The sequence below is a fragment of the Rhinopithecus roxellana genome, chromosome 13 (genome assembly GCF_007565055.1).
Source record: "Rhinopithecus roxellana isolate Shanxi Qingling chromosome 13, ASM756505v1, whole genome shotgun sequence".
NCBI lineage: Eukaryota > Metazoa > Chordata > Mammalia > Primates > Cercopithecidae > Rhinopithecus > Rhinopithecus roxellana.
The window spans coordinates 76,214,404-76,286,277 of record NC_044561.1 but is presented as its reverse complement, the minus strand read 5'-3'; the positions used below and the strand labels follow the sequence as shown (position 1 = coordinate 76,286,277).

The window sequence follows — 71,874 nt, the reverse complement described above, 5'->3', positions numbered from 1 at the left end:
GTGTTCAACCCCTGGGTGTAGGATCTCAGGTGAAGGGTTACTCAATTTGGGGCAGCTTCCCTAAGCCATGTTTGTGCCATATGCACGGCTGGCAGCCTGGATGTCAGTGTGGGGAGGCCCTGGCCCTCGGAGGAGGCTGAGGCAGCCTTGTTTGGGACCCCAGGTGTGCCTCCAGCCATCTTCCCCACAGCCCCTTCTCTGAGCACGCAGCCTTCACCCCAGACCCGGGCTGGTATTTTTAGCACACAGGCACCCTGCATGGCCCTGTACACTCTGACCAAATTTAGAAATCTCAAGAGATCTTTGCTCTTCTACGCCTTCAGAAAGAGCAATGAATGAAAAGCTCCCAGTCTCCAGTTTAGCGAGAGCAAACCCTCCTGTTTTCAGGGCTCTCTCTGGTAGGGAACCCCAAGCTTTACTGCATAGTGAAAAAAAGCCAGGTGCAGAATCCTGTGTGTGTTTTGGGTCTACGTCGGCAAATGCAAAGCAACCCCTGCACCGTGTACGTGTGTCTGAGTCGGCACAGCCAGCAGCAGGGCGTGGAAGGAGCCCCCCGCAGGTGGGGGAGGAAGGAGCTGTGGAGGCGATTAACTCACCCTCATGAATATTACCGTTTCCCCTGTTAAACAAGTGTGTATTACTTCCGAAATCTGACAACCCCAAGCACCAAAAGGTTTAAAAATATCTCCAGATTGTAAAGCCTCCGACAGAATGCTGAAACAGGATTGCACAGTTTTTGACCAGGAGCTTCGGAGGTTTTGGCGGACCCTCCATGTTTCTGACTGCCGGACAGTCACAGCCCTCTGTTCTCTAATGCCACCAGATGTTCCCTGGGACTCCTGTCCCCAGCTCTGGTCCACACAATGCTGCCCTCCACCTCCAGACCCAGGGGAGGGGAGTGGCCAGGGCTGGCCAAACCGAGCACTGTATGGCCCCTGGTTCAGGACATCTCTGGGACCCAGAGGCCAGAGACCTTCTGCTGGGATCCCCAAGGATCCCCTGGGACCCCCTGGGACTGTTGTCCACCTCTGTGCCACCAGGAGAGGAGAGCCTCGCTAAGACTGGAGTGACACGAGAGGGTGCAACCAAGAGCAGGCAGGGAGAACAGAGTGCAGGCGCTGCCTGAGCCCCTGCCCTGGGCTGTGTCGGGGGAGCTACTGTGGAACTTTCTGTCTCTGCAGGCTCAGCAGGCAGCGGTGTGTGCCACCTGGTTCTGACCAAAACGAACCCACAAACGCTGATGGCGAGATTATTTGCATATGTGTTGTTAAATATGGCCAATATTAAAATTAAATGATACAAATGTATAATTAAAGGAATTATATTAAAAACAGAGATAATGGCTCCTCAGGACACATCACTCCCTAATTAGCATACTGCACTTCACCATTCCCCAGGCTCTTGGGGTTGCCACCTCTGCTGCATTTGGGGGAAGGAAATGCTTTAGGTCCAGACGTGCATTCCTGTGCGTCCTCTGGATAGCAGGAAATCCACCAGCATGGAAATGGGCAAAGGCTACAAACAGGTGTCCCCCCAAAGCCGTTGCTTCCCAGCAGGCCTCTGAGAGAAGTCCTGTAACACAGGCAGGGGGGCACCTGCTCTGCAGGACCCCAAGCAACAGGAAGGAAATGGGAAGGAGAGGGGAAGGAGAGGGGAAGGAGAGGGGATGGAGAGGGGAAGGAGAGGGGAAGGAGAGGGGAAGGAGAGGGGATGGAGAGGTCTTCGACATCTTTACGGTGAGAATCACATTTTCTCTTCCCCGTTTCCCTGGTAGCTAAGAAGGGCATTCAATCAACATGTATTGATTGGCTTGAGGAAATCGGGGTCCTAGAAGTCTAGGGCTTCCTGTCACCTAGCGGTGGGGCAGGAAGTGGGACACAGTTTTAATTTGACTCCGGAGCCCTGGACTGGCTTTGTATTTGGCACTTCTTGTGCAGTGCTCACGGACAACGCAGCTGAATGAAGTCCCCGCAGGTGGCTGGACAGAAATGCCCTGTAGCCTGCATCCCTCACGTTCAAGCCTTCTGCTTTGAGCACTCATTTCTAAGTGGCTTGCAGCCTTGCAAGGTGAGTTTTGGAAGTGCACGGCCACGGTACTTAAAAACACAAAGTCCCAAGTGGAGGCAGGTCTGCCCTTTCCAGTTAGTTTCCAATGCTGACTACAAAGAGGTTTCTTACTTAGGGGTGAGCCTGCCTTTCACACGTGGGCAGGCTCCACCAGCAGCCTCCTGTGCTCCAGTCTCTAACAGAAGTTAAAAAAACAAGGAAGGTTCAATGCGTTCACTTTGGGGGATCCCTCCTACTTATTAAGAAAACGATTTTCCATTTTTGGTAACAGTAGAGTTTTCTTTTGAATTATGTAAGGAAATTTGGGGAGCAAAGGCTGCAGATAGTTATGCAAGGCATCCTGAGCTGATGGGCAGTTGTTGGATTTGACGGGAAACCAGGGTTCAGTTCAATTTCCCAGAGAACGGGAGGCCTGGTGCGGGCAGGGAGGGTCAAGGAAGGGAGGAGCCCAGGGTCCGGCCCTCAGCCCCGCTCAGGGAAGGCAACTGCCTCAGAAAATGCTGGCTTTCATATGTCAGGGACAAAAAGGACCCTTTTTTCTCCTCTTTTTTTAGTTACAAGGAAAGCTTCGAACCATTTATTTATTTATCTATTTTCTTTGAGACGTCTCACCTTTCGCCCAGGCTGGAGTGCAGAGGCACGATACCGGCTCACTGCAAGCTCCGCCTCCCGGGTTCACGCCATTCTCCTGCCTCAGCCTCCCCAGTAGCTGGGACCCCAGGCGCCCGCCACCACATCCAGCTAATTTTTTGTATTTTTAGTAGAGACGGGGTTTCTCCATGTTAGCCAGGATGGTCTTGATTTCCTGAGCTCGTGATCCGCCGGCCTCAGCCTCCCAAAGTGCTGGGATTACAGGCGTGAGTCACCGCGCCTGGCCTGAATCTTAAGTAATAAGAACAAAATCAGTCTTCAGAAAACTTTGAGGGGTTCCAACAGCATTTACCATGGAGCCTGGTGAAACAGGAGATTTGTTTTGCCTGGCTGCTGCTTTGTGGGAGGATGGAGCAGAGCAGGATGGGGCATGGCTCCAGACAGGTCGGGAACATTCTCAGAGCTGGGCCCCTGGATGACCCTCTCCTGGTCAATACAAATACAAAGCCCCACCCTGGCAAGAGGTCAATACAAATACAGAGCCCCACCCTGACACATGATTTCAGTTTGTCTTCTGTCATGTTCTGGCGACTTCTCAATAGTGCTGTGGTCCTTGGGGCATGTGCACCAGGAGTGAGGGGCTTTCGCTGCCCTCTGAGGAGATGCTTTCTCTCTCCAGTGTTGATTCATTCTCATTTAATTAAACTTCAAGTTTTAAAAATGAGAATTGTCCAACCCAAGTGTCCATCAATAGATAAACAGATAAACAAAATGTGATCCCCCCTCATGCAAAGGAAAATTATTCACCCTTAAAAGGGTAAAAAAATTCTGACACAGGCTATAGCATGGATGAACCTCAGTGAAATAACCCAGGCACATAGAGTAGTGAAATTCATAAGGGATGGGAAGGAGAATGGAGGTCTCCAGGGGCTGGGTGGAGGGGGATAGGGAGTTAATGTTTAATGGGGACAGAGTTTTAGTTTGGCAAGATGAAAAGAGTTCTGGAGATTGGGAGTAAAACTAGGGGAATGTGCCTAACACCCCTGAACTGTACTTATCATGGCTAAGATGGCCAATTTTATGTGTATCTTCCTTCCACTTACAAAAAGGATACTGTCAAGAGCAGTGGAAGCCTGTTTGCCAGCTTGCTGGGTCCTATCAAAAGGCCCCGCTGACTTCAGTCCTGTCCAGTTTGCTCACTGGGGCCTGCTCTGTGCTCTGATGTTCATCGTGGCTTGGAGTTGTTTCTCCCAACAGAGTACGGAGAAGCTGAAAGTCCACTGTTAGCGGGTTGTTGGAGGAGAGCACTTACCAGGGGCCCACCTCTGCTGCCTGCTGTGCTAGGCTGTATGAAGCACTGTAATCCCATTCTCACCATAGCCACAGAGGACAGCACATGGTCACCCCTCAGGAACCCACAGAGACAGCCCGAGGCTCTGATGGGCCATAAAAAGTAATCCAAAAAGGAAAGGTAAGGAAAAAGAGAAAATAATACAACTACATAAATAATAACATTACATGTAAGTGGCCCAAATATACCAATGGAGACACAAAGATGGTTGGACTGGATGAAAAAGAAACTATATAAATAATAAACACCCATTTAAAATATAAAGACATAAGTCATTTAAATAAAATAGAAATAAGTAAATATAAATATAGAGAGAGTAAAGAGAAAATAAATAGAATAAATAGAAAATGTAAAACATGCCCTCAATCTGATAAAGAGTACCTACAAGGGTACTCGAGATGATTTTGATTTTCGTCAATTTACTGAGACTTGTTTTGTGGCCTGTCACATGGTCTGTCCTGGAGAATGCTCCATGTGCTGGTGAAGAGAACGTCTATTCTGCAGTTGGTGTAACTATCTGTTAAGTATCTACCTACCTGTAACTATCTGTTAAGTCCATTCTTCTGGGGTATAGTTTAAGTCCATTGTTTCTTTGCTGACTGTCTTGATGACATGTCTAGTGCTGTCAGTGGAGTACAGTGAAGTTTGCCACTACTATTGTGTTGCCATCAATCTCATTTCTGAAGTCTAGTAGTAATTGTTTTATGAATTTGGGAGCTCCAGTGTTAGGTGCATATATATTTAGAATTGTGATATTTTCCTGTTGGACTCATCCTTTTACCATTATATAATGTCCCTCTTTGTGTTTTTTTCCCCCACTGTTGTTGCTTTAAAGTCTGTTTTGTCTGATATAAGAATAGCTACTCCTGCTTACTTTTGGTTTCCACTTGCATGGATTATCTTTTTCCACCCCTCTACCTTAAGTCCTGTGTGTTAGGTGAGTCTCCTGAAGACAGCTGATACTTGGTTGGTAGATTTTTAGCCATTCTGCCATTCTGTATCTTTTAAGTGGAACATTTAGGCCATTTACATTCAAGAAGAGCCTGTGTAGCCAAAGCAATACTAAGCAAAAAGAACAACTCTGGAGGCACACATTACATAGTCCTCAAACTATACTACAAGGCCATCCTTATCAAAACAGCATGATTCTGGTATAAAAACAGGTATGTAGACCAATGTAATATAATAGAGAATCCAGAAATACAGTCAAATACTTAAAGCCAACTGATCTTTGACAAAGCAAACAAAAACATAAAGTGGGGAAAGACACCCTATTCAACAAATGGTGCTGGGATAATTGACAAGCCACATGGAGAAGAGTGAAACTGGATCCTCATCTCTCACCCTATACAAAATCAACTCTAGATGGATCAAAGACTTAAATCTAGGACCTGAAGCCGTAACAGTTCTAGAAGATAATATTGGAAAAACTCTTCTAGACATTGGGTTGGGCAAAGAGTTCATAACCAAGAACCCAAAAGCAAATGCAACAAAAACAAAAATAAATAGATGGGACTTAATTAAACTAAGAAGTTTCTGCACAGAAAAATAAATAATCAGAGTAAACAGGCAACCCACAGAGTGGGACAGAATATTTGTAAACTATGCATGTGACAAAGGACTAATATCCAGAATCTACAAGGAACTCAAACAAACCAGCAAGAAGAAAACAAATGATCCCATCAAAAAGTGGGTAAAGAACATCAATAGACAATTCTCAAAAAAAAAAAAAAAAAAATGCAAATGACCAACAAACAGATGACAAAATGCTCAATGTCACTAATTATCAGAGAAATACAAATTAAAACCTCAATGAGATGCCACCTTACTCCTGCAAGAATGGCCATAATTAAAAAATAAAAAAAATAGGTGCTGGTGTAGATGTGATAAAAAGGGAACACTTTTACTGCTGGTGGGAATGTAAACTAGTATAACCAGTATGGAGAATCCTTAAAGAACTAAAAGTAGAACTACCATTTGATCCAGCCGTTCCATTACTAGGTATCTACCCAGAGGAAAAGAACTCATTATATGAAAAAAGACACTTGCACAGCACGTGCATGTTTATAGCAGCACAATTTGCAACTGCAAAAATATAGAACTGGCCTAAATGCCCATCAACCAATGGGTGAATAAAGAAAATGTGGTGTATGTGTGTGTGTGTGTGTGTATATATATATATATATATATACATATATATATATATACACACACACACACCATGGAATACTACTCAGCCATTAAAAGGAATGAAATAATGGCACTCACAGCAACATGGAGGGAGTTGGAGACCGTTATTCTAAGTGAAGTAACTCAGGAATGGAAAACCAAATATCGTATGTTCTCACTTATAAGTGGGAGCTAAGCTATGAGGACACAAAGGCATAAGAATGATACAGTGGTCTTTGGGGACTCGACCGGGGGAAGGGTGGAAGAGGGGTGAGGGATAAAGGACTCCATATTGGGTACAGTGTACACCGCTTAGGTGATGGGTGCACCAGAATCTCAGAAATCACCACCAAAGAACTGATCCATGAAACCAGAAATCACCTGTTCCCCAAAAACTACTGAAATAAAATGTAAAAAAGAGTACCTACAAAAACAGCTAGCATCATACTTAATGACAAAAAACTCAATGATCTTCCTCTAAACTGGAAACAAGGCAAAGACGTCTGCTCGCAGCACTCCTATTCAACATCGTATCCGAGGTCCTAGTAAGTGCCATGTGGCAAGAAATTAAAACAGACACATACAGTTTGGAAACGGGAAAATAAAATAGTCTCCATTTGCAGGTGGCATGATTATCTATATAGAAAACCCCAAGGAATCTACAAATAAACACTTTCAACTCACACGTGAGTTTAGCCAGGCTGCAGGTTACAAGGTCAATGAACAAAAATTAACTGTATTTCTTCATACTAGTGCCAAAAAATTAGAAATTGAAATTGCAAAAACAGTACAATTTATAATAGCACTCTCCCCGAAGGAAAATCCATGAGAAACTTTGATACAGATTCAACATCTGTGCAAGATGTCTACGATAGATACAAAATAACGATGACAGAAATCAAAGAAGGCCTAAATGATTGGAGGGATACACTCCTGTGTGCACGGATCGGGAGACTCAGTACTGTCAAAGCGTAAAACTCTTCCCAAATTGATCTATAAATTCATTCCCCCAAAGATCTCAGCAACATTTTCTTTTTGCATAAATTGACAAGTGGATTTGAAAATTTAGACGGAAAGGCAAAGGATTCAGAATCACCAAAAACAACTTTAGAAAAGAAGGACAATGCTGGAGGACTTGCATTGTCTGAGTTTGAGGCTGACTATACGCTGTCATCATCAAGACAGCCTGGTTCCGATGAAGGGCTAGCTTCGGAAAGAATGGAGCTAAAACACCCTCACATGTGGCCAATCCTTTTTTTTTTTTTTTTTTTGAGATGAAGTCTCACTGTAGCCCAAGCTGGAGTGCAATGGCATGATCTTGGCTCACGACAACCTCTGCCTCCAGGGCTCAAGACATTCTCGTGCCTCAGTCTCTCGAGTAGCAGGGACTACAGGTGTGCGCCATCACACCCAGCTAATTTTTTGTATTTTAGTAGAGACGGGATTTCACCAAGTTGCCCAGGGTGGTCTCAAACTCCTGAGCTCAGGCAGTCTGCCTGCCTCGGCCTCCCAAAGTGCTGGGATTACAGGCGTGAGCCACCATGCCTGTCAATACATTTTAACACAGCTGCAAAGAGAAGTCAAGGGACAAGGGATAGTTTTTAAAATAAATGGTGCTAAAACAATACATCAGCCATGTGTGGAAAAGCGAACATTGATCCAGACTTTGGGTCATAAGTGATATTTGGCTCAAAATGGATCACAGACTTAAATGTAAAACATAACATTATGAAACTTCTAGAAGTAAACCTAGGAAAAGACCTTCGTGACCTTGAGTTATGCAAAAGATTTCTTAGATATGACACCAAAAGAATGATTCATCAAAGAAAAACAGATAAACTAGACTTCATCAAAACTGAAAAGAATATTTGCTGTTTGAAAGACACCGTTAAGTGAATGAAAAGACACAGACTGGGAGAAAGTATTTACAAAACGTATGTCTGATAAGGAACTTGTGTCCAGAATACATAAATAACGCTCAACCCAGAGTATAAAGTGTCAAAAGCCATGAACAGGCACCTCACCAGAAACCATCTGCAGATGGCAAATAAGCACGTGAAAAGGTTTTCCAGATCTTCGGCTATTAGTGAAATGCAAAATAAAACTGCAGTGAGATGTCACTATATGCGTAGTAGAAAGGTTAAAATTAGAAACAAAAACGAGGCCGGGCGCTGTGGTTCACGCCTGTAATCCCAGCACTTTGGGAGGCTCAGGCAGGCGGATCACGAGGACAGGAGATCGAGACCATCCTGGCTAACATAGTGAAACCCCGTCTCTACTGAAAATACAACAACAAAAATTAGCCAGGCGTGGTGGCGGGCACCTGGGGTCCCAGCTGCTCCGGTGGCTGAGGCAGGAGAATGGCGTGAACCCTGGAGGCGGAACTTGCAGGGAGCTGAGATTGCGGCCCCTGCACTCCAGCCTGGGAGACAGAGTGAGACTCCATGTCAAATATAATAATAATAATAATATAACATTATTATAATAATATATTATAATAATATAATATAATAATAATTATTATAATATATAATTATAATATATTAATATTATAGTATTGATATTATAATATAATATATGATATGATATTAATATTATATAATAATACTATATTATATATTATTATATAATATTAACATTATAATATAATATAATTATAATAATAATAAATAAAATAAAAATGAAAACAAAAGCGTGACTGGGTGTGGTGGCTCACGCCTGTAATCCCAGCACTTTGGGAGGCCAAGGTGGGTGGATTACTTGAGATCAGGAGTTCCAGACCAGCCTGGCCAAAATGGTGAAACCCTGTCTCTACTGAAAATACAAAAATTGACTGGGCATGGTGGCACACACTCCCAGCTACTTGGGAGGCTGAAGCAGGAGAATTGCTTGAGCCCGGGAGGCAGAGGTTGCAGCCAGCAGAGATCACGCCACTACACTCCAGCCTGGGTGACAGAATGAGACTCTGTCAAAAAAAAAAAAAAAAAAAAAGCCTGACAGTGCCAAGTGGTGGCCAATATTTCTAATGGTGCAGTGGGCATGCTGGGACCTTGCTGGTGGGAGTGCAGAGTGGTGCATTCACGTCCGAAGACGGTTTGGCAGTTTCTTATAAACATACATCTACCTCGTGACTTAGAAATCTCACCCTAGGTATTTGCCCAAGGGAAAGAAAAATACCTGTTTACACAAAACCTGTATGCAAATGTTTATAATGGCTTAATTCATAAACCTCTCAAATTGGAAAGAAAGCCAACGTCCTTGAACTCGTAAATGATGAAGCAATTGTGGCGCGATCAGACAATGGAATATCGCTCAACAATCAAAAGAAAGGAACAGTGAGCCACGAAACAGCAGAAAGAATCTCGAAGTCTTTGTTGAATGAAAGAAGCCACATTCAAATATATAGTGTAGAATTCCAGCTATGTGACATTCTGGAAAAGACAAAACTATCTGAGACAATTGAAACAAAATCTGGTGCTGGGTGCTGGGAGTAGGGGTAGTGCTTGACTACAAAGGAGTATAATAGAACCAAACTGGGGTCTGTTTGCCATCGTCAAACTGGGTATTTACACCAAGGTTTCCAGTGATAGGAAGAAAGGTTTTTATTGTAGGGTGTCGAGTATGAAGAACTAGGCAGCTGAATATTTTAAGTCTGACCTCCCCAATGACTTGCAAGTTAGGATTTTTAAAGGTGGGGGTAAGTTATTGGAAAGTAACAGTTACAGGCAACATTATAAATTAATATATGAAGGTTCTATGTTGGTTTAGACTTAAAAAGGGCGGGATGTCTTCAAGTGCGGGCTTACAGGTTGTAGATCGATTCAAAGATTTTCTGATTTGCAATTGGTTAAGGAAGAGCAGCTTTGTTTAACAATCTGGGGTCAGTAGAAAAATGTTCACTGACTAGGGGGAGTGACTTTCTTAAGCCCCTCAAGAAAAAACTTAGGACTAAAGTTTAGCTTTTACTTTTCTTAAATTTGAGGTTTATGTGTCTGGATCTGTCTGATGGGAGATCTTAGAGGGGTTTTGAGTTTTTGAACGACAACTCGGTAACATACATTAAGGTGTTGTCTCAGTTTTACAGGGAAGGTAAACATTTTGGGGACTTTTAACTCTTTTCGCTGTCGTCTTAGGTTATTATTTTGTTTTAGTAAGTTCTTTACTTTTGGGGCTAGATGTCTGGATTTCTTTTTGAAGGAACTCAGGGCTTTTTATGTGTGGGGTCCACAGGCCCCTAAAAAAGGGGGTCCTTGTTCTAATTTTGGGAGCTAACAGTGGGATGCCTAGGGAGATGGAGGTGCCCTGTGTCTTGACTGAAGCCGTGATTACAAGACTATTCATTTGTCAAAACTCATAGATCTTAAAAGTGGGAATTTTACTGTATGTAAGTTATACCCCAAAAAAGTTTTTTAATTTAAAGACCTAAAAATATGTAAAACAATGCATTGTTAGAAAATTGTACTAAGAATTCCGCTTTGCACTTCACTGAGCTCAAAAGCTATGTAAGGAAACTCACTTCCATTTGCCCAAGTGGAGGCCTCACCTTCTCATGACTGATTTCTGATTCTTTGTGGAATTAAAAATATATATATCTATCATGAATTATCTACCTGTCTGCATCCATCCATCCAAACATCTGAAGTCATCCCACTTGTTGCAATACATGGTAAGGATAATTTTTAAAAAGCACCAGCCGCGCTTATTTGGAAATGGGTCCGTATCACCAAGGGTGGAATATCATCCAGATATAAGACCAAACAAGCTCCAGACAAACTTGCAGAGTCAGACAGACGAATTCCACAGTTGATGAATCCTACCCACACTGCACGTGACCGCATCTGCCTCCAGGTGGAAGAGGAAACTCTGTGTAGTCAGACCCCGAGTCTTCTTGCTGCCTCCCTCCCGTCCCCCGGGCCTTCCCTGGCCACTGCAAAACTGGGGTTTTGTTGGCTCCCCTCCCATGTCACCTGGGCGTGCAATCGTGCTGGTCACTCCGTGGAGGAGGCCTGGCAAATTCCGCAGCACGAGTCATGTGCCACTTCCAGAGGCTCTGGAACAAAGACCGGGTGACAGGCCAGCAGAGAGATGCTGCATTGCTCTTTTGGGTTGAACCACCCAGAATAAAGTGCTAAGGGCCTGGCTACTGAGAGAATCTCCGGTTTTTCAAACATCTGTGAAAGCAGGAAAGAAACGCAGACTGGAGAGCAGGTGGCCTCTGGGGCCAGTGCTCCTGTGCCACTCCTGAGATCCTGTTTCTGGGGGTCTACGGGTAGGGGAGGGAGTGTTCCTGAATCTGTACTTTTTACAAGCTCCCTAGATGATACCTAGGCCCAAAGAGATTTATGAGCCATTGTTGTGGTTGAGGGCCTTGAATGTCAGGTGGGGGAGCTGGGTTTGCACTTCCAGATGGTGGGATCAGAGGAAGGCCAGGGGTGTCACATGTCAAGACTTGAGCAGGGCCACGCGGCAGGAGGAAGGAGCATGTGGGCCCAGGCAGATGGAGCCACTGGTGACCCAGCGAGAAGCACACCTCCAAGTGAGGGGACCCAGGGACTCTGTCCAGGCTGCCTGTAGTGGGAAGCACCCCACAGGGACTGGCTGCCACCCATAGGCGCATGGAGGTGGATCCCCACGTGTTCCAGTCAAAAACCAGGCTCTCCCTCCGTCCACAGCTGCCCGACAGCAGCTGCAGCAACTGCATTCTGTCCTGGAAGGCATCTCACCACCCCCACACCATGTGCCTCTCAGCAAAAGCACCGCTACACCCTACTATCCTTCTCACCCTTTCCTTAAAAATTACTTGCATTTTGGCCGGGCGCGGTGGCTCACGCCTATAATCCCAACACTTTGGGAGGCCGAGGCAGGCAGATCACAAGGTCAGGAGATCGAGACCATCCTGGCTAACATGTTGAAACCCCATCTCTACTAAAAATAGAAAAAATTAGTCAGACGTGGTGGCACGCACCTGTAGTCCCAGCCACTCGAGAGGCTGAGGCAGGAGAATGGCTTGAACCCGGGAGGCGGAGCTTGCAATGAGCCGAGATTGCGCCATTGCACTCCAGCCTGGGTGACAGAGCGAGACTTTGTCTCAAAAAAAAAAAAAAAAATTACTTGCATTTTAATTCCAGTGTCTCTGAGGCAATCGGATGTCAGTAATCAACTGTAACATGGGGCTATATAGGATATTGTGTATCAACATTCTTGGGATCACATTCTAAAATTGCAGGCACCCAACCTTAAAACAGAGTGAGGTCAGCAATCATGGCCATGTTTCGGGGAGGCTGCTGAGCTCGAAGTCACATGGGGCTGATCCTGAGGCCTCCAGTGTTTGTCCTGGGAGTGAGTGTGCCAGGGAGCTGGTGGCTCAATTGGGTACATCCGTTGATGAAACTCTGACTCCTTCCGCCTTCTCGGAAGAAGACTTTCAAATATCAGCTTTTTCTCAGCGGTTGCAAGCAGGAGGCTGCAGACTACTTACTGACGCTCTGCTGCGGAGACAGAACAGGCATATTGGCATCCATTCTAAATCAATTTTTGAACTCCAGGGCAGCTGGATCTAACTGCTTCTATATGATCGGTAAATCTGGGCATGCCTGTGTAACAGGCGTTTTGTTTTCTGCTTAAGAAAAATTATTTAACTGACACGATTTTTTTTTATCTAATAGAAAAATCCTTGGATCCCTCTTAAAATTTTGTTGTATTCGCAGATAATTTTAGCACCGCAAGCATGTTACTCTCCCCATTGGGAGGTAAGCGGTTCTCACGCTGTGAAAACACCGGATGGGCTTCTTTCCATACGCAAGTATGTGTTGAAGTTGTCACACAGCCATTAGGTGAAGGGGCTACCCTGGAAAAGCAAGAGAAAACACACCTTTTTCTATGGAATCTAGTAACCCATGGGGGCTGATTTAAAGTAACTCATTGTTGCCAGGCATGGTGTCTCACACCTGTAATCCCAGCACTTTGGGATGCTGAGGTGGGCCAACTGCTTGAGCCCAGGAGTTTGAGACCAGCTTGAGTAACGTGGCGAGACCCCTTCTCTACAAAAATTACAAAAATTAACCAGGTGTGGCGGCGTGCACCTGTAGTCCCAGCTACTCAGGAGGCTGAGGTGGGAGGATTGCTTGAGCCCAGGAGGCAGAGGTTGCAGTGAGCCAAGATTGCACCACTGTACTCCAACCTGGGTAACAAAGCAAGACCATCTCAAAAAAAAAGTAATTCATTGTCTAGTATGTTATTTTCTGCCATTTTACTGCTTCCGATAGTTCAGGCCTTAGGTTATGAGAATAGCAATGACCAGAATGAGTCTTTTAGTCAGGAACCGTTGGACTCATGTACACACGGTCATACTTTATTAACGGGAACTATAGAAGCGTGTGTTTAGGCTCACAGTTGCTCCTGAGAGGAGCTATTCACAGCCTTTCTCTATGAACTCTGCAGCCAGCTTTCATCCACTGTGGTGCAATTGAGTGTTTGTTTGAAACAGGGTCTTGCTGTGTCACTCAGACTGGAGTGCAGTGGTGCAAGCAGCCTCAGGCACTGCAGCCTCAACCTCCCAGGATCAAGTGATCCTCCCATCTCAGCCTCCTGAGTAGCTAGGACTGTAGGTGCATACCACCGCACCCGGCTAATTTGTGTGGGTGTGTGTGTGTGTGTGTGTGTGTGTGTGTGTATATATATATATATTTTTTTTTTTTTTTTGTAAAGACATGGTTTCACCATATTGCCCAGACTGGTCTTGAACTCCTGGGTTCAAGCAACCCTTCCCACCTAGGTCCTCCAAAGTGCAGGGATTACAGGCATGAGCCACCTGGCCCAGCCTAACTAAGTTTGTTGATGGTACTTTTTGTCCTGACAAAGCGCAGTGAGCATCCCATATAGTACTCTATCTGCTATGCACAGAAAAACGAACAGACGCATCTTCAAATGCATACCTCAAAAGATAATGATTTAAAGGAACCAGGTTCATAATCACACCCATGCCTTGGAAATGATTCAAAAGTTACTAAAAATAGCATAAACCAGGCTGCCACTTAAAATCTGTGTTTATGTGATACTCTCAATTAAAAATAAACTGCAGTGAAAGCATGAGGAGATGCGGAAAGCTGATTTGATAAGCCAAATGTCCCAAGGCTTGAATGGAACATATTTAAGCAGGAGTAACAGTGCCCATTAGTGACTATTATAATAGTCATACAGAATGCATATACAGGGACTATTCAATGGCTATCAGAAAAAAGTAAACATTTATACTGGAAATAATATCTGGAAAATATTGTGCCATTTTCAAAAGATAGGCTGTCCAACTTTATCATATAAAATGACTTCAGTTTCATCACACCTATCCAGCCTTTTCAGGGACTGATCTCAAACAACAGAGGCTGTTAACATGCATCAGCCAGGTCTTAGGTTTGTTTAAAAGCCATCCTTTATATAGTAAAACTGTTGTCAAACAATGTTGTAATTTAAACACCCACTCCCTGCAAAACAGAGATGTTAAACTGTGCAAGAGGTGTACATTTTGAAATTATTTCCTGCTGGATCTCAAAACTATTTTAAGCAAAAGCATGTCACTCAACAAGCATTCACGAACTCAGATCCAACTAGTGTCCTCACTCCCAGGTTTTGCAAAGGTCCCTTCTCTTCCTTGGTGAGGAAAAAGTTTTCTTTCTGTATCATAGAATTAATAAAATTACCAAGACTTTGCTATAACTTTGCGTGCTTTTAGTCTCCAATAGTGAATCTGTCTCAATATTGGAAAAGACAGAAGCGACTGCCCTCTTGCGGGCACTATTGTCACTGCTTCTATTTTGGAATCAAAGGCACTAACTGCACTTGAGGACCAGGTGTTTCACCTTCTTGCTAGATGTGGGTGAGAGTCACGCATGTAATTGAGTAAGTACTGATCATCTCATCTGAATTGTTTTACATCTCAACAGGTGTTACACACACGAAACACTGCAGCTATTTATAAAACTGTGTTTATAGGAGTTTTGATATTGAGACGGAGTCTCACTCTGTTTCCCAGACTGGAAGGCAGTGGCACAATCTCGGCTCACTGCAACCTCCGCCTCCTGGGTTCAAGTGATTCTCCTGCCTCTGCTGCTCCCCAAGTAGCTGGGATTACAGGTGCCTGCCATCACACCTGGCTAATTTTTGTATTTTTAATAGAGGTGGGATTTTTACCATGTTGGCCAAGCTGATCTCAAACTCCTGACCTCAAGTCATCCACCTGCCTCGGCCTCCCAAAGTGCTGGGATTACAGGACTGAGCCACTGCACCCGGCCTAGGAGTTTTATTTATTTATTTAAAACAGCATTTAGATACTAACTTGGCTTGCATTTTCAAACATGTTTATGTTATCTGTTTTTGAAATTAAAATACATTTGGTCATAGTAAAATACACGATATAGTTTGGATTATTTGTCCCTGGTCAAAGCTCACGTTGAATTCTAATCCCCAATGTTGGAGGCAGGGCCTGGTGGGAGGGGACTGGATCATGGGGGTGATTTCTTAGGAATGATTTAGCACCATCCCCTTGTTGCTGTCCTCATGACAGCGGCAGTTCTCACGGGATCTGGTCGCTTAGAAGAGTGCGGCACCTCCCCACTCTCACTCCTGCTTTCACCATGTGGCGTCCCTATTCCCCCTTCGCCATCCGCCTTGATTGTCAGTTTCCTGAGGCCTCCCCAGAAGCTGGGCAGACGCCAATATCATGCTTCCTGTACAGCCTGCGGAACTGTGCGTCAATTAAAACACTTTTCTTTATAAATGACCCAGTTTCAGGTATATCTTTATAGCCATGTGAGAAAGGGCTAATACAACATAAAACTGACCATTTTAACTATTTTTAAATGTATGGTTTAGTGGAATAATTAGGTAGATTCACACTGTTGTGGGGCCATCACCACGACTGATCTCCAGAACTCCTTCTTCATCCCAAATAAACTCTGTGTCCATTAAACACTAACTCTCCATTCTCCCCTCCCCTCAGTGCTTGGCAAGCATCACTTTACCATCTGTCTCCATGAATCTGACTACTCTAGATACCTCCTATAAGTGAGATCATATAATACTAGTCCTTTTGTGACTAGCTGATCTCACTCAGCATAATGTCCTTCACGGTTCCCCATGTTGCAGCATGTGTGAGGGTCTCCTTCCTGTTTGAGGCTGCATAATATTCCACCGCATGTGTATACCACATTTTGTTTATCCACTCACCTGTCCATGGAACTTGGGTGGCTTCCATCTTTGACTGTTTTTGAATAATGCTGCTATGAACATGGGTGTGCAAATACCTCTTTGAGACCCTGCTTTTAGTTCTTCTGGGTACACGGTATATCTGGCAGTGGGACTGGTGGGTCAGATACTAATTCTATTTTCATTTTTTTTTTTGAGAAAATGCCATACTGCTTTCCACAGTGGCTGCACCATTTCACATCCCCACCAACAGTGCAAAAAGGTTCCAATTTCTCCACATTCTCTCCAGACAAAGAAGACGTTTATAAGGACCAATACTGACATATAACAAATACAGCAATTTTAAGTCATTTCATTTTATTGAATTACGTAAAACATTTTTAAATAACAGTAAAAAAAATTAAGAAACCATTGCAAAAATTCAATCACAATGATGGCATACTACAGCCCACAGAATTTAAATCTCATGTGAGTTGAATTGAATTAATTTTCTGGTACAAAGAGAATATATTGCTCTTCCTGCTGGGAAATTATTTCCACATATTCACATTGTGTAACAGTGCTTCTGAACTTGTGATATTTTCAATAAAAGGTCCATATCTTAAGAATTTGAATTTAGGACCTATCAATGATCTTGAAATACAGGGGCGGAGAGAGGTTCACAGCAAAAGAAACTGCTGGACTAAGAACGAAGAAAAATCTGGCTCCGTATAAAGATAGAAATGAATTTCAAGTGTTAAAGAGGCACCTCTCACGCTGCTTGAGGGTGGAAAAGTCTTGTCAGTTGGCAAGAGAGAAATCCTCACTAATCACTGGGCATTATGAAAAAGTACAGATTCCTTACAGGTACACATTTGCATTATCTGATTTTATGTTTCTTCTCACTCTGCCAATTATTTTAAAAATATAAAAAGAGTAGTGTTAGCAGAAAAAAGGGTTATGGAGTGAAATACTAATAAGCAAGAATGGAATGTAACCACGGCAATTTCATACCTGCCAAGGAACATAATTAAAAGAGAATACAAAAATCTAAAGGTGAACCTTGCTCCTATAATACCAAAGTAAAATAGATTTATTCTTTGTTTTCTAGTCTAGTTTTTCGTTTCCTACTTAGTTTTCCTTTTTATAAGATTAAAACATTTTTTGTTGAATTTAGAAACTAATTAAAAGCATTATGGTAGCTTTAAATTTTGTAGAAAATTCATTTGTATAAAAATATAAAATTTGTCTTTAACGTTTAAAACCACACTATTAGAAATATCATGGGTGTATATAATGCAACATAAAAATTTCCAGCTTTGACTGTGGAAGCACTAGCTGGTCTAGACTATTTTGAAATATCCAAAAATCACTACTCATTCATTGTGGGCCACCTTGCCAATATCAAGTGAATGAATTCATAGGTTTGAGGTGTTACCCTCTCATTCAAGGTTTAAAACTTTTATAAAATACCTGCAATGTTTCTTTGAAATATCCAGCTAAAAACAGGAGAACAATTCTAGACACTACTTCAAACTTGTGTCGTCCATTGTCATGAACTTAATTGTTTCAAAGAAAATGCTAAAAATTTCTAACTTGCTTTAGGGATTAGAGACAGCACATGCAACCTGACTCTCACCTATCCATCATGTGGAGGAGCACTTCACGCCTTAAATGCTAAAAACTTCTAACTTGCTTTAGGAATTATGGGCAGTGAACATGCAACCTGAATCCCTCTCACTTATCCATCATGTTGAGGAGCATTTCACAGGTCACGCCTTCATCCACATCCTCTTTGACTCTGGCTGTGGGTATTTCACAGGTCACGCCTTCATCCACATCCTCTTTGACTCTGGCTGTGGTTTCTCCGCAGGCGCCAGGAAGCATCTCTCCTGGGAACTGTTCTCGCTTCGGGATGGAAGCCTCCTCAGCAGCAGCTTCTTGAAAAAAAGTCCAGGATGAGCACATTTATCAGAAAGTCAAGGAATTGGAATTTATAAACTGTGCAAATATATTTCGGAAACTATCACTTAAATTGGACACAGCAGCGAGCATGTTAGAAAACAATCGCATGGGTAAGATGGTGACTATTCCGATCTCAACTACTGCCTTAAGTCACGGCTTCTCAGACTCAGCACTACAGACGTGTGGCGTCACAGAGCTGTCTGCTGGGGGCAAGGCGCTGTTCTGGGCACCGCAGGATGTTAGCAGCGATCCTGGCTTCTACCACTAGATGCCAGTATCACCCTCCTCTCCAGCTGCAAAAACCATAAAAATGTCTCCAGACATTGCCAGTGTCCCCTAAAGGTGACAAGGGGGGGTCACAGTCACTCCCAGCTGGCATCAGCTGCTGTAGGTGAACGTGAATCTTACAGCTTTGTATCGAGGCGGATCTTAGAGATTTATATCGTGGCTGAGCTGCTCACCTAAGTCTTGTCTCAGTACCCGTGGCATGACGCTGCCTGCACGAAGAAAGCCAACTGCCTGCAGGAGATTTGTCCCTCTGGCCAACCAACATATCCTGAGTACTGATTCTGGGTTGCGCATCCTGCTAGGGATGCTGGAGCCAACGCCAGGTGTGTATCCACAACCTGCTTCCCCTCCAGCAGCTCAGGAGCCAGTCTGCACAACTTAGTGGCTTTGAAACAGTCCACTGTGAACCAACCCGTATCCAACCCTCTACTGTCCCCAACCTTCTCAGTACCAGGGACCAGCTTTGACCCATATTCAACCCTCTACTGTCCCCAACCTTCTCAGTACCAGGGACCCATATTCAACCCTCTACTGTCCCCAACCTTCTCAGTACCAGGGACCAGTTTTGTGGAAGACAATTTTTCCATGGACTGGTTAGGGGGGCGGGGTTGGTCTGGGGATGGTTCAAGCGCACTACATTTATTATGTACTTTATTTTTATTATTACATTGTGATATATAATGAAATAATTATACAACTCACCATAATGTAGAATCAGTGGGAGCCCTGAGCTTGTTTTCCTGCAACCAGACAGTCCCTTTTGGGGGGGATGGAGACAGTGAGAGATCGTCGGGCATTAGGTTATCCTAAGGAGTGTGCAGCCTAAATCCCTTGCACATGTAGTTCACAACAGGGTTCGCACTCTGATGAGAACCTAACGCTGCTGCTGATCTGACAGGAGGCGGAGCTGGGGAGGCGATGTGCGCGATGGGGAGCGGCTGTAAATACAGACGAAGCTTCGCTCCCTCACCCCCTGCTTACCTCCTGCTGTGAGGCCCAGTTCCCAATAGCCCACAGGTCCATGGACTGGGGGCTGGGGAGCCCTGCTCTCTACTCATTTTCCAAATTACTTCCCCAAACATCCAGAGAGCGCCACACTGAAGAACGTGATTGCCTCATGTTAGTTCTAAGCGTCTGAGGACATTTTTGTCCATACTTCCTTGAAGTACTTTTTTTTGGGGTAGATGGAGGGGGACAAGAAGACCCAGTTCTTAGATATGAAAAGAAACACTGAGATCCACAAAACTGGTGCCATCAGGCCAGGCACGGTGGCTCATGCCTATAATCCCAGCACTTTGGGAGGCCAAGGTGGGCAGATTACTTGAGGTCAGGAGTTTGAGACACAGTGAAACCCTGTCTCTACTAAAAATAACAGAACAATTAGCCAGGCGTGGTGGCAGGCACCTGTAATCCCAGCTCCTTGGGAGACTGAGGCATGAGAATCACTTGAACCCAAGAGGCAGAGGCTGCGGTGAGCCGAGATCACACCTGGGCTATAAAGTGAAACTCTGTCTTAAAAAACAAAAACAAAAACTGGCGCCATCAGAGTCACCCGTCGAGATCTATCAATGAACTGGAGAGGTGCTGCATGCTGGTGTACCGGTAGAGCAGACACAGAAGCGAGACAATTATCTGGATAACACAGGCTACAAAGACCCTGAAATGCAAATTAAGTCATGCTTTTCGCCAGGTTATTTGCCTTAATTCACACTTGCTTTGGATATGACTGCTGACCATCAAAAATATGAAAAAAGTTTGTATATGTCCAGTTCCTATCATCAGTTTTTAAGCTGATAAGAGCCTTCTCAACTCTTCTCCACAGCAAAAATGTCACCAACTGAGGGTGACATGTTCAAAATTCACCCCAAACCATTTGGCCTTCCAGAGGTTTCATTTAAGAGATAATTAACAACAAGAAAACGCCACTGCATTTAGGCGTCTTTAGGTGTCAAGATGGGGCGAGCTGCAGAAGGACCCGTTAGGAGCCGAATGAGTGGGGAAGTCACGTTTCTCCATGGACCTTTTAGGATCGGACTTAAACTCAGAGCTCAAGCGGCCAGTAGCCTGGCCTTGGGTTTCTACAATGCGGGCTGATGAATTGTGGGTCAAATTTCACCCATCTGTCTTCTCCAATAAAGGACTGTGCTTATTATTCACTGGTTTATTCAACAAGTAGTGCCTTAACGAGCACTGCTAAGGTCAGGCCTAGTGCCAGGAGCTGGGGATGGACCGATGGGCCATGCCCACCCGGGGGGAGCCTGCCGTGCGCTGCATGTGGGAGTCTGACACTTATTAAATAACCAAATAAGCGTGAAGTGCACGGGAGGGGCAGCACAGGACCGGGGGGGTGCTGGCGCGAAGTGCTTTTATTTTTCTGAAGACATGGAGCATGTTCAAGGCTGATAGGAAAGAACGGGCCAGCAGGGGTGAGCTGGCTGAGGAGGGTGGGTGGGGGACATAAAGCTGATCGGAGGGGTGGGTTCCAGACTCAGAGTCAGATGGGGACTTAGATGGGAAAGGTGGCTCCTCCATCAGCCCCTTCCTCCATTAAAAAAAATGCGAAAAATGGTATTTTACAACATCATTGGTATAAAGGAATCCAAATGGAATCCAGGCTGTATTCACTACTTGATACCCATCAGTGCAACACTGGTTTTTCTTCTGATCTGACCCGATGAGCACTGTGGACAGCCCTGTGCCCTGCGGGGCCGGATGGAGAAGCCCCAGGAGCTGGCAGAGGATGGCGGGAACTCCAGCTGGGAGTGGGACGACACAGGAATGCCAGGGCAGCGGGCAGCAGAGCCCATCTGCTGGTGCAGAGTCAGCGAGGCCTCCACCCAGAGGGAGGGTGGCAGGGGCTGGGAGTTTGGGATGAAGGTGCTCATTGGAAATCAGTGGAAAAGTTGTTGGTATTGAGGTTCAGAATGAGGGCTCTGGGCACCCGGGCAGGCTCGTCCCCACCCTGCGAAGCAGCTCTCTCCCTGCCAGATGGATGACAATGTCCCCTGCAGAGGGCTGTGGTCAGGGTAAGAAGGCACTCTGTGAGCTCTCAGTGGTAACTGCTGACGCCTGGAGGAGAAAGGAGGGTGCTCCACGGACGGGCAGCGTGCACAATTCTGAAGAGTTCCAGCTGAGCTGAGCGACTGGGCACTGCCTGGGACCCCTCAGGCAGGGCCTGGATGTGTGATGCAGGCATGGGAAAGGCAGGCCTGGGGCGCACCCAGGCTTAGGGCTTTGCCAGATGGTGAGACACAGAGAAAGAGCAGGGGAGTGCGGCCTGTGGACACAGCGACTGGAACCAGGGACCCAGAACCAACTCCGCACAGAGGAAACGGAAGGACTGCAGGATGCCCGCTTCTACTTGAGTTTTGGATACATGTTGAACATTTTTTTTAGTATAAGTATATCCCCAATAGTGATGGGACACGTTTAAACAATGATTCACTGTGTATCTGAAATTTAGATTGAGCTGGGCATCCTCTATTTGATCTGGTAACTCTTGAGGGAAGGCAGGTGGAGGGCAACCATCATCTGTGGGAACATTTGCAAGGCAGGGACTGAGTCTGGAATCAGAATGTGGGGCATACGCTTGTGCTGTAAGGTTGGACAGTTTCCAGTCATCTATGATTCTAAGGTTCTCACAGGAAAGGAACGGAGATAGTAAACAGAGCGGGTGTTTGCCTGTGCAGGTGTCAGGTCGGTCCCTCTGACAGCAGAGCCATTCACAGGACACACAGGACAGGGCCCAGCTTTGGCCAACCTGAGAACTCACTTCAGCTCCCAGAGGCCAGAGGACGAAGACTGATGGCTGTGGGGGCAGGATAGAGGCCCCTAAAAGGATATATCCACATCCTAAGCCCCATACCTGACCTCCTTTTTTCAAAAGAAATCCTGAATCCTAAATGAAAAATGTCTTTGTAAGAGGCAAAAGAGAGGGCCCAGACACAGAAGAGAGGACAGAGCTATGAAAAGACAGAGGCAGAGACTGGAGGACGTGGCCACAAAGTGAGGAACGCTGGAGCCACCAGAGCTGCAAGAGGCCAGGAGGGATCCTCCTCTAGGTCCTCAGAGGGAGGGAGGCCCTGCCCACACTTGGATTGAGGATTTCTAGCCTCTAGAGCTATTTGAAAATCAATTTCTGTTGTCCCAAGTCACCCAGCTTGTGGTCATCTATTGCAACAGCCCAGGACAGTCCCCATAGCTGCAGGTAACAGTCCAACGTGATGGAAGAAGAAGGGTCCTGGGGGTGGGGGTCGCAAGTGGACCTGCGTGAGGCTCTCACACTGACTTTCTCACGCTATGCTCACGGCCATTCTGAGAGATCTTGCACAAGGCACCTCACAGGACCGACTGTTGGACAAATAGGGGCTTTGGACACATCCCCTGGACAGCAACACTCGGCACCCAGGATAGTTACAACCAGAAAACCACTGACGCAGTAAAAACAAATCTGTGTAAAATCAGTACCGTCTCCATTCGCGGCTTCCTTCCATCCCTTTGCAGCTTCCTTCTGACCCTTCATGGCTTCCCTCAGCATGGTCTGCTTCCTCTTTCTTGTTCTTCTTCCTTTTCCTGAAGCAGCCGACTTTGCTTCCCCTGAGCCACACTTCTCTGAATGTCTGTGCATGTTACTCTGTCGGAGAATTGACACGGAATACACAAGGCGAGTGAAATGGGGCAGGGACCTCTCTCGGGGGCCTGTGGGGACCTCCAAGCATGGAAATAAAGGAAAATCCTGAGTTCTTTCGAAGGAAATTCCACGCACCTCACTAGCCCTAAGAAGTATACAAGCAACTTGATAAGCAAGAAGGTAAAAGGAGGCCAGGCATTGTGACCCACCTATGTAATCCCAGTTCTTCAGGAGGCCAAAGGGGAGGGTAGCTTGAGCCCAGCAGTTCGAGACCAGACTGGGCAACAACAGTGAGACCCCAGCTCTACAAAAGATAAAACATAACAAATCAGTCAGCTGTGGTGGCATGCGCCCTGAGATCCCAGCTACTCATGAGGCTGAGGTGGGAGGATTGCTTTAGCCCAGGAGGTCGAGGCTGCAGTGAGCTGTGACTGCACCACTGCACTTCAGCCTGAGTCACAGAATGAGAACCTATCTCAAAAAAAAGAAAAGAAAAGAAAAGACAAGACAAGAAAAGAAAAGGTAATAGGAACCTAAAACAATAGCCAAGGAAGCTAGACTCAGGATGTTTGGTTCCCTTACAGAAACCTGAGATTTTTTTTTTTTTTTTTTGAGATTGAGTCTTGCTCTGTCACCCAGGCTGAAGTGCAGTGGTGCGGTCTCAGCTCACTGCAACCTCTACCTTCCAGGTTCAAGCAATTCTCCTGCCTCAGCCTCCCGAGTAGCTGGGACTACAGGCGAGTGCCACCATGCCCAGCTAATTTTTGTATTTTTAGTAGAGACAGGGTTTCATCATCCTGGCCAGGCTGGACTCAAACGCCTGACCTCAAGTGATCCACCTGCCTTGGCTTCCCAAAGTGCTGGGATTACAGGCGTGAGCCACCGCACCCGGCCAAGATAACATCTTAACATCCGTCCCTGAGTTGTTTTTTAGAACCCTGGCTCTTTACCAAGCAGGCCCACTGGCAGGGAGACCTAAGACAAGGGGGAACTGGGGGCTGAAATCTGACCACTACTAAATTTGTTCTTAATTTCCTCCTGAGAGGCCTGGAGGAGGTCATGCCCCATGAACCAGAGCTAACACTCTTTTCCGAAAATTATAAACAAAACTTCTCTTCCTTAACCAATTGCAAACCAGAGTCTCTGAATCTACCTACAGCCTGTAAGCCCCTGCTGCAAGATATCCTGCTCTTTTAGGGCAAGGTATCCTCCATGCACTGATTTATGATTTTGTCTGTAGCTTCTGCTTGCTTGGCACCCTGCAAATAAACACCTTCCTTTCTCCTGCTGCAAACTGCGGTGTGGATATCTGGTCTTACTGCACCAGGCAAGCAGATCCCAGTTTGGTTCTACAAGAGTCGGCTTCCCCAAATGCACTGAAAAACGCACAGGTAAAGAGACAGGCTTTGGGAAAACTGTGGGTAACATGGATCTTTGATAATCTTGTGCAAAAATGATGACTTTTTAAAGGTGACCCTTTCTGTTGTGTTTAGGTCTAGCCAAAAGCTAGCTTGCTTTGAGTATTTTTTAAATAACAGAAATCAATGAGAAGACAAAATTTATTTCTCTAGAATGTTTCTACTCTCTATAAAGTGATGATTGATATTGAACCAAAAATTCAATACATCAGTCAATTTTATAACCACCAACTACAAACCATAAAGATTTTACTTTTCTGTTAGCTTCTCTCTTGAAGCCAGTGAGCAGAGGTCATGGGTGGCAGTTATGAAACTGTATACAACATTCAGGAATAAAAGTCAAAGACTTCCCCTAGTCAAGCCTATTCGTGACATATTCTCATCTAACAAACACTTAGGATAATCTTAAGCGAGAAAATTTTCACTTTTTGAAAAGGTCCCAGGCAAAAGTAAAAAACTGGTAACAGGTGTTTAAATTTGCAAATTACACGAAACATCCCGCCTGATTCCCATTCTGACTTTCCCACTGTGCTTAACAGGACTGTCTGCGTTTATGATGGAAGGAGGAAGAATTTACACATAATGGGGGTGATGTAACAGGTTGTTTAAACTTCTTCCATTTTATGCTTAGACACTGGGGTTGGCAAACGACAGCCAGTGTGTCAAACCTGGCTGCCAACTGTTTGTGAAAGCAAGTGTTACTGGAACACAGCCACATCTATTCATTTACATACTGCATCCACAGTTGCTTCTGCGATACAAGGGCAGACTCAAGAAGTCGTGGCAGAAACTGATTTGCATTGCCCTGGTGATTAATGACGCTGTGCTTATTGGCCACCTGTATGTCTTCTTTGGAGAAAGGTCTATTTAGATACTTTATCTGTTTTGTTTTGTTTTCTTCCTGAGACAGTCTCGCTCTGTCACCCAGGCTGGAGTGCAGTGGCACGATCTCAGCTCACTGCAACCTCCGCCTCCTGGGTTCAAGCAATTCTCCTGCCTCAGCCTCCTGAGTAGCTAGGATTACAGGCATGTGCCACCACACCCGGCTAATTTTTGTATTGTTAGTAGAGAGAGGGTTTCACCATGTTGGCCATGCTGGTTTTGAACTCCTGACCTTGTGATCCACCTGCCTTGGCCTCCCAAAGTGCTGGGATTATAGGCGTGAGCCACCATGCCTGGCCTAGATACTTTACCTGTTTTTCACTGTAATAAATAAAAACTCACTAAATACAGTCTATTTACTGAGTTATAAGAGTTCTTATGTTCTAGACACAAGTCCAAATATGCTTTCTTGAACGGAAGTTTCAAAAATTTTATGTTCTGAGGGGACTGCATGAGGCAGACTTGTTCTTTTCTCTACATTTTTATTTCTTGCACCAAAGGGCAGTTTCTTCTCTTTAGAATTCTACTCGTTCATTTTAACTCTTTACGATTTTGGCATGAGCAGTGGTGTTTGGGAGCACTGCCACAGCTTTCATTTGAAATTTTAAACGAATAGGGTTGACGTTCCAGAACTACCCCACTGTGCTCCTCAGAAAAACACAACTACACGACTGTTTTCAGAAGAAAGATTGAAAAGAATGGTCAACTTCAGGAAATTCAACTTTTATAAAACTTTTTACAAAGTTAGGCTGAAGCCTACATGGTCCAGGGATCTAGCTAGCCATGTGCGGTGGTTTTTAAATGTCCTGAAATTCTTTGATGCTGTTCCTTTCAAAAGAAACTTCATTTCCCACTCCTTGAGTGTGGGTGGGACTTCATGGTTCATTTCTTGTGACTAGAAGTAATGTGCCACTTTTTTTTTGAGACGGAGTCTTGCTCTGTCACCCAGGCTGGAGGCCAGTAGTGCCATCTCAGCTCACTGCAACCTCCATCTCCTGGGTTCAAGTGACCCTCCCATCCTAGCCTCCCAAGTAGCTGGGATTACAAGCATGCACCACCACGCCTAGTTTTTTTTTTTTTTTCTTTTTAGAGACAGGGTTTCACCATGTTGGCCAGACTGGTCTCGAACTCCTGGCCTCAAATTATCCGCCTGCCTTGGACTCCCAAAGTACTGGGATTACAGGTGTGAGCCCTCACACCTGGCTGCTGTGCCGCTTTTAAGACTAGATTGCAAAAGGTCCCGTGGCTTCCTCCTTGCACTCTCTCACTTGCTCTGAGTCAGGAGGACACTCAAGCAGCCCTGCAGAGAGGGCTGTGGCAAGGGACTGAGGCCGGTGCCAGCAGCTGTGTGGCAGAGCTGTCCTGGAAGCGGATCCTCTGGCCCGTGTCCAGCCTTTGGATGATGCAGCCCTGGAGGACATCCTGACTGCAGCCTCAAGAGTGACACTGAGCCAGGACCACCCAGTTCAGCCAACCCACAGATTCTGTCAGGTGATAAATGTTTGTGGTTTTAAGTCACTCTATTTTGAGGTAATCTGTCATGCAGAAATAAATAACTAATACAACACCTAAAAGAATAAAACCATAAATGTATTCCTTAGCCCAGTACCAATAGCACTATTCTTTTTTCCTATTATTAAAAAAATTATTCTAGAGACAGGGTCTCACTCTGTCTTCGAGGCCAGAGTGCAGTAGTGTGATCGTGACTCACTGCAGCCTCCAACTCCTGGGCTCAAGTGATCCTCCTGTCTCAGCCTCCTGAGCAGCTAGGCCGACAGGGGTGCACCACCACACCCAGGTAATTTTTTTGGAGGGATGGGGGTTTCCCTATGTTGTCCAGGCTGATCTCAAACTCCTGGCCTCAAGTGATCCTCTCGCCTTGGCCTCCCAAGTAGCTGGGATTACAGACACCAATAACGTTATTCTAGGGACATCTGAAAAATGTATGAAAATGGCATTCTCTCTGTCAAGTAGCCTAAATCTAGTTCACTGGAACAATTTGAAAATATTACACTAAAAGCTGGGGTTTTCTGGGGAGTCTGATAACTCTCTAAAACTATTTGTAAGATTTTGTGTGTTGGATTGTCCTTTTTCTTTTTTAGAGGATGAGGAGACCACACTTTCATAGGATTCTTCAAGAATTTTTGATTTTAAAAAACTAATAACCACTTTCCTAAGGTATGACAGATGCTCCTGAAGTCCTGGCAGGTTTTTATAATCGGGTTTAAACTCTCCTGGTGTGACACTGTCCTCCTGAGATAGAGGGATCTTTCCATGGGGGATTTACTGTGACTTAAGTAAGCTTACCCAGCGGGAAAAGCCTTTGCCACACTTGCAGCATCTGTAAACAGTCGGGATGAAATTTGCATCGTGGTATTTCCTGAAGTGAACATTTAGAAGTTGCTTCTGCCGGAAACATTTATTGCAGGAAAGGCAGGTGAACGGCTTCTCTCCAGTGTGGGTGCGAATGTGAGCAGTCATATGACGTTCCTAAGAGGGAAGGGGAAGAAAGCAGCTTGTCTAGTTCAAAGGGTTTTTTTCTATATTAGACATTGTTTATCGTATAATACCTTTTATTTCCCTCCCCAAAGATGAGTCCACTATTAAGCAGAATTACTGCAAACACATTCTGAACAAGGCGTCATTCACACTCAGTGAGTGGCCGTCTAGGAAACAAACTCGTATACAGCAGCAGCAAATGACAAAGGTCTTGCAGTGGAGTCCTTGCTGGCTCTCCAGTCCTGTTGAGATGTGGGAGTACACACCGCAGGGCGTGAAAGGATGGTCCTTTGTCCCCTCATTACTGGGAGTCCTCCTTGTATACAACTATTTGCAATTACCTGAGTTTACAAAGGGCAAATAGAACCTGCAAACTTAAAAATCAAATGTCAGAGTTTAAATTCAACGGGACTTTGGGGTTGCAAGTACATTAAGTATCTAAACATTTTTCCACTTACTTCCCAATAGTATTGTAACAGAACTTAATACCGATTTTTTTTTTTTTTTTTTTTTTTTTTTTTTTTTGAGACAGGGTCTCGCTCTGTCACCCAGGCTGGAGTACAATGCAACAATCATAGCTCAATGCAATCTCAAACTCCTGGGCCCAAGTGATCCTCCTGCGTAGGTGGGACTGTGGGTGTATGCCACTATGCTCAGCTCAGTTTGTATTTTTTGTAGAGACAGGGTCTCACTATGTTGCCCAGGCTGGTCTCAGATGCCTAGCCTCAAGCAATTCTCCTGCCTTAGCCTCCCAAAGTGTTGGGATTATAGGTGTGAGCCATTGTACCTGGCCTAAATAGAGATTTTATCTTAGACAAGAGAAAATAATTTGGGAAATGGGGACAAAAATATGTATGAAGTGAAGCAAAAGCACACATTTTGTTTTATTTAAAATGTGATGATAATTTGGATTAAACATATATTCAGCCATTTCTGCATTACTGTCAGTGGCCTAACTGATGGTCTTTCTTCTAATCTTTCTCTCATCCAATTCACTGAACACCCTCTTCCACGCACAGCTTTCACCTCATCACCCTCCTTCGGGACAGCATCTCTGGCTCTCTGCTGGGAGCCAGGCTCTCAAGGACTGCGGCAGCCAGGAGCAGCCAGCAGTGCTCCGAGCCTCTGCCCACGGCCATGGCCTGCCTGGCTGCTTTCTGCTCCCACATACCTGCTGTATGCCTGCTCCAGGACCCCCTCATCCCTTCCAAATCTTATCCATCTTTCAGGAAGCCCTTCTAGTTCATTTGAATAAATATGAGCCTGGGGCCACAGAATATTCTTTGTTCAAAATTTACCAGAAAAACTTTTTCCTTTATTCAAGGCATTTACAGTTTATAGTCCACACTTCAAGACACAGGAAGCACTGATTTTCACCTTTGGTAACCAATAGCATGCAATGCTTCAAAGCAGTGGTTTGGTTTTCAAACTTCTAGTCTGAGGGCCCTTCAAACTTTAAAAAATTACTGTGGCCTCTGAAGAGCTTTTATTTATACAGGTGGCATACATTAGTATTTACTTTCTTAGAAAGCAAAACTGAGGAATTCTTAAGTATTTAAAAAAAACCCATTTATTAACTCATTTAATAATAACAACCAACCAACTACATATTATTTCTGTAAAATTATCTATTTTTCAAAACAAAAATAACCTAATGTCTGTCTCAATAGATAAGGTTGCCAGTTAAAATACAGGCTGCAACTACTTGTACATAAAACTATTCGTTGTTTGTCTGAAATTCAAATGTCACTAAGTGTGCTGTACTTTTATTTGCTAAGTCTGGCAATTCTATTAAAAGCATTCAGGGCCGGGCGCGGTGGCTCATGCCTGTCATCCCAGCACTTTGGGAGGCCGAGACGGGCGGATCACGGGGTCAGGAGATCGAGACCATCCTGGCTAACACGGTGAAACCCCGTCTCTACTAAAAATACAAAAAATAAGCCAGGTGTGGTGATGGGTGCCTATAGTCCCAGCTACTCGGGAGGAGGCTGAGGCAGGAGAATGGCGTGAACCTGGGAGGTGGAGTTTGCAGGGATCGCGCCACTGCACTCCAGCCTGGGCGACAGAGCGAGACTCCCTCCGTCTCAAAAAAAAAAAAAAAAAAAAGCATTCAGATGGATTCCTATCTCTGCTCTTCCGTCAGTCCACTGGAGTATGGTAAATGATAAAGAAAACTTGGTCTCATAGACATGTAGTTTGAAAAGAGGGCAACATTTCACCAGCTCTTCCAAGTAATTGTGGCCATTCTTCTCTATTACACTAAAATTCAGTTAGTAGCAATTTCTTTTTTTAGGGTCTCACTCACTTGCCTGGGCTGGAGTGCGGTCGTGTGAACACAGCTTACTGCAGCCTCAACCTCCTGGGCTTAAGTGATCCTCCAACCTCAGCCTCCTGAGTAGCTAGGACAGATGTGCACACCCAGCTAACTTTTGTATTTTTTTGTAGAGACAGGATCTCATTATGTTGCCCAGGTTGGTCTTGAACTCCTGAGCTCAAGAGTTCTGTCCATCTCGGCCTGCCAAAGTGCTGGGACTATAGGTGTGAGCCTGTGTGTCTGGCCATGGTAATTTCTTACCCATGGGTTGCAATGTGGAATCTGAAACCCTGCCAAGGAACTTGTCCTCTGTGACTTTAAAACCTCTTGGTCTTTTCCTTTGAATGGATCTTTTTTTTTTTTTTTTTTTTTTTGAGGCGGAGTCTCGCTCTGTCGCCCGGACTGGAGTGCAGTGGCCGGATCTCAGCTCACTGCAAGCTCCGCCTCCCGGGTTTACGCCATTCTCCTGCCTCAGCCTCCCGAGTAGCTGGGACTACAGGCGCCCGCCATTCTCGCCCGGCTAGTTTTTGTATTTTTAGTAGAGACGGGGTTTCACCGTGTTAGCCAGGATGGTCTCGATCTCCTGACCTCGTGATCCGCCCGTCTCGGCCTCCCAAAGTGCTGGGATTACAGGCTTGAGCCACCGCGCCCGGCCTGAATGGATCTTTTACCTGTGTGTGAGTCTGTAACATCATGGATTGGTCATTTGGAAAATACTAGTTTACTGAGCTACGCAGATCTTCTAAATGCTAACATTTCATTATACAATATAAAAATTGCTTTAAAAAATCACTCCAATCTTCTTTTTTTTTTTTTTTTTTTTGAGATGGAGTCTCGCTCTGTCTCCCAGGCTGGAGTGCAGTGGCATGATCTCGGCTCACTGCAACCTCTGCATCCCAGGTTCAAGCAATTCTCCTATCTCAGCCTCCTGAGTAGCTGGGACTACAGGTGTGCACCACCATGCCCAGCGAATTTTTGTGTTTTTTAGTAGAGATGGGGTTTCACCATATTGGCCAGGCTGGTCTCAAACTCCTGACTTCAAGTGATCCACACGCCTCAGCCTCCCAAAGTGCTGGGATTACAGGTGTGAGCCACCACACCTGGCCTACGCTGTTCATTTTTTAAAAAATGTCCACCAATGCCCAATGACTGAGTAAATAGAGTTTATCTTGTTCCTTAGTGAAAATGACATTCACTGAAAAAGTGGCTAGTTGAGCTGGAAACTCAAACAGGCCCCCAGGTGCTTTTCCTCCAGACTGTGGAAGACAGTGGAGGTGCATATGCCGGCTTCTAATCTCATCGCAAAGATTATTACAAAGAAAGTATTCCGGGTCAAGACTGAATAAAGTTAACAACTTTTACTGCCTCTTCAAGGACACTGTCACGTAAAACTGCCCTTTATTTTTGCTGCCAGTGTATGAAGGTGAAGACCACCACCATGACCAGTTTCACCGTGTGTCACTGCCTTGATCTGGGCTAAGGACCACCACTGTTTTGGCACCAAAAGTGCAAATGTCAGTGTCTCAAATTGACACCTTTCCATTATCATAACAAGGGCTTGGCTCCTGTGGGACCCTAGTTGGTCACAGGGAGCTCTGGGAGTACATGAACATACTTTAAGAACTGTTGTTTTGTACGACTGGTTCACCGTTGCTTTCTGCTTATTTTGAATAGGATACTCTATTAAAAGCGTGACTTTTCTCAGTATTTTCAAGGTGGTAAAGAATCCCACCCCAGCCCTCCATTCTTCCATGCACCACTGCCTCTCCAAATTAAGTAAAGTACAATACCTGCTTGCAGGCATAACTGCAGTGTTCGCACTTGAACCTCTTCTCATTTTTATGAGTTTTCTGGTGCTGAATGAGGGCATAGCGCTCATGGAAGACAGCAGAACAGTAGCGGCATTTCAGCTCTGCAGCGCTGTAAGCATGCAAGTTGCGCATATGCACACCTAAAATGGTTACAGAACATTATAGACTTCAAGAGTGTTGTTTTCTGTTAACCTGCTTCCCCTCTCCTCTAAACCGGGGTTTCTCAGCCTTGGCGCTGGAGCATGCTAGTTCCTTCCTGGGCAGGGCGGGGTGGGTTATCCTGTGCATTGGAGGAGGGGAAGCAGCACTCCTGGTGTCTGTCTACCAGATGCCAGCAGCACCTCTTTCTCCCCGGTCGTGAAAGCCAAAATACCTCTAGGTATCACCACCTGTCCTCTGCAGGGTAAAATCACTCCCAGTTGAGAACCACTGCTCTAAATGAACAGAACGCTGAAATACCATTTTAACATTCTTTCAATATGGACTTAAATGTTATGTGAGGTATGTCATACTGAACCTAAAATGTTCATTTAACAAAGCACTTTGAGCACTACCTTATGACGGGGTGGGTCAATGTTAGGATGATGTTAAGGTGGTTTTACATAAAAAGATATAGCATCTTTATTTTACCTTAAAAAATCCACATGCTGTTAGAAGTCAGCGCCCTGTTATTTCCCATGTTGAAATTAACCCAAGACACATGGTGAGGTCTGGCTGGGTTTGCTCATCTATGCCTAACGCATGATGGTCTTGTGATACTTGTGTAAGAAACCAAATGACAACTGACAGCTCTGTGATGGAGCTATCCCACCCTACCCACACCCTACCCACAGTGACCCAGACATTTAGAGAGCTTGATTTCTCATATAGTCATGGGAAAGAATTAGTGTGTTTATAAAGCATCTTACAGGGCTATGCAGAGTGTATCACCCGCTGGCATGAGATAGATATAAACCATGTTACTTTGTCATGGTGTCAAAAAAGTCTAGCAACTGGCTAGACTTGTGCCCCAGCAAGCCCCACTGGGCTGTTTTGTGATGTGCTGGTAACTGTGGCAACAATGACAGAATGGTCCAGATGAAAAATAAAAGTTAAGACTTTGTGGAACACCTTTCACCTTTCAGAAAGGTTTTCAAAAAAGTTCATCTCACCTCCAGAATTTCTTTGGGCAAAAGGGTCAATTTTTTGTTTTGCTAACATATTTTGTGTCATATGTTTTGTGTCATATATTTTGGAAAGAGAAATAAGATCATGGAAAAAGGGAGGCCCAGGAATCCTGAAAAAAAGAAGAGGCTCATTTGCTCACACTTACCCACACCCTCCCTCCCGTTGCTCAACAGTGGCTGGCTTCCTCACAGGCAGTATCAAATCCCAGCTCCTAGGCCTGCTGTTCAGACCCGCTGGATTTCCACTCCCACTCTGGGGGGTCTGACAGTTAAAAGGCTCACCACGGTAGATGCAGATTACACATTACAGGCCCACCTCCTTTCCCAAAGTTACTGTTTCTTAAGGGGAAAACTGTGTCTTTTGTACCTTCTGCTCTCAAAACTTTAGGCCCACAGCCAGGGTTTAAGAAAAGCTTGCTGGGTGTCACGGAGAGAGCACTGATAAATAGGAACCCAGAATCCAGCCGCCTCCTAGCACCCTTGGTCATGTGACTCCCGGGCAGGTTACTGTATGTCTCTGAGCCCCAGTGTCCTCCTCATCTGAAAAATAGGCCCAATGTGGACAGAAATAATACCCATCCGTGAAAGGTCTTACACGTGCATACGGAACAGGCCTGGGCCGGGATTCTAAAATCATGCTATAAAATGCACTTATGAGATCCAGCCACCAGATGGTGCGACAGGACCTCTGAAGAAAATGTGTCCGTGGGCCAAGTTCCCGCCGCCTCCCAGTATCAGGGCCAGTACACTGCAGGTACATAGGGCCTCGCTCCAAAGAGCCAGCAAATGCTGTAGTAAAAGAAAGATCACTAAACCAGAAACTCACGTAGGTCACTTTTCCGTGCAATGATGGTGGCACAATGGGGACACTGGTATTTGGGGACGTTTTCGCTGTGTTTCTGCAGAATATGTATTTTCATGGTCCCGCTCTGGGTGAAGCGGGTGTGGCAGATGTGGCATTCGTAAGGCTTCTCACCTGAGATGCAGACAACAAAGTGATTCCCCCTCCAGGCCTGATCCTTGCCAAAGGCTACCTGTGCTGAAAGTGTTTCTTTTGCCCTAAGCCTCCTTTATCAACCCCCTTCTCGTCAGACAACCCCCAATTAGTATGAGACTCCCAAACAGCTTATGTCAAGTACAGCTGTGTCCATGATGGACCAGACACATGACTTCCTCGCATCTGGTGGCTACGCAAGAGTTCAATGTGGTTCACATCCATGGGGCTGTACGAAGAACCAAGAAGTACACATAAATGGATTCTTTATACAACAAGACATCAAGTACCTCTGTTACAAAACCAGCACACGTTATGTTTTGCCTTAAAGTTGAAGAATGAATTAAGGAGTTGACTTTTATTTTTATTTACTTTTTTTTTTGAAACAGGTTCTCACTCTGTCACCCAGGCTGGAGTGTGGTGGCGCAATCTTGGCTCACTGCAGCCTCAACCTCCTGGGTTCAAGCGATTCTCCTGCTTCAGCCTCCCAAGTAGCTAGGACCACAGGTGTGCACCACCAGGCCCAGCTAATTTTTAAATTACTTGTGGAGACAGGGTCTCCTTACGTTGCCCAGGCTGGTCTCAAACTCCTGGGCTCAAGGGATCCTCCTGCCTCAGCCTCCCAAAGTGCTGGGATTACAGGTTTGAGCCACTGTGCCTGGCCAGGAGTTGAGTTTTAAATACCCGAAAAATCTACGGAAGCGAATACTTTGTGTTTTACTCCACACAGTGGGGTTGCGGCACAATGTCTATGCAGACTCTCTTACTGCTAAATAAAGGTAAAGGTACAGATCAAGATCCTCGTATCACAAAGGCACACAAAAATCCACTTTTACCTTTGAACTTTAATTGTGCCAATAAAAAGTAATTTTTTAAAGCTTGCTTTAAGAGCTAACACTGTAGGTATCAGGCCTTCAGCACCAGAGCCCTTACCTGAGTGTGTTCTCATGTGGCGTTTCAGCTTGTAGGTGTCTCTGCTGGCGTAGCTGCACTGGCAACACTGAAAGGGGCGCTCCCCAGTGTGGGATCGGACATGACGCTTCAATTTACTTGCCTAATAAATACATAAATGATGTTCATTGCAATAGAAACTCAAAAATGGCAGTCTTCCATTAATCAGCATTATAAAAGAGATTTAAATTAATCAGATTTTAACATCAGAGCACCAGAGCATATTTCACTCACTGAAAAAAACAAGAAGTCGTCGTTACTTTTGATCATCTGTTATGGGTGATTTTATTTCATTTGATGTGTGTGCGTATAAGCTCCTTTAGGGCAATGGGCAGCAGTGCTGAAGGCTTTCGCATTCACCTTCACTTAACCCTACCTGCTGAATGCCACACAGGATTGTATTTTCATTTCTAAGGCAATATATGCCCAATAGGTACAAAATTTAGATTACACTGTAAAAGCACAAAGGCAAACATTTTGTTTTCCTTGCATAGAGGGAAAATCTTGAAACTCTAGCTCTTGTCAGGTGTGGTGGCTCACACCTATAATCCCAGCACTTTGGGAGGCTGAGAGGGGTGGATCACCTGAGCTCAGGAGTTTGAACCAGCCTGGGCAACATGGCAAAACCCAGTCTCTACCAAAAATTAAAAATGAGCTGGGCATGGTGGCACATGCCTGTGGTCCCAGCTACTCGAGAGGCTGAGGTGGGAGGATTGAGCGCAGGAGGGTGACGTTGCAATGAGCCAAGATCACGCCACTGCACTCCAACTAGGGTAACAGAGTGAGACCATGTCTCAAAAAAATAAAAATAAAAATAAAAACGAAACCCTAGCTCTTTAATGGAGGAACATCTGTATGTGTCGCCTCATGGTCACAAGTCCTGCAGACTCCACCCTGGCTGGCCCCAGGGTAACAGTGTGAGTGGAGGAAGGCATCCCTGGCTATTCAGCATCGGGACCATGTGACAGAGGGTTCCTATAAAGAATTAAGTTTTAAGTAGAAGAAATTCAATTCTAATTTGAATAATTATGTATCCCAGGCAATCAGAAATAGCAAACAACATAATACCTCCCATTTGAGCATTCACTGCCTGACTGGTTTACCACCTTCTAGAACTATTCTTATTCTGTATTTGTGTATCACAGGCCCTTATCTACTGCTAGCAGGAAATGGGGCCATCAGCTACAGGTGGACTACAGACATCAGGAAGCTGCATCAGTCCTGCTGGTGATCCAGGGATGCCACACTCCATCTGTCTCCCCAGTAAGTGGTGAGCACACAGAAGCCTAAGGAACACTCGAGAACAAAAGGCGGCTTAGGATGGAAGACAATAGCCAAGCCAAAAAATTTCACTTAGATTTTCAGAAGAAAAGTGAATGCCTCAAGTATGTTAGAAAGCAAAACAAAAAATTTAAAAAACTGTATAGCATGAAAGTTTTGAGGAGAAAAATGGTGTGAATGAACAAAGAAGGCCATTAAAAAAGACTCTGGATGACTCTTAAAGGTGGGATGGGAGGACGAGGGAGTTCAAAAAGTTCAAAAGCTTTTTTTTTTTTTTTTTTTTTTGAGATGGTGTCTCACTCTCATCCAGACTGGAATGTGTGATCTTGGCTCACTGCAACCTCTGCCTCCCAGGTTCAAGTCATTTTCCTGCCTCAGCCTCCTGAGTAGCTAGGACTACAGGCATGTGCCACCACACCTGGCTAATTTTTTGTATTTTTAGTAGAGACAGGGTTTCACCATGTTGGCCAGGCTGGTTTTGAACTCCTGACCTCAAGCAATCCGCTCGCCTCGGCCTCCCAAAGTGCTGAGATTACAGGCGTAAGCCAACACACCTAGCCAATTCAAAAGTTTTTAAAAAAGGGGCACATCTGCACCACAGCTCTGATCCATTCCTGCTGGCATTTTTGTCACAGGATGGGATGAGGGAACAAACAAGCATGGCAAGACTTGAGGAGACTGCAAAAATGGGGGGTTACGGCAGCAGTAGAGACCCCTGTGCTGAGGCCACCTCCCACAGGCTGTGTGCAGACCCCTGGCACTGGGGGAGGGTCTCATGGACCTGGGAAGTTTGTACCAAGCACTGGCAGGGCACCAACAAAAAGTCCACTCCAGGCTTAGGATCCCCAGGTGACTCTGTTCCCTGAACCCTCCATTTTGCATTCTCATACTACAATAACAACCTTTAACTCAGATGAGAAATAATTTTTTAAAAAAATAGTCTAACAGCAGAAAAAAGTTCTTGGAATCAAATTCTGACCCTAACCATGAAATTTCCTAATTTGTGAAACCCGGCTGCACTGTTACTATATTTAATCTTCAGCTGTTCCCTTTAACTTAGTTCCATTTGAGTGTACTGTCGACCCAGTCCCGACCAGGCTCAAAACCGGGCCTCAGTCTGTTTCTCAACACACTGTGGGACCCTGAAAATTAACTGGTGGAAACTGGCATTGCCTAGTAAAAGCAGCGCTCTACCTGTTTCACGTGAGTACCACTAAACCCATTAGAAGATATAAATAAAGCAAATTAATTAAAGTGACTACGGCACACCTAAAGTTTGAAAAGGGTGGTCTCTAATTCAGAACAGAAACTGCTCTGCTTAAATCTTCAAGCAAGCTGCTTTGTATCTAATCAAGCTCAAAAATTTCAGCCAATATTGAGATTGGATCTGCATTCTACATTAAAGCAAATACATTTTGATTTTGTGGCCCTGAGTACTAGATAAAATGCAGAACTTTTAAACAAATCTGGGACTTATTTCTTGACCACAAGGAGTTTATTTGTAATTTGTACACCTTTACATATTATTTTCACTAATTAGTAATCAAAGAAACATAGAAATCCAATTTTCTATTTTAACTTCATAAAAGAGAATGCATATTATTTCGTGCATAAATTTTATACGAATAATAAAAAGCCTGTTTGTAAGAGATTCTACTGTTAGTTACACTTGGCATAACTTGTACAGCAGCCTCTACTAAGAGGCCACGAAGCTTCAAGTCCAAGAATGGCTTTACCTCCACACTGGCATACTTGCACATGGAACATTTAAAGGGCTTCTCATGAGTATGTTTATAGCGCCTGTGTCGGACGAGTTCTCCACTGGTCACAAATGCCATGTTGCAGTCGTTACACTTATAGGGCCTGGTTCCTGTAGGATCACATAGTTTATCCTTTTAAAACAAGACTTAACCACAAAAGTTCCAAGGAATTCATAGCTTTTTAATTACATTCAATCTCAAAAATGCTTTAAAAATTAAGAAGAGGCTCTCTAAACTACAAATACTGCAGATGCATGTGAGAAAAATCTTTGTTAACAATATTTTTAATGGAAATTCAAGAAAAAAATAGACAAAACTACAGTATAAAATGTTACATGATTCTACTGTAGAAATCTGTGGATTCACATTCTTAACATAAGCCTTCACACACATTATTCCACAGAAAGAGCCCTCCCAGCAGTTTCACCTGTGTGGGTGTTAACATGGTTCCGCAGCAGAGTGACCGTACGGAAGGTTTTCAGGCACAGGTGACACAGGTGAGGCTTCTCATTGGTGTGAGTTTTCATATGACGATTAAAACTCGACATTCTAGAAGAGGTGAACATGCAGACATCACAGTGGAAGGTTCGTTTTGCTCCTATAGGCAGGAAATAGTTTATGTATGTTAGAAGTTCAAATTCCATTTAAACACTTGAAAGTAAATCAGCACATCATCTTTTCAACTAATATGGGAACGGAACAATAGAACATGCTATTTATATTCATAAGCTAATGGAAGCAATTCAGGACGCCATGTTCCTGGATAATGCATTTTCGCTGTTTCAAGATGCACCAATGTCTGTTTCTGGGCACAGAGTGGACTAGGTACTCTGCTCATCCTTCTTGCTGAGAAAAAAAATGCTAGTGAGGACATGCCTGAACATTTCAGAATGTCTTGTAGACCTAAGGAGACACGAGAAAAGGCACACCACCTACCTAAAGTGAGGCGCCCAAGAAGAGACTCACCTATAAAAATGTGGCCCTGCATTCTCTGTAGGGTGAACTAAAGATAACCCATCCCATCCCTGCATCCTTCTCTCCAGCCAGGGCACTGCGAGAAAAACCATCTAGAATGGTGCCATCCAAAACCATAACCATGAATCATGTGTGACTCTTAAATTTGGACTTTAACTAATTAAAATTAAACGTAATTAAACATTTAGTCAGTTAAGTGACAGAGTGAGATCCTGTCTCAAAAAAAAAAAAAAAAAAGAAGCATGAAAATGATGCTTCATCATATTGAGAATACCAATAGATAAAATTTATTTAAAAAAATGAGAAACTTCTGGAATTGAAAAATACAATAAGTGAAATGAAAAATTCAACAGAGGGACTCAACAGCAGAGCTGAGCAAAAAGAAGGAAGACTCAGTGAATCTGAAGACAGGTCAACTGAGATTATTCAGTTTGAGGGAAAGAAAGAAAAAAATGAACAAAGAAAAATGAAACGAGCGTAAGAGATCTGTGGGACATGATCAGGCACACCAGCATATGCACAATGGGAGACCCAAGGTGACACAGGAGAAGAGAATATTTGAAGAAATGATTGCCAAAAACTCCCCAAATTTGACAAAAAATCTACACTCCAAAAGCTTAATAAATTTCAAGTAGGATAAAGTCAAAGAGATTCACATCAAGACACATCATAATCAGGCTGCTGAAAGACAAAAAATGAATCTTGAAAGCAGCAAGAAAGACAGACACGCCTTGTCACATACATGGGATTGTCAATAAGATTAATGGCTGACTTATCATCAGAAACCACGGAGGCCAGAAAGCAGTGGAATGACATTCAATGTGCCGTAAGAAAAAAAACATCAAACAAGAATTCTATGTCTGACAAAACCACCCTTCAAAAATGAAGGAGAAATTACGACATTCCCAGAAAAACAGAAACTGAGCAAGTCTGTCATTGGCAGATGACATCTAGCCTCTGAAAAATGCTAGAGAGACTCCAACAGGCTGAAATGAAAGGATACCAAACAATAACTCAAATCCATATGAAAAAATAGAGACAGTGATAAAAGTAACAACATATGCAAATATAAATGACAATGGTCATGCATTTTTTTACTTGTAATCCTCTTTTTTCCTATCTGACTATGAAAAAATAAAGACAGTGATAAAAGTAACAACATATGCAAATATAAATGACAATGGTCATGCATTTTTTTACTTGTAATCCTCTTTTTTCCTATCTGACTCAAAGACAGAATAAAGCAATAATTATAAATCTATGTTGATGGCATATAATTTATAAAGATACACTCTCTGGCAATAACAACAGGAAGTGGAGTGGGGAATGGAATTACGTAAGTGAGGTTTTTTTATATACTATTGAAATTGAATTGCCATTAATCTAAACCAGATTATTATGAATTGAGATGTTAAATGTAACACCAAGGACAGCTAAAGAAAATAACTCAAAAATACATAGTAAAATAAATAAGAATTAAAATTATACACTTGGCAGTGGCTATTCAACACAAAAGAAAGCAGTAATGAAAGAACTGAGGAATAAACCATGTGACATTTAAAAAACAAATACAGAAATAAGGAAGTAAGTCCTTTTTTATCAGTAAAGAGATTAAACTCTCCAATGCAAAGGTAAGGACTGGCAGAAAGGACACTAAACAAGATGCAATTATTTGTCTTCTACAAAAGACTCATTTTAGATTCAAAGACAAATAGGCTGAAAGTAAAAAGATGGAGAAAGATATTCCATACAAACAGTAACCAAAAGAGTGCTAGAGTGGCTATACAAATATCAGACTATATTAAGACAAAATTGTTGTAAAAGACAAAAGGATGTTATATAATAATGAACGGGTCAATCTATCATAAAGATACACCAATTATAAACATATATGTGGCCAGGCGCATATGTGACTCAAACCTGTAATCCCAGCACTTGGGAGGCTAAGGCAGGCAGATCATTTGAGGTCAAGAGTTCAAGACCAGCCTGGACAACATGGTGAAACCTCATCTCTACTAAAAATACAAAAATTAGCTGGGTGTAGTTGTGCATATCTATAATCCCAGCTACTCAGGAGGCTGAGGCAGAATTGCAAGAACCCGGGAGACAGAGGTTGCAGTGAGCCAGGACTGTGCCACTGCATTCCAGCCTGGCGACAAAGTGAGACTCCATCTCAAAACCACCCAACAAACCTCCCCCTGCCAAAAATATATGCACCTAATAACAGTCCCAAAATACTTGACACAAATGGAACAAAATTGAAGGTAGGAACAGGCAATTCAATAATAGTTGCAGACCTCAATACCTCACTTTAAACAATGGACAAACTAGACAAGGTCAGTGAGGAAACAGGCTTAAGTCACACTTTAACCAAACAGACAAAACAGACATCTACAGAACATCCCACCCAGCAACACTGGAACAGACATTGTTCTGAGGTGCATAGGGAAGATTCTCTAGGATAGACCACATGTGAAGTTACAAACATATTGAGACACACATATCTTAATAAATTTAAAAAGACAAATTGAGCCGGGCATGGTGGCTCACGCCTGTAATCCAGCACTTTGGGAGGCTGAGATGGGAGGACCGCTTGAGGCCAAAAGTTCAAGACTAGCCCAGGCAACATAATGGGACTCCATCTCTACAATTTTTTTTTAATTAGCTGGGTGTGGTAATGTGTGCCTCTTTTTTTTTTTTTTTTTTTGAGACAGAGTCTTGCTCTGTAGCCCAGGCTGGAGTGCAGTGGCGCCATCTCGGCTCACTGCAAGCTCCACCTCCTGGGTTCACGCCATTCTCCTGCCTCAGCCTCCCGAGTAGCTGGGACTATAGGTGCCTGCCACCACGCCCGGCTAATTTTTTGTATTTTTAGTAGAGACGGGGTTTCACTGTGGTCTTGATCTCCTGACCTCGTCATCTGCCCACCTCGGCCTCCCAAAGTGCTGGGATTATAAGCGTGAGCCACTGCGCCCGGCCTGTGTGTGCCTCTTGTCCTAGCTACTTGCGATGCTGAAGTAGGGGTTCAAGGTTACAGTGAGCTATGCTTGTAACACTGCACTCCAGCCTGGGCAACAGAGCAAGAACCTGTCTCTAAAACAAACAAACAAAAAAATCAAAATATGTTCTATGTTTTCTGACCATAATAAAATGAAATTAGAAATGAATACCAAGGGAAATTCGGAAGATTCACATAAACATGGAAGTCAAAAAACACACTCCCAAATGACAAATGGGTCAAAGTAGAAATCACAAGAAAATTATTAAGTTCTTTGAGATGAATGAAAGTGAAAACATGAGATACCAAAAGTTATAGAATGCACCCAAGGCAGTGCTCAGAGGAAAATTTTTAGCTATAAACACTTACATTAAAAAAGAAGAAATATTTCAAATAACCTAACTTTACACTTTGAGGAACTAGAAAAAGAAGATAAATCTAAACCCAAAGCTAGCAGAAGAGGAAAATATTAAGATTAGAGAGAAAAAAATTAGAGAAAACCAACAAAATCACCAAAAGTTGGTTCTTTGAAAAGATCAACACCGACAAACCTTTATCTAGACTTGTGACTGAGGGGGTAAAAAAGAGAATACTCAAATTACTAAAATCAGGAAGAAAAGTGGGAACATTCTTACCAATCTTACAGAAATAAAAATGTTTATAATAGAATACTATGAACAATTATATGCCAACAAATTAGATAATACAGATGAAATAGAAAATTCCTAGAAACACACAAACTACTAAAACTGATTTAAGAAGAAACAGAAAATTGGAATAGACCTGTATCAGTAAAGACAGTGAGTCATTAATCAACAAACTTCCAAGAAAGAAAACCAACCCCAGGACCAAATTGCTTCACCGATTAAGTCTACCAAATGCTTAAATATTAATGCCAATCCTCTAAATCTTCAAAAAAGGGAGGAAACACTTCTTCCCAATGAATTACACGAGGCCAGTATTACTTACATACTAAAGCCAGACAAAGACATCAAAAGAAGACTACAGACCAATATTCCTAATGAATACAGATGCAAAAATCTTCAGCAGAACACTAGCAAACCAAATCCAGCAGCATACTAAAAGGATTGTATACCATAACCAAGCTGAGATTTTCTGCAGGAAAAAAAGGGTGGTTCAACATATGTGAATCAATCAGTGTAATATACCATATTAACAGAATGAAAAAAAAAAAAAAAAACACATGATCATCTCAATAAATGCAGAAAAATCATTTCATATAATCCAACACCGTTTTCTTGATAAAATACTCAACAAACTTCGAATAGAAGGTTTACAGGTTGAGTTGCGACCCCTGCAAAAATACGTGAAGTCCTCATGCCAGATACCTGTGAATGTGATCTTATGTACAAAAAGGGTCTTTGCAGATGTAATCAAGTTAAGCTGAGGTCATACTGGATGAAGGTGGGTCATGAGCCAATGTGACTGGCGTACTTATAAGAAGAGGAAAAGAGATACACACAGAGACACACAGGAATAATTCCATGTGATAACAGAGGCAGAGATTGGAGTAATGCATCTGCAAGCCAATGAATGGCATGACTGCTGGCAACCAGAAGCTAAGAGAAAGGCATGAAATATATTCTCCCCGACAGCCTTCCAAGAGAGCATGGCTTTGCCAACACCTCGATTTCACACTCGTAGCTTCCAGAACTGTGAGAGGTATGTTTCTGTGGTTTGAAGCCACTCAGTTGGTGGTGCTTTGTCATGGCATCCCTGGGAAGCCGATACAGTGCCAGTTAAAAATGAGCCAGATTTGAATAGCCATTTTTTCCAAAGAAGATACATAAGTGGCCAATGATGATCACATGAAGAGATACTCAACACCCTTAGTCATTAGAGAAATGGAAACCAAAACTACGAGATACCTCTTCACACCTGCTAGGATGGCTATAATTAAACGATAACAACAAATGGAAAGTAAGTTGGTGAGGATGTGGAGAAACTGGAAGCTACACACATTGCTGGTGCAAATTCAAACTGGTGCAGCTGCTATGGAAAACAGTGTGGCAGCTCCTCAAAAAGTTAAACATAGAGTAACCACATCATCCAGCAATTCCACTCCTAAGTATATACTCAAAAGGATTGGAAACAGGTGCTCAAACAAAAAATTTGTACACCGATGGTCATAACAGCACCATTCACACTTGCTGAAAGGTGGACACAATTGCGGTATCAATGAGTGAATGGATAAATAAAATGTGCTGTACCCACACGGGGATTATTACTTAGCCATTAAAAACGAATGAAGCGCTGACACATGCTACAATACCAACAAACTCTCCAAGCATTATGCTAAGCTCAAGAGTCTAGACACGAAAGGCACATGGTATACATACATGATTCAGCTTCCGGAAAATGTGCAGAACAGGAAAAGCAATGGAAACAAAAAGCAGATTAGTGATAGCCAGGAACGGAGTAGGAAGTGACTGCCTAACGGGTACAGGCCTCTTATTGGAGTGATACAAATATTCTGGAATTTAGACAGTGGTGATGGTTCTACAAGTTTGTAAATACATCAAAAACCTAAAAATGAGCTAAAAATTGTAAAACTTGGGGTGCAAAACTCTTGATTTAAACACATAAGAAACTACCATATATCAAAAGGCTGCAAATTCAACCACCTATGGAAGGCAGAGGCCTGAGTAAAAAGTCTCAACTACATGTAAGAATGGGGTGGTGGTGGCAGTGTGTTTGGGCGGCATTCTCCTTTTCTAAACTGAGTCACCTTCCAATCCCAGGCACCTGTTGCCAGGAGGAAGGAAACTGTGCCAAATGTTGCCAGATATAATTTAAAAGAGCTAGAAATTGCAATTTTGGGGGTGAAATATGTTGATTTAAATATATTAGTGAGAAACTAATATTAAAAAAAAATAAGGCTGGGCGCAGTGGCTCATGCCTGTAATCCCAGCACTTTGGGAGGCCAAGGTGGGCGGATCACAAGGTCAGGAGATCGAGACCATCCTGGCTAACATGGTGAAACCCCATTTCTATTAAAACTTCAAAAAAAATTAGCTGGGCCTGGTGGTGGGCGCCTGTAGTCCCAGCTACTCGGGAGGCTGAGGCAGGAGAATGGCGTGAACCCGGGAGGCGGAGCTTGCAGTGAGCCGAGATTGCGCCACTGCACTCCAGCCTGGGTGACAGAGCGAGACTCCGTCTCAAAAAAAAAAAAAAGCCAAACAAATCACATTTTCGTAGGACAAACTCATCCATCCTGTGGGCTGCTGGAATGCAATCTCAGTTTAATAAGGCTTTAATATTGCTTCAGGGTCTTCCTAATCTGGACCCATCCACCTCTCTGAGCACCCACCTCCCACCCACCTAGATCTATAAACACAGTAGAGCTCTCCACCCTCACATACGAAGTAGATACTTCCAGACCTACACGCCCAGACCACTTCCTAGTGCTTGGAATCCTGATCCCAATCTTAATGGCTTCTTTGTCCTGGACTCACCTAAATATCACTTCCCTTAGAAGGCACCCTCCACTGCTTCCTGAAGGAGGAATCACTCCTTTTCTTGGCCCTGAAGAACACGAGGCCTCACCACCTGTCCTCTCATGACTTGTCCCCCATATCCCTCTCGGGCTGCAAATTAGACAGCAGAGACCAGGGGATGGCCTTCTTTGCTTACGTGCACAAGGTTTTGTGGGAACATTTTTACCGTTCTTTCAAAACGTTTGTGTGCAAAGTGCAAAACCCTTCTGGATTTGATTCACAATTCAGAATATTAGTTTAAAATTTCTCCCATTTCCTGACAATTTGAAAGTAACTAAAAGTCGACCACTTAAAACTTCAATTACCATCACCTTCTCATAAAGAAAAGCAGCGGCCCAGTTTTATGGAGTGTATTCTATGAGATGAACTGGCCTACCCTTTGTCTTTCTTTGATTTTTTGTAGATTTGGCCTTTTCAACATCTGCTTGACCAGCTGTAGGTTGATCTTCTTGTTCTTCCCCATTTAAATTTGAAATTGTGAGAACAATTTCGTCACTTCTTTCATCTCCTGACATTGTTTCCACAAAAGAGAGCGGTTCCTTTGTTCTTTCAGCCAATCTTTCAGTCAATAACTGGTTCTTCTCCTGCCCTTCCTAGAGTTAATAAACAATAAATATTCAAACAACTATTAATTTCAATATAATTAGATTTTTGCCTGGATGAACCACAGAATACAAAAAGAAAAGCAAAAGTTGAAGATTATGCATCACAATGTTAATTATTTAGCATCGGGGTTGCGGGAGTGAAACAACACTTTTTTTTTTAAAAAAAACATAATGCACCTTACAGTATTCCAATTAGCACAACTTTTAAAACTCTTTTTAAAAAAGAACCTAAGAACTCTCAGGATTTTCCTGGGAAGTATTTTTACTGTCTTTAATTTGCAACTGCAAAATACCTTGTCCAGGCATAATATTGCATAAAAACCGACTTCAATTTGTTCTTTTTCATGTAAGGCGTTGTTTATTAAAACCAGCTTTACCTTAATCAGTCCAGCACTTTCAGCCAGGCTCACCGCTAACTTACTGTCTTCATTGGCCACCATCACATTCTCCTCTACAGCGTGGAACTGCAACATCTCCATCTCTTGCAGGGAGTACAGCTCTTGCTGGATACTAATGGCCACATACTGCTGCAGGCTCTGCCGGGGCCCTTCCTCAAGCCACAGCAACCCAGGGCCAGCCTGTTGCACCACCACCTGCACCCCGTCTTGCTGCTGTATGCTCAGCAAGCTCATATCCTGCAACTCCACAGCTTCAGAAGTGAAGTGCACCGTCTGCAGGGTCAAGATGTGCTTCTCACTCTCCTCCGAGGTGGCCGGCACCGGCTCCACTTCTTCTTCCAGGACGCTGTCCTGGGGGGCCCCAGAGGTACACGCGGCCTCCAACTCACTAGGGCTCTGATGGTCTTTCTCTCTGCACACTTCGTCTTTTTCCTCCTCCTTCAGGCCTTTTTCTGGCATCAACTCGAGTTCTTTGATTTTGGTGAATTGCTCAGAAAGGACAGAGATCTCAGTAGCTGCCATGATGACTTGGCCTGTTTGAGAAATAAGCGGTTTTCATAGGGGAAGAAGTAGGGGGGAGGATATGAGGAGGGATGGGGGGTGCTGGAGCCTAGCAAGCTTTGGAGTTGAAACAAGGTCTGGCCTCAAAAGGCTTTGGACCTAGTAGGGTCAGAACAATGCTGATCTGGCCTGGGTCTAGGAGGGGGTCGAGGCTAAGCAGGATTTAGGCTAAAGCAGGATTTTGTACAAAACTCTAAAACGAACAGGTTTGGGGCCAGCACACATCCTGTGCCTGGCAACACACCCTGAGCAGGCTCTGGGCCAGTGCATAGCATATCCTGGGCCTAGCAAGGTTAGGCCTGAGCAGGTCTGGTCAGTGAACATCCTGGGCCTAGCAAGGTTTGGGCCTAGCAGGCTCTCGGCCAGTGCACATCCTGGGCCTAGCAACTTTCAGGTCCAAGCAGGAACTGGGCCAGTGCACAACCTGGGCCTAGCTAGGTTTGGGCCCGAGCAGGCCCTGGGCCAGTGCACATCCTGGGCCTAGCGAGGTTCGGGCCCTGAGCAGGCATTCCCCTCGTGCACGGTTCTAGACACAGCACCCTCAGAGCCAGGCAGGCTTTGGGCCTAGTGGCCTCGAGCCCACCCAGACTTCGCCAAGCAGGCCTCGACCAGGCCAAGCACACCCCTTCGGAGGCCTGGCAGTGCCCCTGCTTTACCGTGCCCAACACGCCCCGCCCCGACCCTCCCCAGCAGCCCCTCAGCGTCTGCCGCCCGCCCTTGGGCCTTTCCGTCCAGCCCTTCCCTCCGCCCACACCCAGAACAGCCCATGCTCTTGGAGGAGAACAGGTGGGCTTGACCCTACCCAGGACTGGCCCCTCACCGCGGAAGGCGTGGCCGGAGTGGCCGGCCCACTCCGTCTGTGGCTTGTGGGCTCTGCCTCGTGCACCGCGTGCTGCAGCCCACAGCCCGCCGCCGCAGGGCTGGCGCGAGAGTGGAGGGTGGCAGTGCGCAGGCGCGGAGCGGAAAAGAGGGGGCACGAAGGGGGTGGAGCCAGGCGGGGTTGGGGGAGGAGTGGTGTACTTTGGGGGGAGGGGGAACAGGGAGGGGGAGGACCCCGCAGGAGGCACTGATGGACCTCGGGGGGTGGATGAGGAGGGGAGGAGGGTCCCACATAGGGAACTGGGAGACCTTGGTGGGCGGTGGATAAGGAGGGGAGGAGAGCCTGCGGCGCTGGAAGACCTGGGAGGGGGGCGCCTAAGGAGGAGCGTCCTGCAGGGGGCACGGAAATACCTCGGGGTTGAGGTGGATGCGGAAGGGAGGAGGGCCCCGCAGGGGGTGCTGGGAGACCTGGGGGGGAACTAAGGAGGGCACGAGGCCCCGCAGGGGGTGCTGGGAGATCGGGTAGGGCGCTAAGGAGGGCACGCGGGCCTGCAGGGGGCCTGGGAGACCTGAGGAAGAATGGATAAGGAGGGGAGGAGGGTCAGCAGGAGGCACTGAGATCCGGGGTGGGGTGGGGGGGAGGTGTAGAATGAGGAGGGGAGGAGAGCCCTGCAGTGGGGCTGGGAGACCTGGTAGGGGGGTAATGGATAAGGAGGGGCGGAGGGCCAGTAGGAGGCACTGAGATACTGGGGGGAGGGGTGGAATGAGGAGGGGAGGAGAGCCCTGCAGGGGGCGCTGGGAGACCTTGTGGGGGAATGGATAAGGAGGGGAGGAGGGCCTGCAGGGGGTGCGGGGAGACCTGGGGGAGGGGAATGGATAAGGAGGGGAGGAGGGCCAGCAGGAGGCACTGGGATACTGGGGGGAGGGGTGGAAATGAGGAGGGGAGGAGAGGCCTGCAGGGGGCCTGGGAGACCTGAGGAGGTGGTAATGGATAAGGAGGAGGGCCCGCGGGGGTTCTTGGGAGACCTGGGGGATGAACAGGAGGGGACCAAGGGAGGAGGGTTTGCAGGGGGTGCTGGGAGACCTGGGGGAGGGGAATGGATAAGGAGGGGAGGAGGGCCAGCAGGAGGCACTGAGATACTGGGGGGAGGGGTGGAATGAAGAGGGCAGGAGAGCCCTGCAGGGGGCACTGGGAGACCTGAGGAGGGGGTAATGGATAAGGAGAAGAGGAGGGTCTGCAGGGGGCCCTGGGAGCCCTGCGGGGGGGGGGGGGGAGGAATGGATAAGGAGGGGAGGAGGGCCCGCAGGAGGCCCTGAGATACTGGGGGGAGAGGTGGAATGAGGAGGGGAGGAGAGCCCTGCAGGGGGCGCTGGGGGACCTTGTGGAGGAATGGATAAGGAGGGGAGGAGGGCCTGCAGGGGGGCTGGGAGACCTGGGGGATGAATAGGAGGGGACCAGGGGAGGAGGGTCTGCAGGTGGCCCTGGAAGCCCCGTCGCGGGCGGGGGTGGGGAATGGATAAGGTGGGGGGAGGGCCGGCAGGGGAGCGCTGGGAGACGTTGGGGGGGAATGGATAAGGAGTGGAGTGGGGCCTGCAAGGGCCGCTGGGAGACCTGGAGAGGAATGGATACGGAGGGAGGAGGGCCTGCAGGGGGCGCTGGGAGACTTGGGCGGGGGTGGGGGGAATATAGAAGGAGGGAGGAGGGTCTGGAGGGGGCGCTGGGGAACCTGGGGCAAGTGGATACGGAGGGGAGGAGGGCCCGCAGGGGGCGCTGGGAGACCTGGGCGGGGCGGGGGTAGGGAATGGATAAGGAGGGCAGGAGGGCCCTGCAGGGGGCGCTGGCAGATCTGGAGTGGGGGGAGAATAAGGAAGGGAAGTGGGAGAGGAGGGGGAAGAGGGTGCCTCGAGACTTGGGTGGGAAATGGACGTAGAGGAGACTAGGCCGGGAGAGACCTTACAAGGGTTCCAAAAGATGGGTTGGGGTGGGCTGGACAGGGCAGGAGTGGAGGGTGAAGAGGGCCTTCTATGAGCCACGGAGACCTGAGCAGGGGCTAGGTGGGGGCTGGGAATGTGCAGGAAAGGAGACGTGGAAGGAGGGGGAGGTAGGGCGGCAGGGATGATGGAGATTGACAGGGACCCCAGACGTGGGGGTCGGGAAATGGGGATGGAAATAAATGGAAAAAAAGAGGCTTCGTGGTGGGAAAGGGGAGGAACTCCGAGGACTCCGGGGCACTGAGGTGTGCAGAGTTGCCGAATCCTGAGTACCCTCGAGGGAGCAGAGGAAGCTCGAGGAACGAGGAAGAGAGGGGACGACGAGGGCAAAAAAGAGAGAACGTAGGCAGGTGTGGAGGAGGACGACCGTCCGAGGGAGAAGACGGGGTTGTTGAGCAGAGAAAGGGCAGGAATGTGGGGGCTGGAAAGGGAGAGGAGACAGCAGATGGAGCAGGGGTGCTTCGGAATTCACACGTACTTCCCAGGAGCTCACTTAGGGCAGGTGGGAGGGTGGGGGATGTGGAGGGTGGGGGATGTGGAGGGCCGGCAACACTGAACGGGCTGAAACCCACTGAACTGTTCACTCTAAAGTGGTTCATTTTGTTATGTGTGTTTTCACTTCAATCAATTACTTTTAATGGAAATTCGTATCGATGGTCTCTAGAAGAAGTCGAGTTGACACCTGCAACCCAGATTTTAAAAATGCAAATTTGGAGCCAACGAGTAAATGAAATAATTTGTACCTCACTGATTTCTTTTAAGGCACAGCTTACAACGTTCCAGGAAACTGTTCTTATTTGTTTTCACTTTTGTTTCAAAATCTTAATGGCATGTTGTTTGCAGATTGTGAATAAATATTTGTATGCTGCAAAAAGCAAATCCAAAACCAACAGCTCAAAGGAGAAAGTGTGGCAAAGAGGAGATTGGAGATTGGTCCCCAAAACTCCTGGAGTGACGAAAATTGACCTGGATGAAGAAATGACTTTCTCTTGGCCTTCTTTTGTTTAAACATATCTTCCAATCCCGGGGATGGATTTGCCTCCCATCCATAGCCAGAGAACTTTCTGTATCCATCAAAGTGCTTTCTATATGTTTGCCCGCTTTCCACAGCTCCCTCTTTGTCATTTGAAATAATATATAATCAAATATTATTTTTATTTTCAATAGTATAAAAGATAGAATTAAATTCAGCTTTGAAAGACACCCATGTACCAGTGGTAATGCATTTGCCAGTGACTTTCTTGGCTGCCTAGTTTCTGCATGGTGTCTGGGGTTTCTGTCACAGTATATGTACTATACAAAGAAAATAAATATTTGAAGGTCACTGGGAAAATAGTGTGCTATAATGACTTATTTTAAATCATTTAAATTAGTTTTTCTGCTTGAGCAATCAGCACCTATTTAGTGCCTTCTTGGGTAATTTTGCATGATGGCTGTGACACTCATGCTGCTAGGAAGTTTTTCAGAGTTTGTATTATAGAATCATGTTTAGAAAATTTCAAATACAAATTTAAAAGTCATTTTTTAAAAGGAGATATAAAGCCAGTGGGAGGTGGGATAGAGAAAGGGGAAACTGAATTAGATTTGAAGGGGACAAAGGGACTTAAAAAGAGAAAGAGATGGAAGGGGAGGGATGAAGAGGAGGAGAGAGGGCCAAGCAGGCAGGGGAGACAGGCCTGCAGTTGCTAAACTTTGCTCTTTCCCTGCATTCTTGTAGAATATCTGCAGGGAGGCACTCCAAGCCAGACCTGCTGGATTTCCTGCTCATAGGCCTGTGTGGCCCAGGAAACTGTTTAGAAAAGTAGGAGGTAGAATCCTATTTGTACCCTGAGTGTGTGGAGCAGTTTCTACCGGGTAAACCTTCTATCTCTGTTTTTTAGGGGATCAAGATAGACTGCAAGGCAAGGTGTTTGCATTTAGTCTCATGTAAAAAGAACAGTGGACTCCTGGGCCCACACCCTCCTTGTCAAGTCTCAATTCCTCAGATGGGCTTCAGTTCCCCCTTTAACCAATGCCGTGCGCCTGTCCAGCCTTTTCATCTACAGAGTTCTGTCTGTGTTCCATCCAGACCCATCTCCTCTTTATCCCCAGGGGCTGTGCTAGAAGTAGATGTAAGGGGACAGAGTGTGTCTTGTTCCTTGCATCCAAAACCTGCTGAGACCCAGGCCCTCCTCATAGCAAATGCCATTCGGTCTCTTACAGATGCCCAGGTGTGGTGACGGGCCAGCCATGGGTTCCCCCAGTGCCTGCTGTGGAGCTCGGTCACTTGCCTCCTCCAGGTGATAATGCTATTTATTATGCCTTTTGTGCCTGATGTTTGGGGATTTCCATGTAGTGGACAGGTGAGCTTTGTTCTCCCAGCTGCCAGCTGGCTGTAGCACATGTATTTTGCAGGTGGTATTGCTTTGTGGCGGGTCCATACTATCAGTTTATCAGGCAATGTGCTCAAAGGAAAGGAAGGCCTTGCAAAGTATGTGGCACAGGTAGGGGCTATACACAAATTACTGTGTCCCCCCAAATTCATAGGAAGTCCCAACCCCCAGTGCCTGGGGGTACAAAATGTCACAATATTTAGAAGTAGGAGCTTTAAAGAGGTAATTGAGTTTGAACAAAGGCCTTTGGGGGCAGTAGGGGTGGGGGAGAACTAAGCCACCTGACTGTATTAGGGCATCCAAAGTGGTGATTATTGAAATGATGGCGAGAGGATGGGGCCCCAGTGCTAGCTGGCTGAGGTCCTTACAAGAAAAGACACCAGGGAAGTGCACACACACAGGAAAGGCTGCGTGGGAGCAGCAAGAAGATGGCTTTATGCAAGTCAAGAACGGGGCCTCAGGAGAACCAAACTTGCCAACACCTTGCTCTTGTACTTCCAGCCTCCAAAACTATGAGAAATAAATGTCTGTTTTCTTAACCATTTAGTCTGTGGTGTTTTGTTACAGCAGCTGTAGCACACCAGTGCAGGTACACACCAGGACAGGCTCACATCAGTGCAGGCTCACACCAATTCAGGCACACACCAGTGCAAGCTCACACTAATGCAGGCTCACATCAGCACAGGCACACACCAGGACAGGCTCACACCAATGCAGGTACACACCAGGACAGGCACACACCAGGACAGGCTCACACCAGTGCAGGCACACACCAGGATAGGCTCACACCAGTGCAGGCACACACCAGGATAGGCTCACACCAGGATAGGCTCACACCAGTGCAGGCACACACCAGGATAGGCTCACACCAGGATAGGCTCACACCAGTGCAGGCACACATCAATGCAGGCACACACCAGTGCAGGCACACACCAGGATAGGCTCACACCAGGATAGGCTCACCAGTGCAGGCACACACCAGTGCAGGCACACACCAGGATAGACTCACACCAGGATAGGCTCACACCAGTGCAGGCTCATACCAGTACAGGAACACACCAGGATAGGGTCATACCAGGATAGGCTCAGACCAGTGCAGGCACACACCAGGATAGGCTCACACCAGTGCAGGCACACACCAGTGCAGGCACACACCAGGATAGGCTTACACCAGTGCAGGCTCACGCCAGTGCAGGGTTGCACCCATGCAGGCTCACACCACGCAAATGGGACCAAGTATGGGAGGCTGTGCTATTGCGTGGCTGCTGAAAGCAAATGTTGGCACATGTTCCCCTTAGCCCTTTGGGCTAAGAATTATCCCCAGTGTGTGTGCCTGACTGGGTGGGCATGGAGACATATGAGCTCTAGAACATTATTTGAAACTGCCATAGTTTCAAATAGAGATGGACAAATCAGAAATGTAAAAATATTTTGAAAAAAATTCTATGAGGCACCAGTGGACGAGACAGGCCATTGAGTACTGTCATTGTCTTTAAAAAATTCTGTGTTCACTGGTTTCAAAGTAAGTGTCATGAGGTTTATTACTTAGTTGTTCCCTGGCTCCCCTAAGTTGACTGTAAAATCTTTATGAGGCACTTGGTACGCACATAAGTATTTGAAGTACCCAAGGGATAAAAGAGCTCGATAATGAAATGGTGAGTGAAGGCTGGAATTGCCCTAAAGTCTGGGTAGGAAGGGGGCCTCCAGCTGAGTATGCCAAGCATGTGACATGAGTTATCTCTCAAATCTTCCAGAAAGCCCTGTGAGGGGGCAGTATCATAATACCCTTTTCACAGAGAAAGAAATAGAAAGGTTAAGAAACTTGCTCAAGGCTGGGCATGGTGGCTCACACGTGCAATCCCAGTGCTTTGGGAGGCTGAGGCCAGAGGATCACTCGAGGACAAGAGTTTGAGACCAGCCTGGGCAACATAGCGAGACCCTGTCTCTACAAAAACAAAAACAAACAAACAAAAAAAGTAAAAAATAAAAGCTTGCTCAAGTGGCGGAAACAGTGATTCAGAGATCTTTGTCTTAAATACTTTATAATTTGCTATTTATTATGCTTCTTGTTAATTTCCACATGGGAAATTATATATATGTGTATATTTTAAAATGTATATTATATATACTTATATATTAAATACACATTTCTACATATGTTCCCTATATATGTACTACGTAATATATATGGTAAGAAAGCTCAACATGGGTAGGGATCTTTGTGAGTTTTATTAACTGTTGAATCCAAAGTGCCCAGGACAGGATCCTTGACAACAATTTGTGGAATAACTGAGTATTGGAGTCCATTGGTCTTTGCCCACTCTTTTTTACAGCCTCTCTGGCATACATGAAGGGTGAATCTGGGTTTTTTATCCCACAGCCTTACACAAGTAAATGTCATGATGAGTTTTCTCTTGTTGTTCTGCAGTGATATTTGCCTGGACAATTTAATGATGTCTCTGACCTCTTCATTTTAAGAAACCTTTCAAGAACTTTTTACTTCATTCGATAGTTGTCTATTCATGCCATAGGTATTTATAACGAACTGTGATATCTCTATTGTGGAGAAACGTCGTGCTCAGAAGGCTTTTCTTTTCTTTTTCTTTTTTTTTTCTTTTCTTTTTTTTTTGAAATGGAGTCTCGCTCTGTTGCCCAGGCTGGAGTGCAGTGGCATGATCTTGGCTTACTGCAACTTTCACTTCCTGGTTTCAAGTGATTCTCCTGCCTCAGCCTCCCAAGTAGCTGGGATTACAGGTGCATGCCACCATGCCCAGGTAATTTTTGTATTTTTAGTAGAGACATGGGGTCTCATCATTTTGGCCAGGCTGGTCTTGAACTCCTGACCTCAAGTGATTCACCCACCTCAGCCTCCCAAAGTGCTGGAATTACAGGCATGAGCCACCGCACCCGGCCCAGAAGTCTTTTCTGAAATGTAATCTGGTGCCCAGAATTTCCAGCTTTGACACTTTATGTGTCAGTTCCCCTAGATATACTATGGACCTGCATTAAGGCAAAGATAATTGAACACATAACAGGCCAGGAAATAGGTCTTAGTGTTAAGATATATTAATACTGCCTCAACTGCATGCGTTAGTGTAAACAGCTCAATTCTCAGGAAAAACAGCTGGAAGTGGGTTGCTACCTTGTCAAATGGCAGAACTAGAGGGTAGACACCAAGTTTTTCTTCTGCACAGTTGATTCTTCTGTGTTTATTTATCACTCACTCTGAAGCCTGACCAGCAGCTCAAATGTAAACTATTATTTCATCCACGCTTACGTGGTGTCTGGCTCCTCTAAGTGTTATAAAGATAATTTGTACCACAAAAGTACATAAACAAGTTTAGCTCTCTTTCACCTGATTTCAACCAATGAATGGCAAAGGAGTGTCCATTTCAGAACATGTCAGTTAACCTGTTGGGCAAATGTTGTTTATATACAGAGCACTATACTTTGAACTTTGATATGAACACAGAGAGGGTGTACCCTTATTGAACAAGCAGTTCAGCTTTGCTCATGGAATTGGCCACAAATGTGAGCAGTTTTGGGACACGTGAGGCCCAAGAGAGAATTTTTAAGATTGTTTGTAATGTTTGTGAAGAGGAAGAGGTAGAGTAAAGAACGGTTATGTACAAGTGTGCCAGGTGTTCTGGAACCTTCCAGAACTTTATCATTAAAACCTCTTCCTTCTCCTACTTATTCATGAAGAAGCATTTGGTAAATAAGCAAATAAAAGCTTTATAACCTTCCTACCTTCCCTCCTTGGATTGCAGGTGTGAGCCACCCTGCCTGGCCTTGAGCAAGCTTCTTAACCTTTCTATTTCTTTCTCCGTGAAAAGAGGATTATGATACTGCCCCCCATAGGACTTTCTGGAATATTTGAGAAGTAACTCATGTCATGTGCTTAGTATACTCAACTGGAGGTCTCCTTCCTGCCCACATTAAATGGGGTCTGAAAGCAAGCATCTTGGGGGAGAAGAAACTGGAAAGTGCATTTTAACCCATAAATGGTCATTTGGGTGGCGGATGGTGAAGGGGCTGATGTGAAGGACGACTTTTTCTCTCTTGCATAATTGCTTTAAAAAGTACACATTAATAGTGCAAAGAGAAAGGTAAGAATCTTGAGATAGGAAGATTATCCTGGATTCTTCAGGTGGCCCTAATGTCATTCCAAGGGTTGATAAAAGGGAGGCAGGAGAATCCGAGTCAGAAGGAGATGTGAAAAGGAAGCAGAGAGACAGAGATTGGAAGATCGGAGGCTGCTGGCTTTGAGATGGAGGAAGGGGCCACAAGCCAAGGAATGGTGGTGGCCTCTAGAAGCTGGAAAAGGCAAAGAAAGAGAGTTTCCCTTAGAGCCTCCAAAAGGGACACCACTCTGCTCACCCATTTTAGACTCCTGACCTCCAGGACTTTAAGCCACTCAGTCTGTGGTCATTTATTAGAGCAGCTGGGGGAAACTGGTACAGGAGTTTCCTGCATCCAACATGCCCCACACCTCTGCTTCTCCCTCCTCACAGCTACCCCCTCATCTCGGTGCTGCTTTTGGTTTCTCCTCCTGGCTTCTCAAGAAGAGATGGGGGAACACAGGCACAGTCCTTGGATCTTTTGTCTCCCTGCACTCTCCCTCGGGGATCTCATCCAGTTTCAGTGTTTTTAGTGAACTGTGTATGTATGACGGCTTCCCCTCTCCAATGGGGACTGCTTCCCTGACTCTAGACCCGGGGACCCATCTGCCCCCCATCATCCCTGTCAAAGCGTCTAATGGGCAAATGAGGCTTGTCCAAAGCAGAACATTTGCTCCCTCCACTGGAATGCTGTTTTACCTAGTCTTCCCATTGCAGCTAATGGGGATCCTTCTAGATGCACTGGCTGAACACCTTAGAGGTTCCTCTTTCTCTCACAGCTGAACCTATTCCATCAGCAAATGCATCTACCTCAAAAGTGTCTACAGAATCTGGCCACCTCTCCTTGCCACCAGGCCCCCACCTTGATCCGTCTATCATGCCATCACTCCAAACCCCACCACTCCAAACGCCACCACGCCCAACGCCACTAGGCCCAGGCAGGACTCTTCCATGGTGCCCTTCTCTCAGACATCACAGTGGGTTACCCTGTCTTCCACCTGCTCCCACCTCGTGGCCTCTTGCTGTTGCTCAGACACCCCACGCTGGCTGTCACCCCAGGGACTTTGCATTTGTTGTTCCTTCTATGGGGATGCTCTTTCCCCCAGTAGCAATATTTGTTTTTTCACTTTCTGCAAGTCTTTGTTCAACTGCTCTGTCTCCGAGGTCTTCCCAGTCCTCCCTATTAAAAACTACAACCACAGGAGGATTGCTTGAGCCCAGGAGGTCGAGGCTGCAGTGAGCTATGATTGTGTCACTGAACTCTGGTCTGGGCAACAGAATGAGACCCTGTCTCAAAAAATAAAAAAAAATTAAAAAATTGCAACCCCAGTTTTCCTTGTCTCCTTTATTTTCCCCAGGATTAAAAGTTGCTGGGGCCAGGCACAGTGGTTCACTTTTGTAATTCCAGCACTTTGGGAGGCTGAGGTGAGCAGATCACTTGAGCCCATCAGTTGACCATCCTGGGCAACATAGCAAAACTCCATCTCTACCAAAAAAAAAAAAAAAAAAAAAAAAAAGCAAAAATTATCTGGGTGTAGTGACACATGCCTATGTCCCAGTTACTCGGGAGGCTGATGTGGGAGAATGGCTTGAGCCCGGGAGGCAGAGGCTGCAGTGAACCGTGATGACATCACTGTACTCCAACCTGGGTGAAAGAGTAAGACCTTGTCTCAAAAAAAAAAAAAAAAAAAAAAGTTGCTGGTATCTCCTCCAAAAAATTGGGTGCTTGTGGTCTGCCTTGGGTAAATGTAATTAAAATGCACAACGTGCCTGCCCTAGGGCAAGGCAAGGGTTCTTTCTGCTGTGGTTCTCTCCTCAATACCAGATCAGTGCACAGCACATGCCAGTCAATCAAATGAATGAACATGAAAGTATAATTGTGCAATAAGTTTACCTGGTTCTAAGAGCTGTGTATTCAAAATAAATTTGCAGTGAGTTTGGTTTATTTCTAAGATTAGTTGTCTATATTTAAGTTTAACATAATATGCACCTTAGCACTTCTTTAACAGCTCTATTTGTAGAAATTATAAAGGCTGCTTACTGTAATAAAACAATATAAAACAGAATCCCCAAACTGAAGCTGAAAATATATTCATGGTTTACCTTTCCCGCTCAAATTACCTCTGGCTTCTTCTTGATACAGGTTCCAAAATATATTTTCTCCAGAATTAAAATTCAGAATCGTTGACCTAGACAGGGAGGGAACAATTTTCATTTGGAACAAGGGCTACATTTAGGTCAATAAGAGAACTCATGGGAAGTGACTGCTTTGTCTTCCATATGCTGAGGGGTTCCTCCTCACTTCTGGGTCTTCAGGGCTGCTCTGGGGAGAGGCTGACCAAGTATCTGCAAAGGGAAGGAAGGAAAGAAGGACAGAGCATGTTGGCAGTGAACAAGCAGCCCACCATGGGTCAGAGGGAGGCTGGAGAAGGCAGATAAAGCAGGACTCCCAAAGGGTGCAGCTCCAGCCAGAAACACACTCTCGGAGCCAGGGGCCAAGGGAGAGGCACGCTCTCAGAGCCAGATACCAGGAGAGAGGACGTTGTTTGCTGCGGCTTGCCCCATTCTTCTCTTGACAGCAGAACTGTCCTGATTCAGGAAATCACCTTGACAGTTTACTTGAGGGTGGAAGGAAAGACCGTGACCAAGACACAAATGAAGAAAGCCAAAGGACTCCGCGTCAGGAAGGGAGAACTCCTCATTTTTGCTTTTTGTTGTTTGTGTATGATTTTTGCTTTTTGTGTATGATTTCAAAGAGGTGGGACATGAAAAGAGCAGAGAGGAAATGGGGAAAGAGGATGACCAAACCATCCTGCAAAATGGCCAAAATATTGTTTAAAGATGTATCTTACTAAAGGACCGGTTGTACGTGTCTTCTTCAAGCTGTCAGCATGCTCTGCGGCACTCTCAAAAGCCTTGGGGAGTGGTTTCCTGTGTGTGTGCTTGTGGTGTGGTGTAGCAAAGAGGCTGGTTCCTGACAGAGCAGGAGCACCGTCATCTCGGACAAACACCGCCACTTTAAGTTCCAACTCCCTTTCTAGCCTCATGTATTTCAAAGAAATCACTTCTCTTCTAACTACAAGTAGCCAGAAAGAGTAGACAGTAAAACACGGATAAGAAAGCTCGGGCCCAGAGGGGAGGTGGGGGAAACTCTCTTGGGTAACTGCCAAACTTTACCCTCATACCATGGGCCCCAGTAAAACAGTGGGCCTTAATAAGCGCATTCCTTTCCCTTCAGGTGCACTAAGATAGGGAATGTAAAAGCAGACTCAGGGGGTATGCCTGCAGCTGCGGAAAGATGTATGGGAACAGACACACAACTCTCCCTCCCAGATAAGCACAACAAAGAGATACAGAAGCAGTCCAAGCCTCTGATAAACTCTCTCACCCTAAATCCTTGAAAACTTTTAGTCTGTAAGAAAGTGTGCCTCTGACCTAACGTGGCCAGACGCCTCTCTCAGGTTTGTTTTCTCTAAAATAATCCTGTCTTGACAGTCAAGCTACCTTTCGTGTTTCTTTCCTCTTTCTTTGATTCTTACAGTTCCCTGTTCGTGGAGTGCATGCAGGGCAGGACAGCATTGTGGGAAGGGGAGACTGATCAGCACACAGAATCAACCCAGAGTGGGGAGCTTGGGCACAATGTCTACAACTGGTTTTTTGAAAAAACACAAGCTTTTGTGTTGTGTTTTGTTTTGAAAATAATTATAGATTCACAGGATATTGCAGCAACAAAAACAAAAACAAAAACAAAACAAAACAAAAACAAAAAGTATGCAGGGAAGTTCCATGTATCCTTCCCTCAATTTCTCCTAATGGGCACTCCTTATGTGTTATTGTACAATATCAAAACCAGGAAACTGACATTGGCACAATCCAGAGTTTGTTTAGACTTTCACCAATTTCCCTGCACGTGTGTGTGTGTGTGTGTGTGTGTGCCTATCACATGTGAAACCACCATAATCAGGATGCAAAACAGCCAATTACCACATAGATCCCTTAAGCTACCCATTTATAGCCACATCCACCCTCTTCCTTCACCCCACCCAGATGACTGTAAGAATTTAACCCTTTGGGAACTGGCAGAAGTCTTGGGAAAGACACTGGCATTTTCCACAAGGCTTGTATAGGAGGTTCATGCCTATCTTATCTGGATATGAAGGGCTATCTGGGGTGCTGTACTGTAATGCTGAAACTATGCTGATAATACTGAAAAGGACATTTGTTGATTTTAATCCTGAATAGCTCACACTCCAAAGTCCTTTCGTTTCACAAAAGCAGTGGTGCCCAACCCCTTTCTGCATTGGTAGACGGTCTCTGGTGAGGGGCAGGATGATGTACAGGAGCCATGCTGAGTCTGGGTCCTTGAGCATAAGGGGTATCCATGGATAGTGAGAAGAAGGCATCAAGGAGGTGGTGAAGCATGGGGGGGTTCATCTTTTTCATCAGCCCCAAATTCTACTCAGTGCAGTGACACTGATTGCATAAATGAGACATCACAGGTTCCTACATTATGAATAAATGATATATTTTAAAACCTGGGAAAAAAGTTGCAGAGTGATTTGCCTTCAGGAACCAGGCAAGTCAATGACTTTGGCAACTGGAGAGGGACAGGTGTCCTCTGTCCCAGGTAAGTTCTGATTTTCAAGCAGTGGCAATTAATTAATAGAAATTTCAAATTCTCTCGTCAACCAGACAAAATATATGTGTGAACTAGTTTTGGTCACTGCCAGCTGGTGACCTTTATCCTGGATATTTCTTCACTGATTTCCTTCCTTTCCTTCCCTTCCTTCCCTTCCCTCCTTCCTTCCTCCCTCCCTCCCTCCCTCCCTCCCTCCCTCCCTCCCTCTCTCTCTCTCTCTCTCTCTCTCTCTCTCTCTCTCTTTCTTTCTTTCTTTCTTTCTTTCTTTCTTTCTTTCTTTCTTTCTTTCTTTCTTTCTTTCTTTCTTTCTTTTTCTCTTTCTTTCTTTCTTTCTTTCTTTCTTTCTTTCTTTCTTTCTTTCTTTCTTTCTTTCTTTCTTTCTTTCTTTCTTTCTTTCTTTCTTTTTCTTTCTTTCTTCCTATCTCTCTCTCTCTCTTTCTTGCTTTCATTTTTTTAAGTCACAGAACAAGAAAACACAGAAGGAAGAAATCATCCTGAAAGTACTTGTAAGCACTGACTAACCTGTTAAGTCATTGCTGTTCTGAAATGAGAGCTGTGGAAATGATAATAATGAATATTTGCATAATGCTGTAAGGCTTACCAAAGTCATGTTGGAATACACTGCCTTGATTTTCCTCCTAGAGAGGAATGGATAGTTTGTCTAAGGTCTCAAAGCAGGGAAGTGGGTGGTGTAACCAGGACTTGAACCCAAAACTGACTTCAGATCCCATGCTGTATTTCAATCCCATACCCAATCCTCTTTTCTTTTGGCTTCCTCTCCCCAAACCAGTATGCCTATAGCAGAGCTCAGTTTTCTTTGCCAGGCATTTCTGACCCTTCTGGCCTCAAGCTGGAGAATTCAGCTGCCACTGCCCCACCAACTATGCTCACTCCCCCAAGTGAGTGTGGAGTCAAAGACATGAACCAGCAGCTCACTCTCAGTCAGTTTCAGATCCATGTTCTTTTTGGGGTGAGTCAGTCTGAGGGGTTCAGCACTGTCCTCAAGTCTTAGCCCTGTACTAGTTTGAGCTCCCCCGGAAGCAGCGCCAAGAGTCCAGGGCTAGGATGCAGGTAGTTTATTTGGAGAGGATTCTGGAAGAAAGTGAGGGAGCAGGGAAATGACACGGGGAAGAAGGGAAAGCCAGCATAAGGGCAAATTATTAGGCCACTGCTGTAGTCCATGGATGCTTCAATGCCAGAAAAGCTTCCAGAATGCTTCCCAGATTGTCTGCCAGAAGGCCTGTGGGCAAGGAGTGTTCGCCCACTCCTTCTCATGCTTGCAGTCAAGGGGTGCTCTTGGGGTGTCCCCCACTTCCTATGTTTGCACATGGATTAAAAGGGATGCCCACTCTGAGGAAGGCCCTTGGCAGAGAAGGATACTCTGGGCTCCACACTGGAGCTTGGGGAGCCTGACCACACACGGAGCTGTCACCACAGGTACGTACAAAATCAGGTGTGGGGGCACTGCAAGGGTCTTGCCAGAGCTCCCAGCGACATGACGATTACTTCAGTGGTGCCAGTCAGAGAAATAGTGTGTGTTTCCAACACAGAGGAGCAGCTGGCTGTGCTGAACTTGTTGTGTTGAAACTGAGAGGTTATTGCAGCTTTTTGAGGAATTTTCATGTAGAATGTAGACCATATGTAATTTTGACTGTGTTCAGGACCTAATTCCCATAGGAAATTTTATCTCACCTCTTTCAAACACACCTTGTTATAGACATCTGCCCCTAACACACACACATTCACAGAAGGAGAAACACACACACTGAGACACACACACACACTGACACACATTTCCTCCCCATGCTGTTTTCTCACTTGCCCCTCTCTTTATCTTAGTCTAATCCAAGCATCCTTCACGACCCCTTCAAGTCTCCCTTCCCCTGTATCTCCCTGGGTCCTGCTGGCTGCTTCTGAGCCCCTTCTCCTCTCTTCTCCCTGTGTTCAGAGCCCTGATGAGGCTGGGGAAGAGACAGAGGCCAGCTCCTGTAGAGCTATGTAGACAGACCCCGGTAAGGAGTTTGACTCTATTTATGTTCCCCAGGAAGTCTTTGGAGGGTTTAAGTGAGGGAGTGACATGAAGCCATAAACCATTTATGTATTTTTTTTATTTTTTATTTTTTGAGATGGAGTCTTACGCTGTCACCCAGGCTGGAGTACAGTGGCACAAGCTCGGCTCACTGCAACCTCCACATCCCCGGTTCAAGCGATTCTCCTGGCTCAGCCTCCTGAGTAGCTGGGATTACAGGTGCACACCACCACGTCCGGCTAATTTTTGTATTTTTAGTAGAGACAGGGTTTCACCATGTTGGCCAGGCTGGTCTCACACTCCTGACCTCAAGGGATCCGCCTGCCTTGGCCTCCCAAAGTGCTGGAATTACAGGCGTGAGCCATTGTGCCTGGCTGAAACCATTTATATTTTAGAACATTCTTTTCTTGTTCTTTCTTATCTTGTCTCCAGAGTACCTAGGATGGTGCTTTTGACTTCATCATGATCGTTGTGATCTTTGCAGCTGGAATGTCTGTGGTATCTTCATGTCGGGGCAGAAGAGAAGTCGATCAAGGTGTCCTTGTACTGAGGGTGCTGCTGGCATGTGCTTTACTCGATGAGCGGCAGTGACAGCGCAGGGCGGGCCGGCCGCTGTCTGCGTCGGGAGGCTGTAATTATTTTCTTACAGCTGTAAGGTCAGAAACATGAATGAATTGATCCCCATCTCGAGGCCTCAATGACACAAACATTGTTATGACTGAAACATTTTTCTTATCAGGTTATTCTTAATGGAGATGCCCACTTGGGACTTGTTTAGTCTTCATTGTGTTAAATAGCCTGGGCTGAAGCATGAGGGAATTAGCCTTTGGTTTGGTGACCTTGAAAATTTGATCTAGAAGGAGGATGAGGTGCTGGCTTCTTCTTCTCAGATAGCATCGTTTTACCTCGGCTCACCATGTTGGTCGTGTGCACCAGCTTGCCAGTGGCTCCTTCGGCCTGGTGCCTCCTTCCCTTCCTGTGACACCGCTCCCTGAGCTGCAGCCTCCCCAGCCTCAGCTTTCCTCATGAACACCCAGCTCAGGCGCACCTGAGGAGGAGATCTTCCCTGAGATGTAAACGTGGCCCGTTCCTTCTTATCCAAACTGCACTTTCTCCAAAGTAACTGCTTTCTAAAATATTCCCCTTCACCAGACACGATTTCTATCACAATCCCACGTTCTGGATCTTTCCTATCTGCTTTCTTGTTGATGTGTTTGCCTGTTGGTTGTTTGTTTCCCTTAGCATGCAGACCTCAGAAAAGCAGGGCCCTGTCTGTCTTGCTCTCCACTTTCCTACAGAGCTTTGAGCAGCGTCTGGCACTCATCTGCTGCGTGGACGTAGAAAGTCCAAATGCCACACACATGTTTGAGTCTTGAGTTCCTGCTGTGAACCAGAGCCAGGGCACTGCTGGTGTTTCTGACCTTGACAACCACAGACACAGCACACATAACTCCCTAACCTCAGTCTCCTCAGTCATCAGCCCCATGCGAGCGTTTGGCTCTTGCAAATGGACTCCATGGCACAGGCATGAGGCGGAGGGCTCTGGGCTCTGTGGTTAATGTGTACCAATGCATCTTTTATCTATAGCTGACTTTGCCACCCTAGGCCTGCTTTCTTCCTAAGACTTTCCCCTGGCCTCTTTCCAGCAGTCTGTCAGGGAGTTATAGACTAAGCTACCCTTCGGCAATTAGACTGGACTTTAGTTGTTTTTGAAAGATGAATTTAGAGGTAATTTTCTAATTACTAGCGGTTGTCAAATAAACTGAGACAAAAGACTGCCGAGTCTTTGCCTGGGCAGAGATGAGCCCTCGCTACAGCAGGAGCTGGTCCTGTGCCTTGGCGATGAATGCAGGGAGACAAGCAGCTTAAAAACCAATTAACTTTCTGCTTCTTTTGCTAATGTGGGGACAGTGCTGGGAAGAGTTTGGCTGCTTGAGAATGGAGTTCAAACAGGGCCAGCTGTGGAAGTTAAGCTAGCAGAACTGATGAAAGGAACACGCTTCAAGGACGTCTGCGTTCTTAGCAATATCAAAATGTTCATCTTCATTTGATGGAACACTTCTGAGTCTGAATTGTCAGTACAAACGTTAAAGATGTAATAGCTATTGACGCCTGTTCTAGATAATAATGCCTAAAGATATCACTGGGACATTTTTTCATAGGAACTTTGATCTGTAAGTGAAAGTTTTCCTTTCAGTTGCTATCTGTAGAAATGTCAAACTTATACACAGTAATATTTATAAGATGGCTTTTGTGTTTTCTTCTGCAATTGTGTGACATTTTGCTTGGTTAAGTTGTTGCATCTTGTCATGGTTTGATGTCACGTGGCAACCAATGTCACAGAAGGCCTGGAGGTCATCTGGGAGCTGTTGCTTGGGCTTGGGGTCTGGTTTGCAGCCTTGGAGGCCAGGAACCTGGTGCTGTCAGGACCCTATGGCAGAGCCAGACAGACTCAGAAGCACTGGTATATGAACCAGGGGGTCAATGTCTTAGTTTACAGCAAAAGTAACCCTTTTCTAGGGAGACAGACCCCAAGTCTGCCACCCAAGTTGCCCCACTCCTTGCAGCTACTGTTAGAGACAGTCATGACAGGTTAGAGACAGCCATGATAGGGTGGAAAGGTACAGCTGGTGTAGAAGACTTGTCCCACTTCTGCTAATGACCTTGGAGAAGCTTCAACCTTCCTGAGCCTCAGTTTCCTCATGTGTAAAGTGGTGATCATGCCTCCTATGACGGGAGTTGTTGGAAAGCTAAAAGGGGAACACATATGTAAACTGCTGGGTCCAGGAGTAAGCACTGAATCATTTAATGGGACAGGCAGATGCAGAGTACAGACTGGAGCCAGTGTGTGGATTCGTGTTCCAACCACATGGCCTGAAATAAACTCCTGCATATTTCTAAGATTTGGGATCCACAAATTAAATTGGGATCAGAATGTTATCTACTTCATAGGCTTGTTGCTGTTGTTGTATCAAATAAGATGCTCTATAAAAAGCACATAGCATGATGACCAGACACAGTAAGGGCTCAAATGAAAGGGAGCTCTCATTGTTATTGGGAAAATTAATAGTTCTGATGGTAGAATAGTAGCAGCTGTTGTGGCACCACCAGCAAGAAATACAAGCAGCCAGAAGGTGCAGGTCAGTCGGTGACTATGAAATTGGAACAGAGGTGGACTGTGTAGAGGGTTTTTCAGCCCTGGCACTACCGATGTTTGGGGCTAGACAGATTGTTCTTATGCACTGTGGGGTGTTTAGAAGCATCTCTGGCCTCTACTCACTAGGTGACAATAGCACCACCCAGTTGTGACAACCAAAGATGTCTCTGGATACTGCCATTGTCCCTGGGCAGGGGCAGAATCACCCCAGCTGAGAACCACTGGTCTGGGGGAATACGTCACCCAGATGACAGAGAGGCCTGTGGTTCTCCAAAGCATGCCTCGGTGCCTGCACCTGCACACACTCCTACCTGCCAGGTGCTTTGCTTCAGTTCTCTCTTTCCTAGATTTAGTCCATTTGATGACAAAGACTGAGTGGCCACTATGAACAAGCACCTGGGCATAATCTGTGGGAGAACAAGGCTTGGCCTCTGCCCCCAGGGACACCTCACAGACCTTTTCCCTTCAGTCCCTTCTCTAGCACTGCCCTTCCTTATGTGAGGCACAATGCTGTTGACTAGATCACAGCTGTCTAACGACACTGCCGTCTGTGGGAAGCCACCGCTCAGCCCTTCTCTGAAGGCAGAACTTCTCTGCAGTGTATTATTTAATACTTCTTCCAAGAGTGCGCCTTTTTCCTTGTGCAAATGCTCATGATATTTATTAGCATGAAAACCTTGGGGGAACGCATGAACCACCCTGGACCTCAAGTTCCTATGCAAAATGGGGATAATGACATGCTCCCTTCAGTGGTGCTTGCAAGTGGATTAACTGAGATTCTGTAGGGTCTTACCCTTGTTCTCTCTTTTCCAATGATAACTTTATTCTAAATTGCAAAGGCACCTCACCATGGCCTCTTGGTATTTACCATAAGAGCTTTTTAAGAACAGAAGTTAACGTAATGTGTTTAAACTTAAGTTTTTTGAGAATCCTGTTCTCCCTATGCCTGTATTTATCTGCATTACTATCCAATTTAAAATGTTAAGTTCTTTACCAACAGAACTTAGTGGTTTGCAGATCTCTGTATCATGACCAGAATAGCCCATCCTGTTGTAATTTGGACTAACGTCTGAGAAGGCCTGCATGAGTAAAAGGTCAAATTATTTTCCAATTAAAAAAGAGATATTTTATGACTTTCAAACCCAGAGAGAATGGGGCTAGGAAGCTATGACAAAAAAATTATTTAGGGAAACAGTAAGTAACCAGAAGAGAATGATTCAGAACTCTTTTTGTAAGCTCTGTATTAATGACTCACTTTATGTCCATATAAAATACCCACTGAGAAAAGCTCATTTATAACTCCCACTATGCTTACCGTGTTTAAAAACAACTTATGCTTTTAAGTAGCTTCAACAGTCACCCGAAATCCTGTTGACACTGTTAATTTGCTCAGCAAAGACTTTCTTTAAGATCTTAAAAGGTAAACTTTCACCCAGCCTCTGTCAGAATCACTATGAATTAGAGTTATCCAGAATTAAGAAGGTTTTGTTGGCTCACTTCCATTCTGTTGAACTTACTCAAAATGTCAGAACATTCTACATTTCCGGCATATACAATGTTCACATGATGACAGTTTTTATAGATGCCTCACATCATTTAATTCCAGGCACCCCATTTTAATTGTGTCCTGTTTTATCTGTTGATTTTTTAATTGGCAAATAAATACTTTTGAAAGGAAATTTTAATTCATTTTCACATGTGCTGGCTCTACTGGAGAGCTCATAGGACCAGACAGCAAAAGACTCAGCCAGATTTGAATTTTTATCTAAATTCTCAATCTGAACCTCACACTTACAAATAAATGTGACTGCTGGAAAGAGTTTGGATGTTGGAGTCAAGAGACCAGGCTCTAGTTCTTGGGCAAGTCTCCTAATCTCCCAGGGCCTCAGTTTCCTTGTCTAAATAGTAGGGAGGTCAGTGGGGAGATTCTTGGCTGCCTTTCCAGCTCTTAGTACCCTGTGATTCAAAGATTCTCTTCTGGTCATTTTTCTTCCCAGCATCTATCCAGAAAACCCCACTCTGACATCTACTTTCCAGTATTTACACGGAAAAAACTTACTTTATTCTATAACTTTGTATGTTTACCGCATTGGGATTTCTTTGAGTGGGACGTCCTTAACACAGGATGTTCCTCATTATTTTTAAACTGTCCTATACGATCCTCAAAATACCCTGAAACTCCATGTATGGACTGCCTGAATTGTGAACATTAACCCACATTTATATAATCCCTTGGTTATGTAATCAGGCAATGAAGTTCACGTTAAAAAGAGGAGTGTCTTGACTTTTGTCTTGGGTCCAGGATCTGCCCTTGGCACCCATTCATCACCTCATTTCCCTTCTTAACTCCTGTTTATCTCTCCTGTTCCTACTCAAAGGAACAGGAAAACACCCAGCACAATAAAACTTCATTTTATTAAATGGATTGTTCTGAGTGAAAAACAAGGTTGTCCACCTGGAGCTGTGATAAGCCTTTTTTTCTGTACTATGAGGACACTAGGTGTGAACAGATACTGACATTGGAAAGTTGAGGGTTGAGGAGCGGGGTGAGGAGGAAAGAAAGAATGGCAAAGGAGTTACGTTGCAGTCAGTAAAGGTTAGAAATGAATCACAAGATCGGGGTAGGAAACCAAGTAATAAAATAAGTGCATAATAGTGGGTTGCCAGGTAGACAGTGGGCTCATACTGAAGTGATAACGGCAGTACAGCAGGGAGGCTGAGCCACAGAAAGGAGTGGGCGAGATGGAAAAATAAAGAGAGAATAATGAAAGCCAACACAGAGGGGGAGAGCAGAGGAGTCTGTCACTTTGTCTTAGGAGAAATTAAGAAGCAGACAAATTATAAGTGTACTTTCATTTGGAAACATGATCAGACAGTCTGAGATGGGTGCTCCTGGGTGAAGTGATCATGGCTTGTAGGTGCCTGTGAGTAGCTCGCTCTGACCTGACATGGAAAGGACCAGGACTTGCCAACATTTGCAGGTGGCAATGAAGTGCAAGATTGAGGGGATGTGTGGGGGCTCATTGGATCTCTTTGATTCTTCTGTTCAGAAAGAAAAGAGCGGAAGAACATGGCTAACGTTCTTAAGGGCCCTGGGCCAATGCGGGTGTTCTCATTGAATTTTCACCAGGGCCCTGTGCAGTAGGTGCTGGTTTTATCCCTCTAGTTCAGATGAGAAAACTGAGGCCAGGAGCTTGTTCAAGATCACATGAGCAGCAAGGACTCTTGCTTCCGATCTCCCTGACACCTGCCTGCCCATGTTGCCTCCTGAAGCCACTGCATCCCCGTGAATGTGCATCTCCCACGAGGGCGGGTGTGTGGTTTACAGCCACAGGGAGGCGTTTTCAGAGCCCACCTGGAGTTGGATGACATTGCTTTCCTTTGTCCTGACACCAAAAAGGAAACTGGCATGGCCACTCTGAACATTTTTTCTTCTTTGGCATTTAGTTGCCTTTTTTCCCTCCTCCATTGGCAATAGTTCTATCAGGTTCTCAGTCAAAATAATGCATTGCCCAAGCACAAACGTGACCCTCGCTGTGTCGTGGGAACACATTACACAGAGAACTCCATCACACTCAAACACCGGCTGTGCCTTGCCAGCCCTGGTGGACTTGAAGTTTGGATAAGCTTTAAGTTTGTGGAGCAGCTCAGCTCTGGGATCGTGGTAAGAGTGGGATCTAGAGAGACGGGAGTTCCTCCTGCAAACGTGCTCTTGAGCCTATGTTGAGGTCAGTAACCATGCTCAGCCACAGTGGCCTCTGCAGGTTGAGGAGGGATTAGCTGTCCTTCCAGAAGCTTCTCTCTAGTTTCAAATTTCATACCCAAATGAAGAAAGGAATGCTTCCTTTGAAATTGATGCCATCCTCGGAGCCACCACACTGAGTGCGGGCCTCTTGCACCCCCATGCAGGGTACTGCTTTGCTCTTCCTGTCTTCCCTGCTGCAAGACCTCAGGGAATGCCCAGGGACGGGGTACTTCCTGAGCAGGTTTTCACTAAAAGAAACACTCAGCAAAATAAAGAAAGTTCCTAGCATACCGTCCAGGCCTACCTAATGTTTCATGAGGACAATAGAAGGCATCATTTGTTTTCAGAGCATAATTTTATTATATCTTAATGCGAGAAAAGGTAAGATAAATTTCCTATTATTTTAAAATAACTGTGTCATTGTTATAATACCACATTATGATAATAACCATTTTACTGAAAATGATGAATATATAATTGCCTTTCTTCTATATTAGCATATTATGATTTACCACCACAAATGTTGTTTTTCTTTTCTTAATTAATTTTTATACTTTCAATATTGAAAACCTTTTCAGCATCTTCTAAACTGGTTCATTCAGGCTTACACTGTAGACCTTTTGCAACAAGCCTATAGTTCTGCCATCATCTGTCTTTTCAGATGGTAAATTGCCCTGAAAGGTTTAATGAATAAATGAATACATTAATTAACAATGCCCAGAGAAGGGTCTCATTAAAACAGCATGTGTTTGGGATGCTCAGCTGGCATTCCGTGGATGGGGGCTGACTCTCTTATGATGAAAGATGAACTTAAGCCCCCTGAACTGTCTCCTTATGACTCATAAGAGTTTTTACTGGTATGGTTATGTAAACGAGCAGAGCATGAGGGAAATTATTGTTTAATTTCAAAAACATAACTCAATCATGAATACAAAGTGTGCTCCTGCTTCATGCTTTGATGTCTAAGGTGACTCACTGCATGGTACTGCACTTGAAAGGAGATGGGGCGTGGAGCAGGTTTGCCTGCCCGAGGGAGGTCATCCCATGTGTCAGGAGGATGCAAAGTACCTCTTGTGGGCAGGGTTCACCTTCAGTGCCCTCCGCCGAGACTAAAGGTGCAGAGACGCCCTTCAGGGCAGGACTGTGACATGGCCTGTTCAGCATTCTGCACTACGTGGAGGATTTGCTACCCACCACGTGCCTGTAGCACTCCCCCCAACTCTGTGACAACCCCCCAGACTCCCACATAGTTTCAAAGGCAGCCCCTTGGCAGGTGGTGATGAGGGTTCTGCCTCAGGTTCAGAACATGTTCAGAAAGTAAGGTTCTGCCAAGTCCTAAAGATGCCATGTGCACAGGCTGTGAAGTGCCCATTTGTCTCTCTTGGATTAACTTGTAATCAATCTAATTTAGTGCTGTTTTTAAATCCAGCAAGACACAATTTGTTTATTTTATTTTGTTTTCTAAATAAAGAATGATTACAGAAAGAGGCTTGGGAGGTCTCAGGAAAACAGAGAGGTAAAAGTGCTCCATGCAAATAAAACCCAGAACCTTCTCAATGATGTGTTTAGAGGCTCAAACAAGGTAGAGTAGTGCACAGAGGCTGAGCCTTGGCCAAGGTGTCCCAAGTGCAT

The 71,874-nt window shown here is 45.1% G+C and overlaps 1 protein-coding gene across 6 annotated transcripts; it reads right to left on the bottom strand.

Moving 5' to 3' along the window:
- Positions 1-15,802: 15,802 nt before the first annotated feature.
- CTCFL (CCCTC-binding factor like) lies at positions 15,803-58,850 on the bottom strand. 6 transcript variants are annotated; one of them, XM_030915127.1, is made up of 13 exons: positions 58,794-58,850; positions 46,778-47,340; positions 46,181-46,397; positions 38,744-38,914; positions 38,293-38,426; positions 35,258-35,378; positions 34,157-34,306; positions 32,144-32,304; positions 27,848-28,030; positions 23,078-23,243; positions 18,187-18,297; positions 18,099-18,135; positions 15,803-15,917 (listed from the first exon to the last, which is right to left on the bottom strand). In XM_030915127.1, the coding sequence occupies exons 2-13, from the start codon at positions 47,327-47,329 to the stop codon at positions 15,803-15,805; spliced, it is 2,118 nt and encodes a 705-aa protein (XP_030770987.1). In that variant the 5' UTR covers positions 47,330-47,340; positions 58,794-58,850. The 6 variants fall into 6 exon arrangements, with proteins under 6 accessions (XP_030770987.1, XP_030770989.1, XP_030770990.1 ...); XM_030915129.1 differs by lacking the exons at positions 15,803-15,917; positions 58,794-58,850 and having other exon boundaries at positions 18,095-18,135; positions 18,187-18,294; positions 46,778-47,329; XM_030915130.1 differs by lacking the exons at positions 15,803-15,917; positions 34,157-34,306; positions 58,794-58,850 and having other exon boundaries at positions 18,095-18,135; positions 46,778-47,329.
- Between the last annotated feature and the right edge of the window lie 13,024 nt (positions 58,851-71,874).

Excerpts from the sequence above, each read along its gene's own strand:
- CTCFL (XM_030915127.1), bottom strand. The coding sequence starts at position 47,329 with ATGGCAGCTACTGAGATCTCTGTCCTTTCTGAGCAATTCACCAAAATC. Across the intron at positions 32,305-34,156 it reads TGCACGGAAAAGTGACCTAC|GTGTGCATATGCGCAACTTG; the intron begins GTGAGTTTCTGG and ends TAACCATTTTAG. Across the intron at positions 18,136-18,186 it reads CAAAGAGGATGTGGATGAAG|GCGTGACCTGTGAAATGCTC; the intron begins GCGTGACCTGTG and ends ATGTGGATGAAG.